This window comes from Olea europaea, chromosome 10 (assembly GCF_002742605.1).
Source record: "Olea europaea var. sylvestris chromosome 10, O_europaea_v1, whole genome shotgun sequence".
Taxonomy (NCBI): Eukaryota; Viridiplantae; Streptophyta; class Magnoliopsida; order Lamiales; family Oleaceae; genus Olea; species Olea europaea.
In genome coordinates this window covers 40,204,199-40,274,995 of record NC_036246.1, presented here as the reverse complement: position 1 = coordinate 40,274,995, position 70,797 = coordinate 40,204,199, and the positions used below count along the sequence as shown (strand labels likewise).

Here is a 70,797-nt window from a genome sequence, read left to right as displayed (position 1 = left end):
TATAAATTTTTTTGCTTTTAAAAGATTTGAACCTTGGACCTCTAGGTAAAATAAGTACCATATAACTACTAGAGATCAATTGTTTCTTGTTTTATATTTGCAGTAAATATGTATATTTAAATCATTTATAGTTTGTTAAAAATATTTTTAAAAGATTATAATAATTATTTTAATTAAAATGAGTTGAATATTTAACAAAATAATATATAAATAATTAATGATAGATAATTTAAATTTTTTTATTTTATCTAGAAGAAAAACTTTATATTTTAAAAAAATATTTTATAATTATTAAGCATTAACCTACCGGTCTAACCACTAACTTACCGGTTCGACTAGTAACCCGATATCCAGTGCCTTGATCGGGTCAAGTTTAATAACTATGGTTAAAACGATAGGTTTAACTTTCCAAACTTGGCTTCATCTTTGCCTATCGAACCATCCCGATCTTCACCTTACTGCAGGACATTACAATGGTGGATGCTATTGGGACTACGGTAAATGAGTTCATCGACAAAGATTTGATCCTATTTGACTGTGGAGAAGAAGGCTACGCATGTTTATAGATGGTGACATTTCAACAATTAGCAGGTAGGAGGTGTAAATATATGGGAAGAGTTCATAAATCAAAATTTTAACTATGCATAATTCAAAATTTAGATTACAAGTTTCATAAATGCAAAAATCAGGTTTTAACTAATTAATTAAAAATATTTATTAAATAATGATAATAAAGTTACAGCTACACAATTAATGATCACATATTCAAAATTATAGATCACAAATTCATTTAGTGATCACATATCATCAAATTAATTGGTCATAAATTTTTTCGATGTCACAAATCTAAAAATTTGTAGGTCACAATTTATTTCAAAGTCACAAGTCAAAAATTTATGGGTCATAGATTATTTCGAGTCCAAATCATTTGGTCACGGATTATTAAATTTTTAGGTCACACTAAATAATTGGTCACGTATAACTAAATGATTGATCACATATGTCAATTTCTTCGTAACAAACAATTAAATCATCTATGACTACCACCTCACCACTACCACCAGTCGCATTGCTATCAAAATCGCTATTGCCAAAACCACCACCACCATCTCCGACAACCCCATCATTTCAAACACCGCAACTAACATCACCTCACCACAAACAAAACGGATATAGATCCACCAACACCCTACAAAAGCCATCACCAACGTCTTTGCCACTTCACCATCTCCAACACCATAACCATCGTTTCCAACCAACATTCATTCATGGCTACTGTAAACAGCAACACCTTACCATCTCCACCCTTGTCATCGCTACTAGTGCACCATCGTCTCCCCAATCCAGATACTGCACTTCCAAAGCAGCTTCCAACTCCCATTTCACCACCATCGCCACCCATCAACCACAATAGTTGCCACCAATTCATCGTCAGATCCGCTACATTCAAAACCAAAACATAGATCTCATCTCAGATCTAAACAACTATTTGTCCCAAACCACCCAAAATTGCTCTACGACTTCAATAACATTGCTATGTAGGGCGACGAGATGGTGGTGACGCCGTCACACGGGAGATTTTCTTTTATGGCGCGCTGCTACCGTTGTTGAGAATTGGGAGAAGAGAATAGATACGGGGATAGAGATGACCAACCATCGCTCAACAACAGCGAGGTGGTGGTAGTGTTGGCGATGAGATGGTGGTGATGCTGTCGCACTGGAAAACATCTTCCAAGGCGCTAATACTGTTAAGAATTGGGAGAAGACAGTCAAGAGATACGAGGATGAGGATTAGGTTTTGTAGTGGATGGGTGGTTAAATATTTCCAACCTGAAAACTGCACAAATAAACTTCAGCCCTGGAATATGAAATGTGATCTTTTAGTAGCTGTAGCTGCGTAATTTCCTCTAAATATATTGGGGAGATTGGGATTGGTTTTGTGGTAGTGGAGGAGGAAAAAGAGTGGATTTTTTTTAAAAAAAATTTAATAAATTATTTAGGATTCATTTGCATTTTTTTTAAAAAAAAATGACAGTATAATTACAATTACTTATTTATTTTTCTTTTCTTTTGTTTTTTTATTTAAATAGGATGCTATATTCATCATTTCACAATTTTTTATTGAAAAATTAGAAAAGAACGACTTGGACAATGAAACATGGAAATAAGGGTGAAAAATGCAAAAAATTGAAACGTAAAGACATTTTACACGCCAAAACGTAGGGATATTTTATGCTAATAACCCAACTTAAGTTGATATTTATTTGTAGCCTAACATTCTACAACTTTTTGATTAAGGACATGTTTGGTATTTATTTTTAGAATCAATTTTTTGACCGTTAGAGAAAAATGTGGGTTCCACCTATAAGTGAAGAAGTCAAAAATGACGTGTGACCATGTTAACCAACGGTCAAAAAAAAAAAATTTAGCTTGAAAAATCAAAACCAAACGGGGGCTAACAATATAAAACTGATGAGAAGTAAAAACTAAAAAATAATAAATAAATAGAACAAAAGTACATCTTTTAACATGCAAACAAATATGAGCAGGGTTAAAGTAACAGAAAGCTTTTAAAATTAAAACAATCCGTGTCGCAAGACCTGTTCTTTACTTTATTTCTGCCCTCAAAATGAAACATCCAACAACAGAATATGATTCAGGACATTAGATACCACGGGCAACATCATTTTATGCACTTCTTTTGTTCCCTATTGGGTTAAGATTTTTTTGAAAAATGATTTTGAGAAAAGTAATTTTTTTGAATAATGCACAATTAAAAAGTAGAGAAAAAGTTATGGATGCATCAACAAATTTATTCTATTCAAAGAATATGTGGTTGAAACTAGATTTTAAAATATAGAGCCACACAAGAGTAAATTACAAAAAATAGTAAGAAAAAAGTTGTGAAACGGACGTGGAAAAGAAAGATGATATATTGCAATCTCAGCCGAAAGATGGTGATAAGTTCTGTAGTAATCACGCATAAATCAGTAACAAAAGGTAACTTCATCAGTGATTGCATAACTTAATTATTATAATTAGTGTACAAGAAAATCAGATTTGAGAAAATAAAAATATGTAATTTTAAAATAAAATAAATAAATAAATAAAAGAAGAAGAAGAAGCAAGAATCTTGATAGAAGCAATAGAGATCAGATGGTAGTGCATGTTTTATAATCATCATTCAATTGCAGAATAGGTGGACAAACATCCTCACATCTCCATATACAGAAACTGGATATCATGATCAGATTCAGAAATCAATATTAAAAATAATAATAAAAAATAAAAAATCCCAATTATACGTAAAAGAGGAACCAATTGAAATGTCGATCAACACATTACATCTCCAGATTAGATGTAAATTATGTCAACAAAAGAAAGCACGCACGTAATTATATAGAAACTGGATATGACATTCAGATTCAGAAATCAAATAACAATTAAAATAAATTTATAAGAATAAGAGGAATCAAACAAAATGTCAATCACCACATTGCATCTACGATGTAGATGTAGATGTAGATTAAGACTGGGGCGACAAAAAATTATCATCATTTTCCTCGATTTTTACCCAAATTCTGTCGATAAAAGTAAAATATGCAGTGATCCACAGAGTACTATAAACATATGCATATTAATTCGCATCCTTTAATATCTAGATTTGGCAGCGGATTTTTGTAGTTGAAATACTGAAAGGAGAAGGCTTACAGTTGTGTTCTGCTAAGCCGCCTCCATGGTTGAGCAAAGATTGGTACTCGGATATAAATATAGAGAGACGCGCGGCGGAGGGTATTGTCTAGGGCTTTGACTTTTGTTCGTGGAGGGTCAAAAGAATTTCAATGGATCGGAAACGTATTCATAGAGCCTTGTACAAAACTGATTTTTAAAAATTATTATTTCCAAGCACTCATTTAATTACATAGTATTAAAAAATCATTATTTTCAATAACATTTTAACCTACATTTTTCATAAAATTATTTTCAAAAATCAACTTCATACAAAGGTAATTTATTTATTATTTATACAATATTGATCGATTTAATTGGATTAATTTCAACAACCTTCGTTGAAAATTGTAAATAATAATAATTCATTTTAGAAGTAATTTTCTAACCAAAATAGTCACTTAAGTTTCTCATGATTATATTAATAGTCACTGACTGAAAATGTAAACCTAATAACTTATTTATCATTGTTAAATTTCACCATGAAAACAAGCAACTCTAGGGGGTATATTCAATTGAGATTTTTAAAGGTTTTGATGGACTTTTTTTAAGTGATGACTTTTGTGAATTTTGTGGATCTTTTATAAATTTGTATGGAATTAGTAGAAATCTTTCGTGAACTTCTATGGATTTTCATTTTAAAATTTTTATAGGCTTTTGTGGAATTCAAAAGAATTTTGAAAACTTTCATTTGAAATAGAATTCATATTGATCTAGTGTGAAATTTCCACAAAGGTGTTAGTTCCCACAATTCTCATTTTCCTTCCCTTCTTCTTACCATATAATTAAAAAAAATTAAGACCTTAATTAAATAAATAATAATCAAAATTATACATACATATTATTCGATATTATTAGTATAGTATAGTTTTAAAAATAAATAAAAATCAATATATTTAAATTTAATTATAATTTTTTCACATAAAATTTTATAACTTAATAAAAAAAATAGATATTTCTCACCAAAAAAATGAATTGGAAAAAGAAAAAAATAGTTACAAGAATCCAATTTAATTTTTTCATAGAAAATAGAGATAAAATAATAAGAAAGATAAATGAAATATAATCAATAGAAAAAAAAGTTAATTTTAATCATACATGTACACGGAAGGTTAGAAGAAAGAAAGACTGAAAAAAATATTTATTTTTTGTGAAAGTCTCTCAAAATCTCGTGATTAATGAGAGACAAATTTTAAGATTTCGTATGAGTACTTTCTACTTAAACGTTAATATTCCAAAAACTTTTACAAAAGTTTCTAGAAGCCATTAAAATTTAAATACTGCAAACTTATAAAGATTTCTAAAAAGTTTTAATTGAATATACCCTAACTTTTAGAAATTTTAAAAGTTTATAAAAGTCTCAGTTAAATAACCGTGGCTTTTAGAAGTCTCAAAATGTTTCAATTGAATACCTCTAAACTTTTTAAATTCCAAAAAGTCATTCAAAGTATCAAATGAATACACCCGGTACATTGTTAGAATTTATAATATTTTAAAATTTATTAAAATCTAAACTGAGAAATCCCTATTATTTAAAGTTTAAATAGTGCAAAAACTTTTCATCAACTTAATAGCATTTTGGAGTAGAAAATGAAAAGTTGGGGATTGAAGCTGTAAATGGGATGAAAATTGAGGGTGGTAGCTGCAATGATTATAATTTTCAAGAGGAAAGTTCAAAAACTTTTTAAGGCAATTTCAAAGGTTGAACCCCAACCTTAAGGGCCCCCACCGACCCTGCCTTGGACCATCGTGAAGGAGGTAAATCACAGGATGTGCCTCCCAGGAGCCAAGGTGGAGAGCACATGGATAGGCCAAGGCTGTTAACCCATATGGTAACTCCCGCTTGCAACAAAGTCAATTTCACCTTGCGGGGAATCGAACTCTGCACACTGCCGCATTGAGCCCTATCCGCCCTCCCCTTTGTCACTGGGAGATATGCCCTGAAGGCTTTTTAAGGCAATTTCAATTTGACAGACTGATGATCAATAGTTATATAGGAAACCTCGAAATAGTTCTACTGCTACTCAACAGTATTCTAAAAAGCCACCTTGACATTAAGCCCGAAATAGTTTATCAGTTAATGAGCAAGGCACCCTTTATTAATTTTTTTCTTTTTTTAGAAGCCTTTTGTTTCACTTTAAAAACTAATATATGATGATATCTGCATTATATAATTATGATTCTGAAACTTATGCATAATACTCTTATAAATTTATTATTTGTTTAGTTGAAAGTTGAAACTATGAAGAAAATAGTCTATCTTTTACATTTTGAAAACTTTAAAAATTATATAATTGACTAACTACAGGAATTATTAAGCCCCAGTTTGACAAGAATTAAATTGAGTTTTTTTTTTTTTTGGGAAAAATGATTTTGAAATATTGTGATTATTTGGAAAATGTATCGTTTAAAAGTAGAAAAAAGTTTTGGTTTACGCACTAAGGGGATGTTTGTTTTTCATTTTTGTAAAAATGAGAATGAAAAATATAATCGTTATGAGCTCCACACAAAAGATAGAAATTCAAAATTGGCAGCTTGATGTGATTGATAACGATCATATTTTTCATTTTAATGGGTAAAAAATGGGAAACAAACGGGGCTAAATATTTTATTATGAGAATATATAGTTAAAAATGAGTTTGAGAAAAAAAGTTGTTTTAATGATTGTTTTACAAGGACTAAGTAAATATAATATTTTGTAATTTTAGATGTTTGACATGTATTATTTTATTATTGAATATTTTTTAGAACGACAAAAAATTTAAAAATAATATTAAAAATGAGACGCCTTTTTATGTATATGTCTCGTTTAAACTCGTAAAGTTTGAAACTTGGACTCCACAACTAATCATATTTTACGCTTTTCAAAACATCACTATTCATCTATTATACATGAATAATGTTATTTATTGACATCCTAGCCCCTGTTTGACAATTGTAATCTAAAAAAAAAAAAATTCTACAAGCTCATTTTTAACCACATATTTATATGGTAAAATATTTTGTACATGATCCAAAAAAAATTTATTTTTTAATCACACATTATCCCAAATTACTATTTAAAACTCTTTTTTTTTTAAATAAAATAAAAATAGAAGTATGGTTGTCGAACAGGCCTTATTATCACTTATATTTTAAAAAATGATGAAGTAAATTGTTGATGATAATGAAAATTGTATAGAATTTAGAAATATTATTTCATTTTGAAGCAGTCCAGATGACGCTAAAAATTGAACACACACACACTTAACGCTTGGCAACTTCCAGTGCTTTCCAATCCCGAGATTCTTAATTCTCTTTTCGGCAAAAAAATCAATGTTCTCTGGTAATTTATTACCCTTTTATCGTCCTTTCTTGCAAAAATTGTGCATCGAGACATGACATTATTTCTTCTCTAATAGCTGAATGCATCTGGGAAGTAGTTTTGCTATTTTCCTTTTATAGAATCTAGAGCAGTTAGTCCCCCAATTTTTTTGCTTTTATAACAACCAATTATTGATTTTCTGGTCAATTTAGAGATGTTCAAAATTCATCAGCTGTCAGTTAAACTCAGTGAGTTTGTTTGACATTCTGATTCAATTCTTAATATTGCGTTTGTTGGATGAGTTCCCTTAACTGGGATTTTCTTCCCGTGTCGGGGTAATTTTGTTTAGCTAAATTAAGTTTTTTCTAAGTCTGCATGCGGTAAACGATGTATATCTACTTCTCAGTTCAATCACGATCCTCTTGTTGATACATTGTGCATTTTCACGACTCTTTAACTCGTATATTCTGATATTGCAGCATGAATTTAGTTTGACTTGATTCATGTGCACGCAAATAGACCAAATTTAGAGTTTGTAATTAAGCAGGTTACAAAAGCTTGCAGATGATTTTTCCATTTGGCCTTGATGTGGCTTTCCATTTTTGCATCACAACTTTCATCCTTTTATTCTTTGCTCAAAGAAGCAATGTTCCTCTGAATTGCTTTGCTGACTGTAAACTGTTTTTCCAGTTTGATGCACATGAAGGATAAGTGGATAACACAAGCGGCATAAGTGAGGATCTTTCCTCCCATAACAACAAAACAAAGAAGCTGAAAAGACAGAGAGTTCTTTGCAATAAAGACGCCATGCCTCGGAGTAAAATTTGGACCAATGGACTTATTTTTTATTTTGAATTTGTGCGAGTGCATAAGAACTCAATTGTACCAAAATCTTTTCCGAAGCACCGGTCATCTCATCATGTATATAGTTTAAATGCAAAGAAGCCAATGGACTCTTGTGGAAGGACTTGGCCCATTTCTCAAAAAGTAGATGGCAATAATTTACTTTTCTGCAAGTTTTTGATTTGTCTGTTATTAATTGATCCTTAGTATCTTGTGTTTAATATCGTGTTTGGGCTTTTCAGTGGTATCAGAGCTCTAAACTGGGGACAAGGTACCTGGATCTTGGAAGGAAGGTGCTGATCTGTTGCAGATCTGAAAATTTTTGGAACTGCTTTTAAGCAGGATTGAAGGATATCGAGTTTTTACAACTCGTTGGGTGAGATCTTTCTGAATCTTTTGGAAAATTTATTTCTAAATTCGGTTTCTGGATTTTTCCCTTTGACTTACCATACACCAAAAAGCCCCTAGAAAATATTCTTTGTCAAAGGCTCTTACGAGGCCTTGGGATCTGAGATAAATCCAGTACAGGTGTGCATCTGGAGGGTCTTTGAAGGAGAAGTCACTGAAACATAATTCTGTGATCTCTGATATTGTATTCCTTATCTTGTTTTTTAGTGTCTGTCCTTCTGTGTTAAAACCTGTGACACCGTTGTATTGTTATTACACAAAAACCTGAAATTAATTGTTTCTTGTCTTCTTGATTCATATCTGAGCACTCTGCGTTATTTTGATATGGCAACTACTAAGTTTGAAGTTGCTCAATTTGATGGAAAATGTGACTTTAATATGTGGAGTCAAAAGATGAAAGCCATACTTATGCAAATGAGATGTGATAAGGCATTAGATGACAGTTGACCTCAAGATATGAATCATGTTAGGAAAACTGAACTTGAAGAAGTTGCATGGAGTACCATTTTCTTGTATCTTTCTGATAATGTGATACGAACTATTGGTGAAACCAAAACTGCTTCTGAACTTTGGACCAAACTTGAAACCCAGTATGTTACTAAGACTATCCCAAATAAATGCTATCTGTTAAAATGGCTTTTTTTTCTTTTAAAATGGACAATTCAATTGTTTAGATGATAACTTGAATAAGTTTACAAAGTTTACCCAAGACTTAGCCAATTGTGATGAAAAACTTTCAAAAGATCAGTTGGTTGTAGTTCTGATAAACTCCATTAGTGACAGATATATAGACATTAAGATTGCTCTTGAATATGGAAGTGATGAACTTACTACTGATGTGATTATAAATGCCTTAAGAAATAAAGTATTGGAAATCAAATCTGAAACTAAGGATAATCACAGTGGTGACACCCTTATGGCAAAAGGAAAGGGGTTCAGTAAACCAAGCTATCACTCTAAGAACCTTAATGAGAATAAAAGCCAAATCCAAGAACAAGGCTAAAGGGAAAAAATGTTTCTACCATGGGAAACAGGGTCACTTCATTAAAGACTGTTATAAGAAGAAAAATGATCTAAAAGAAAAGAAAGTTGAGGGTGGGAATGCTGCCTTAGCATTCAATAAGGATAAAATCGAAGATGGATTGGTCCTTGTTAATGTTGAAAAGAAGCTAAATAATGAATGAATTCTTGAATCTGGGTGTCCTTCCACATGTGTCCAAACAAGAATAGTTTTCTTGACTTTGAAAAGACAATGGGGTGGGCAGGTTATATTGGGAAATAATATGACATATAAAATAAGTGGAATAGGAACCATAAAACTGTTATTAGAAAATGGTAATGTCCTAAATTTAAAAGGAACCAGGTACGTCTCAGACTTAGAAAGAAATCTGGTGTCTCTAGGAATGCTTGATGATATGGAGTTTGACATTAAAATGGGTCAAGGACATATGAAAATTCTTAGGGAAAATGACTTGGTCATTACTGCCCCTAAGAGACATGGTCTCTATTTTCTTGAAGCAAAACTTTTACGTGGTTTGACTACTGTTGCTTTAACTGATAACTTTACCTTTGCAAAGTTGTGGCATGAAAGGTTAAGCCGTATTGACAAGAAAAGTTTAAAAGCCTTACAAAACAAAAGAGTTTTTGGAAATCAAAATCTTGGTGGAATTGGTATTTGTGAAAAATGTGTGATAGGAAAAAAAGTTAAACTTCCTTTCTTACTTGGAATTCATTAGTCTAAACAAATACTTGAGTATTTGCATGCTGATTTGTGGGGCCCAGCCTCAGTGACTACCTTGTCCAGCTCTAAATATTATCTTTTAATCATTAATGATTATTCAAGGAAAATCTGGATTTTCTTGTTAAAATCAAAAGATGGAACTTTTTCTATCTTCAAGGAATAGAAAATTCAGATTGAAAATCAAACTGATAACAAAATAAAGATCTTGAGAACAGACAATGGTTTGGAATTTTGCAATTATGAATTCAATAATTTTTGCAAAGAATGTGGCATAGTAAGACATAGAACAATTACTTATATCCCTCAACAAAATGGTATAGCTGAAAGGATGAAGAGAACCTTGTTGAACAAAGTGAGATGTATACTTCTAAGTTCTGGTCTGCCTAAACTATTTTAGGGGTGAAATAGTAAAAATTGCTGCATATTTAGTTAATAGAACTCCAACAAGTGCTCTGAATTATGATATTCCTGAATCTGTATGGTCTAGAAATCCTGTTGATTATTCACATTTAAAATTTTTTTGATATGCTGCCTATGCCCATCAAAATATTGGAAAGTTGGAACCTAGATCACTTAAGTGTGTTTTTCTAGACTATGGTGAAAGTGTAAAAGGGTACAGATTATGGCTTTACAATGAAAAGGGCTATAAAGTAATTGTTAGAAGAGATATAGTTTTTAATGAATCTATTATGCGAGGTTTAGAAAGAAATGAGAATAATCTGACTGAAAAAGATGTTCAAATTGAGGTGGAGAAACTTCATAGTGAAACTGATTCTCATGTTCCTACATTAACTTAACTTGATCGAAATGAAAATAGCATCACAGCTGAAACTGAAAACAATCAATCATCTGATATTGATGAACAAACTGATTTTGCAAATCCTCCCCTAAATGAATATCAGTTAACTAGAGATAGGGAGAGAAGGCAAATTAGAATACCTTCTAGATTTGATTGTGATAATTTTGTTTCACTGTTTACCTATCAAGAACAATTTGAAAATGAACCAAGCTCTTATAATGATGCCATTAATTACAAAAATGCTAAAAATTGGATAGCAGCTATGAATGAAGAAATGTCATCTCTTCTTAAGAATAATACTTGGGAACTGGTAAAGAGACCAAAGAATCGAAAGTTGATCGATTGTAAATGGATTTACAAGATAAAAGAAGGAAAGGGAGGAAACAAAAGTGTAAGATATAAAGCAAGATTTGTTGCTAAGGGTTTTACACAGAAAGAGGGTGTAGATTACAATGAAATCTTTTCCCCTGTTGTTAAGTACACCACAATCAGATGTATTCTTGCCCTTGTTGTTCAGTTTAAGTAGGAACTGGATCAGTTAGATGTTAAAACTGTCTTCTTGTATGGTGACTTAGATGAAAAAATTTATATGAAACAACCTGTTGGTTTTATAAAAGGTGATTCTGAAAAAGTTGTATGTCTTTTAAAGAAATCTTTGTATGGTTTAAAACAAGTCCCACGGCAATGATACAAAAGATTTGACACCTTTGTACTGAAACTTGGCTTTCAAAGAAGCAACTATGACATATGCCTTTACTGTAGAGGTAATGGAGGTAAAAACTCTTTATACTTGGTACTTTTTGTAGATGATATATTACTTGCCAACTGTGATAAGTCTGAGATTGAGTTTATTAAACAGAAACTTAAATCTGAATTTGATATGAAGGATTTAGGAGCTGCCAAAAAGATTCTTGGTATGCAGATTTTTAGAGACAAAGAAAAAGATATAATGTTCTTAAATCAACATGATTAGGTGAATAAAATTTTAAAAAGGTTTAATATGCTTGATTGTAAATTTGTTACCTTACCTTTTGCAAATCATTTCAAGCTCTCTACTAATTTCTGCCCTAAAACTGATGAAGAATATGATAGAATGTCGAATGTACCTTATGCTAATGTGATTGAATCTGTGATGTATTTGATGGTATGCACAAAACCTAATCTTGCATTCAGTATTAGTATACTTAGCAGATCTATGATTAATCCTGGGGAAGAACATTGAAATGTTTTGAAATTTCTTTTAAGATACTTGAAAGGGACATCTAACTATGGTATCATGTTTAAATTGGATAAAGAATGGGTAACTTTAAAGGGATTTATTGATTCAGACTTTGCTGGAAATAGAGATAATAGGAAATCAACTTCATCCTATTTCTTTACCTTAAGTGGTACAGTGATTCGTTGGAAATCTCAACTTCAAAAGATTGTAGCTTTATCATCTACTGAAACAGAATATATTGTTGCTTCTGATGCCTTTAAAGAAGGAATTTGGCTAAGTGGATTACTAAAGGAACTTGGTTTTGTTGATGAAAATGCAACTTTATATTCAGATAACCAAAGTGCTATACATCTAAGTAAAAATCTCATGTATCATGATAGAACTAAACACATAGATGTCAAATATCATTTTATAAGGGATATAATTTCAAAAGGAATTTTGAAAATTGGGAAGGTTGCTACTCAGGTTAATCCTTCTGATATGGAGATCAAGATAATACCTTTAAACAAGTTTAAAAACTATCTAAAGATATAATCTATTGATACATTGTAATTTTTTACAGGTACTTTTGGAGCGTATGAAATAAGAGAATGTAATATGCTCTTGGCTGCACTATGACCTGAAAACTATGGTAGCAAGGTGGAGAATGTTGTGACTCGAACCCGGTTCTTTATGCTCCCATAATTTTCAGCTAAAGACGTTTTATGGAAATGAGATTTTATAAAGTGATCTTTACACTGGATGTTAACACTTGGCATATCATGAACCATTGGATGAGTCATTTGGTGATATAAATACACTTGGATGGTTTGTTTGGCCACAGATTTTTCTTTTGCCTTTTCATTTCGAGAGAGTTCGTCTTCTCTGAGTGGCTAAGGTTTTCTGATTCGCCATTATTTTTGAACATCTCATTTGAAATGATATTTTGATAGTTTAGCCATGAATACGTGTGATTTCTTGAGTGAAATATGTAATAGTAGTGAGAACTATTATTCTGGGTTCGTGAAGTTAGATCTGCAGTTTCTTGTGTGATTCGAGTCAGATCTGTTGGTTCTTTGTGAAGAGATAAGTCTCTTATACTGTATTCTGGTATTGACTAAACATTTGTAACCTTTGTTGCCAGTTTAAGGCATTATAGTGCAATCAAGCAATATCTGTTCTTGAATAGATGCTCAACATGGGACTAGGTGTTAAAAAGGTCACCGAACCTCCGAGGCTTCGGCCGAAAAATTCTTTTGTGTTTAGTTTTACATTCTGGAAGTTTTTTATTTGTCTGTTATTAATCGATCCTTAGTATCTTGTGTTTAATATTGTGTTTGGGCTTTTCAACTCTTAATTAGACTGCTTCCAATCATTGGGTTCCAATTGGGTGGGCTAGAATTTCTGAACTTGTCAAAACAGTGCAAGTTGATGCAGGGTTGTGCACTCAGCAGTTCAATTTCTTAGGTGATGAGGATGTGGTAACTGTTGCTGAGTTAGCTGCCCCATACTGGGAACACACAGCTGGGCCGATACGGTGGTGCCATCTTGCTGCAGGTCACCCTTCTGTGGATGCATGGCTCAACAATGCCCCGTGGTTACATCCTGCGATTAGTGTTGCTTTGAGAGATGAAAGTAGATAGATAAGTGATCGGATGAAACACCTTTTATATGAGGTATATCCCCTAACGATTCTAGCAAATTTCTTGCTTTATGAAATTTAACTTTAATTTGAGTTCCAGATAGTTTTCTGCGGAATTTGTGAGATGAACTTTACCCTTATGGATCTAACATTACTATTTACTATCTAGATTTTCATCCAGCCATGTAAAGACATGTTTACATGCATACCCTAAATGTTTCTTTCAGAGAGTGTTTGGCACCCATTTTTAAGAAAAAATGAATTTTAGAATGATAGATTGATAAAGAATATGTAGATGAAAAGTTTTCTATTTATGTATAATATTATTTTAATGAAGAATGTGTGGTTGAAAGGAAGAGGGAGAAAAATGGGAATCAAATGGGGCTTCAGTGTTGTAAAATTCGAAATTTGGCTGACTTCAACTGGGATGTTTGTTATGTTGATTATCTCAACTTTAGTATAAGCTGTTCCTTGCTCTAACAAGTTTGTGAGAGAGTTCAAAATGTGAAAGTTTTTTATTTCATTTTTCAGAACTTGTAAGTTCATTTATCCAGTTAATGCAAACATCTACAATATGTTTATTTGATGAGAATGAAGTTGAACAAAAGCAATGCAAGAGTTCTGACCTGATATTGCTGACTTTAGAGATTAACATGTGTGGGTTTCATTCAATAAAGAGCTTTAGTTGCAGTGTAAGTAAAAATGATATTTTCGGAACATATATGGAATGCTTTTGGAAGAGTTGTTCTATAATTATTCTTTATGTACCAGGAGGTTTTATTAACTTTGAATGGATACAAATTCAAATTTATGTGCCATAAGGAGACTACTTCAGCCTGGCACTGTTCAACCTCCGAACGTAACGAAATTTAATATGCACGCAATCTGATGTTGTCAAAACATGGACTTAAGTTGCTGATGATTTTGACTCAATACTCTGTACCCAGCTTTCCATTTTTGTCCTCTCAGAATGATTATTGTTGACATAGATTTAATTGTACATCTACCAAACTGTTATTTAAAGAAATTAAACTAGAGGGATTGATGCTTTGTGGCTTTGATCGTTTGGTTCATATTTATTCAGTAAAGAAGTAAAACGTGGTGAGATTCGTCATACATTTGGGTTCCTAAGTCCTTATCTAGATAATTGCCATGGGAGAAGCTCGAGTTATATTCTTCGTCATCATATATCGAGTGGACTCTTGTTCACTTTCAAATTGCTACTAAAAGAAGATTTCATAAATTTATTATCGTACCACAAGTTCAAAAAGTGATTAGCTTCATTACAATCTTCATGAATGTATCTAATGCATCTTCGACATACTCCCTTGTATTCACAAAGAAAGTGATATCTCTACGTTGACGTCACTCACATTCGCTGCCCTCAAAGTAGATGGTGAAATGATCTCTTTTTTAGCACCATACATTTCCTTAAATTCACTTTACAGTTAACACTAACAGATTTTATTGGCAGCAAAAGAAGAGAACATTATTATGACAATTTTCCACGTAGCTTAGCAGAATCTGTGCACCATAAAATAGGGCCTAATTAAAAGCAGTCCATGTACTGTAGGCTTGTATTAAGATCCAATCTCAATCTCAGTTTGGAAACTTACAAAAAGGGAACAATATATAAATTCTACATATAAGAAATATATTTCAAAACTAACGAACTCCATAAATTTTTTCAAAAATCAAATGATAAATCAATTTATTAAATTTTTAATTATAATATAATGCAACTAATCACACCAAATTTTCAAATCCAAGCCCTTCTCTTTCTTTCTCTACTCTCTATCTTCTCCCTACCCATTGGAGGCGGCTATCGGCTTTGACGATTAATCCAGCTCCGACGATAGAAAAATCTTCAAAAATTGAAAACAATTTCTCTCTCTATATTTCACTGTAGAAAAATCTCTAAAACTTTATTTGTGACCAGATTTATTGTTCATGACTATACCTGTATTTTATGAGAGTACCGTGTTCAAATTTGCTTTCGCTGTAACTGTATGTGGCCGTCTAATTTGTAAGTATAAGTAACTAATTCACTTACCTATATTATCTGTGATTTAACTGTGACAAAATTTGTCTTTGATGTGATTAATTGTTATTATTCAATGTGACTGTATGTGACCGGGTCAATCTTAAGTATGACTAAGTCACTATCGGTCACAATCAACAAAAAATTAGTGACAAAGAATCACAAAAAACATATACTTGATCACATGAGGTCACTACAAACAAATCTGCACACACCTCACCAAGACCACGCCTCCTACACCATCATCAATAGAACCACCAACAATAACAGATCAAAAAATTATCGACATCATTTGTGAAACACCAATAACCATCCCTAACTATTTTCAAAGAAGAACGAAGAAAAATCAATATCCACCCTCCCAAACCATGTCGACAACAGGTAAGATTACAAAACCACCTCAAGCAATAGTGGCGAAGCAACAACGACGACCTTCATCATCAATAGAAGATCATATCAAATCAGAAACGAATCGCGAAGAAACCACCACATACAGATGTGCGTTTTGCAGCGACACCCAACACATGATGTTTTATGTTGTGCTCAGCCATTGGAAGAGAAGTAGTGGTGTTGGAATGAGCCACTGGAGAAGAGAGAGGAGCAGCAAGAAGAGAGTTAGAGATAGGATAGAGAGAGAATGGGTAATGGAGAAGAGAGAGATGATAAGAAAAAATGATTTGGGGGGTTTTGGGGTGTGATAGGGTGGGGGTTGGGGTGTGTATGTAAATTAATTTAATTTTATAATTTTAGTTAACCTTATTTATTATCTGATTTTTGGATTTAAAACTAATCCCCTTTATTTATGAAATTGGTCTTTAAATGTAAGTTTGTTGGTAATTTTTCCTTAAAAAATACTCTTAAAATTAGGGATTTTTGAAAAATCATATGAAAAGCCTTTTGAAAATAAAAATTATTGTATAATATTACTTTTTTATAAAAATTGTGTTGAAGCAATGTCACTTTAAAAAGTTAGGTGTCATTTTTTTTAAAAATTGATGTTTATCACTAAAAAAAAGTAATAAAAATCAAGAAAGTGACCTAAAAAAGTGATAAAAAAAAAGTGACAGAAATTCAAAAAAAGTGATGAATTCAAAAAAGTGACAAACAATTAAAAAGTGACAAAATTTTGAAGAAAGTGCTAAAAAAAAGTAAAAAATAATATGTAAAATTAAACATTACTTGTTTTTATTAAAAAGTGGTATAATATCACTTTTTTAAAGTTAAGTTTCACTTTCTTTACTACACTTTCATTAAAAAGTAATGCTTATCATTCAAAAAATTAATAAAAATTTCAAGAAAGTGATAGAAAAAATAACAATACAAAAAGAAATTGATAGAAATTCATGAAAGTGACAAATATTAAAAAAGTGACAAAATTTTTTAAAAATTACAAACACTAAAAAATTGATAAAATTTCAAAAAAGTAATAAAACACCAATTAAACATTGGTTTAATAAAATGACAAAAATTAAAAAAAATGACTATACACTAATCAAAACGTTAAACATCTTTTAAGGCAATTCACCACCACCATCACTAGCACCATCTACCAACACAGCCAACCTATTGACTTCCACTTAAGCCCATCTTATAAAAATTCGATGTTCAATCAAGTAAGAAAAAACAAAAATTCTAGTGAAAAAGAAAAGGATTCCCATCTCACCATCCACATTAATAAAAGGCCAAATAGTGTGTGTATTGGAAAAAAAAAGTGAGTTTATAGACATTGAATTCAAGAAGAGTGAGTTACTGCATAAATGCTTCGGGTGTCTGTAAAAACTAATACAGAAACAAGAAAATAATTTAAAATAATTAATGGTCTCATGTTCATGTTCAAACTCATCATCAAAATATAGGCCACACAACAATAACTAAAGCACAAACAAGCAAATTGAACACGTGAGAAACAAAACCCTAGAATTGAAATTAATAATAACAAAAAATTCCCCGATTAAGCTGAAGCCCCAAATTTGAGATAATAATTTTGCTACCTCTGCTAAATACTAGCACCCCTTGCATGATTAATGTCCCAGTTTTGAAAGATTCGAAGGAGCCTTCCAAAAGTTGAAAGCACCATCACTAGTACCACCATAGCAAGAAAGAGACAGATGAAACATATAAGAAAACATACGAGGAACTAGAAAGAGAAGGAATTGATGAAATTCAAGTCAAAGAAAGAAAATTGGGAGGTGATGTTATGAAAATAGGAGACAAGGGTGCAACAGTTGAGGTTCCGGTGTGACTAGGTTTCACGGGGTGCCTTTCTTCTTAGCACAGAAAGGGACACCGTGCGGCAGTAGTCTGTTCCGCTAGACTACCTTCCGCCTTTTCTCGATCGTGTCGGGACGAAAAAAATTTGATTACAATTTTGTAGAAAGCTTACAATAGAGAATTTGAATACATTGAAAGTAAATTGAACATTAATTGATGAAAACTGAACATTATAATTGATAAAAGCAGAAAATTACAATTGCTGGTATAGGAGGTGGACACCAGTGAGCTTGAAAGATTTTTGAATGATTAATATCCCCTATAATAGCATTTTGAACAAAAACCTAAGTGACAGGAGTAAACGTTTAAAAGACGAGGAATCATACTAAACATTTACTAATATCAGAGCTATTTTACAACTGAAATAACTATTACAATGAAAAGGAAATTACAACTGAAACTTGAATTAATATTTACAATGTGCGGTCGAAATTGAGCAAACTGCGATTGCGATAGTGTCAAGGGGCTAAATAAAGCTGTGGTCCTTGACATTCTCCCCCATTTGTTTTGGCGACATTCTCGGTGCCATCAATGCATGATATGCTTCAATTAATGGTTTGAGGGCTTCGAGATCTTTTTCTCTTTCCCAAGTATTCTCCTCGCCGCTGCATCCAATCCATTTGACTAAGTATTCCTGATGATCTTTTCTAGAAGTTCAAGTGATTCGATAGTCAAGAATAGTTTCAGCAACTTTCTTTCCAGCTTTCTTCAGTTCAAACACAGGTCGCTTTTGCTCATTTCTAGATGCGTCCTCCTTATCCGCAAAGTATGGCTTCAACACACTAACATGAAGGACCTTGTGGATTTTACACCATGAAGGGAGTTCAACTCTGTATGCAACTCTTCCAATCCTCTTCACGATGGGTAATGGTCCAATATATTTTGGCGTCAATCTTGAGTCCTTCCCTTTTGTTGGTTTGTAAACATTTCTATCGGGAAGCTTAACTATTACTAGATCTCCAACATTGAATTCAATGAAACGACGCTTTAGATCTGCGGTCTTTTTATACCATTTTTTAGCTTTCTCAAGATAACTCCAAACAATTTCAATATTTTGTTTCCACTCTTGAGAAAAGTTCTTTGCTTGAGGGGACTTGGTACTTCGTTCGATATCCACTGTATAAAGGAGTAGTGGTTGCTGGCCAGTAACAATCTCAAAAGGACTTTTATTGGTAGAAGAGCTCTTTTGGGCATTGAAGCAAATTTGAGCCGCATCCAAAAGTTTTACCCAATTTTTCTGCGAAGTAGAGATAAAGTGCAGAAAATATTCTTTTACCCTAGAATTGAAGCGCTCGTCTGTTCGTCAAATTGTGGGTGAAAACTAGAACCCATGCTCAAAGTTGAACTAAGAAGTTTAAACAACCTAGTCCAAAATATGCCGGTGAAATGAGGATCTCGATCACTGACGATGTCCTTAGGCAGTCCCCAGTATTTGACAATATATTTGAAGAAGAGTTAAGCTGTCTCTTCCGCGGATATATACTTAGGCGCTACAATGAAAGTTGCATATTTTGATAGATAGTCCACCATGACGATGATAGTGCCAAAATCCTCAACTTTTGGCAACCCAATAATGTAGTTCATTGATACACTTTTGAATGGCCGGGTTGGGACGGAAAGGGGCTCCAGCAAGCCCGCCTTTTCTGATGATCTGCCTTATCTTACTGACAAATAAGATAGGTTTTTACATATGTTACAATGTCATCCTGCATTGAGGTCAGTAGTATGCATGTTGCAGTAGTGCAAAAGTGCGTTCCTCTTCGAGATGCCCTACCCAAATTGTGTCATGACATTCTGTAATTAGTGATTTCCTCAGATCTCTGCCCTTAGGAACATATAGGCGGTCTCCCTTTGTCTTCACTAGTTCTCCATTGAGCCAGAACTGTTGAGTTTTACCCTGCTTGATGAGGTCGACCAAATATTGGGTAGCCGGGTCCTTCTCCATAAGTGCCCGAATTCGCTCTATAGTGTTCGTGGAGACGGCGCTCCCTGAAAGAGCAGTTACGGAGCAGATGGTCACCAAATCGGCCCGTCGACTAAGAGCATCAGCAACATGATTACTAGAGCCGAGACGATACTCTAACATAAAATTGAACTCTGAAAGGAATTCTTGCCAACGAGCCTGTTTGCTCGATAGTTTTGGTTGGGACATGAAGTGACTAACTGCAGTGTTATCTGTCCTCACAATAAATGGAGACCCAAGCAGATAGTGATGCCATCCTCTGAGACAATGGATTACTGCCAACAATTCCTTTTCATGTGCCGAGTAACGACATTCTGTCTGATTTAACTTCCGGCTCTCATATGCTACAGAATGTCCTTCTTGCATGAGGACTTCACCAAGTGCAAAATTTGAAGCATCTATATGAATTTCAAATGGTCTAGTCATATTTGGTAAGGCTAAAACCAGGTTCGTCCACATGGACTTCTTCAACCTTTCAAAAGCAGTTCGGCATTGAGTTGACCAATCTCAATCCTTATCCTTCTTTGTCAATTCGGTAAGTGGTAGTGCAATGTCTGAGTAGCCTTTCACAAATTTTCGATAGTAATTGCATAACCCAAGAAATGAACGTACATCATGTACGATTTTTGGTGGTTGTCAATTTTTTATGGCTGTAACCTTCTTCGAACCCATGCGGATTTTACCCTGTTCAATGATGTGACCCAAGAAACTGATAAATGTCTGAGCAGATGAGCATTTAGACGGCTTGGTATAGAGTTCATTCTCCCGTAGCCGATTAAAAACTTGCCTCACATGTTGGACATGTTCCTCCAATGTCTCTCTGTAGATTACTATGTCATCCAAGTACACCATGACAAAATCATCTAAGAACCCGTGAAGTACCTGATTTATCATAGTACAAAATGTTGCTGAAACGTTTGTCAAACCAAAAGACATCACTTTAAATTCAAAGGCTCCAGATCTAGTTACCACCGTAGTCTTTGCTTCATCTCCCTCTTTGATCCGAACTTGCCAGTATCCAGACCTAAGATCAATTTTGTGTAATACTTCACCCGACTCAATCGATCAAAGCAATCCACAGCCAGTGGGATAGGATAGCTATTCTTTACAGTAATCTTGTTCAAGGCTCGATAGTCGCAGGACATTCTAAGAGAACCATCGGCCTTTTTTCTGAAACAATACAGGAGCTCCGTATGGCGACTTCGCAGGCACAATGATTCCACTCTCTAACATTTCTCCCAATTGTTTCCTAAGCTCTTCAAGCTCAGGCTGAGACATACGGTATGGTGCCCTGGCGGGAGGTTTGGCGCCTGGAATAAGTTCAATCTTATGATGAATCGTCCTTCTTGGTGGTAATTTCTTTGGTAACTCGTCCGACATGATGTCCTCAAATTCCTGAATAAGCCTTTTAACGGGTTTTGGAATAGGACCATTCGCCTCTTCGATCTCCTCTAATTGAAGAGTGCACAAAAAAGAATGTTCATTTTTCTTAAAACCCATACTAAATTGCATGGCTGAGATACTCTTTTGGCCCATCCTCCTAATCTGTGTAGGGATGACACACGGCTTATTACCCATCATCATTAACGAATCGGAATATAGCAACACTACTGTCTTAGTATCCCAAAGAAATTACAATCCTAGAATAAGCTTGAAATTATCCATCTGAACTGCAGATAAATTTGTCCTTCCCTCGAAAGGACCTGCTTTGATCAACACCGATTTCGCCAGTCTAGCTATTAGTTGAGCAGCGGAGTTGATTGCTTTGACTTTTCCACTACCTTTTTCCAGACACAGGTTCGAGCCGCTCTACTTCGGCACATGCAAGGTAGTTGTGGGTATCACCAGTATCCACCATAGCCCTGATTGGCTTCCCATTGATTTTTACATCAATGTACATTAAGCCTCTGGCCCTACAAATTTGAGCCTTCACTTCTTCCATCTTTGCCTCTTTTAATGGGATATCATCCTTTTCAGTAACCCGATGCAACAGTGTGTTGCACCGATGTGAAAATGCCCCAACTACGTTCTCATCCTCTTCGTAGTCGGTCTCACTATGACAATTAGCCTGCGGGGCCTCTTACTTTGAACTTGACCTGCCACTTGCTAACTGACAACATGCATTTACCATCCGCTTCTGAGGACACTCCGACACCCAATGAGTTCCTTCACATAAAAAGCACTTCAATTTGGAAGTGGCATCAGTTCGGCCCTCCGCTGCTTTTCCTTTGTTCCAATTGTTACTGTTGCTGCCGTTAAAATTTCATTGACGGCTATTATGATAATTTTCCTGAAAGTCACGGGTGCTTTGATAGGCTCATTCTCTATTCAGAGAGTGACGCTCTCCCCCATTTGGGTTCGAGCTGGGTCTGTAAGGTCTGTTACCACCTCCAATTGCTTGATTACTCCCCGAAGGTCAATCTTTTCTAAATTTTGTTTGGTAGTCGCTCAAGCATTCAGCGACTCTCATGGCCGTGCTCAAATCAGTAACTTTCTATCTTTGAAGTTCCGTGCGTGTCCACGGTTTCAGCCCTTCCATAAAGGTGAAGAGTTTATCCTTTTTCGACATATCTCGAATATTCAGCATATGCCCTGAAAAGCATTTCACATACTCCCTGATAGAGCTCGTGTGTTTTAGGTCTCGAAGTGCCCGCCGAGCCTGATACTCGACATTTTCTGGGAAAAAGTGCGATCTGATCGCTTCCTTGAGGAGATTCCAAGAATCTATTCGAACACTGTTGACCTGAATGTCAGCATATTTGGTTCGCCACCATAGTTTTGCATCTCCACCCAGATACATGGTAGCTGTGGTTACCTTTCTAGCTTCATTTTCGATCGAAGCTGCGAGAAAGTACTGTTCCATGTCAAACAAGAAGTTTTCAACTTCTTTTGCATCACGTGCCCCTCCGTAGGTACACGGTTCAGGAATTCTGAGTCTAGGAGCATACTCAGGTACGGGAGCTTGCTCATTACCCACCGCACGTTGGAATACTTGCAATTAAGCTCTCAACGCTTCCATTTCATCCTACAGATCAGGAATGATTGCAGCAGTTTTAGTCATTGCTGCGCAAGCCCTTTAGCTTTCATCCAGTTGGATGTGTAATCCACGAATCTCGGATTCGGCCATCTTGACTTTTTCCTCGAGACCTTCCAAGGCATGGCACAACCTAGTAGTTGTCTCATCAAGCGCATCTACGCGCTGTTTAGTAGTACCCTTCTTTTGAGGCTCTGCCACTTCAGTGGTGTGGGATGTAATTGGATCCATAGCTTTCTTATCAAGGGTTGTGAGCTGCAGCTTTGATACCAACTTTCACGTGGTGCCTTTCTTTTTGGCACAGAAAGGGACACTGTGCGGCAGTAGTTTGCTCCGCTAGACTACCTTCCGCCTTTTCTCGATCGCGTCGGGACGAAAGAAAATTTGATTACAATTTTGTAGAAAGCTTACAATAGAGAATTTGAATACATTGAAAGTAAATTGAACATTGATTGATGAAAACTGAACATTACAATTGATAAAGGTAGAAAATTACAATTGCAGGTGTAGGGGGCGGACACCAGTGAGCTTGAAAGATTTTTGAATGACTAATATCCCCTATAATAGCATTCTGAACAAAAACCTAAGTGACAGGAGTAGACGTTTAAAAGACGAGGAATCATACTAAACGTTTACTAATATCATAACTATTTTACAACTGAAATAACTATTACAATGAAAAGAAAATCACAACTCAAACTTGAAGTAATATTTACAATGTGCGGTCAAAGTTAGGCAAACTGCGACTGCGATAGTGTCAACAGGCTAAGTAAAGCTGCGATCCTTGACACTGAGTGTGATTTGTGGGATGTGGATTATAATATGGAGGAAGGAAATTACATAATTTTTCATTCATAAAAGTGTCCATACACTCACATGGGTGGGATCCACTCAAATATTTTATTCAAGTGGATCACATCTCATGTGAGAGTATGGACACCTTTATGGATTAAATTTTTTTTGTACAACTATATTTATTAAATAGGGTGTAAGAATGTTTTAATCTTTTTAGTGTACAAGCCCTTGTTTGATTTCCTTTATTTTCAAAATACATTTTTACCTCACTTCTTTCAAATCACACATTTTCCAATAAAATTATATTATATGTAAATTTGAAACTTTTTTTAATCCATACTCTCCATCAATTTATTATTTTAAAATACATTCTCGTAATAGAAAAGTGGTTCAAACAAGCTCTAAATCTAATTTGTTATTTTTTAGAGTAATGGGCTTAATTTTCTCATTGTGGTTTATTGAACACTTGAATGGCCCATAGTTAGACCCTGTGGGCTTAAAATCGACAAATTTGATTAGAACTCTACAAATTCCCATTCTTATAAGCCATGTAAAGCCTAATTATTGACAGAGCAATCGGAGGTGACAAGCGGCTGAGGGTTTCTGTTGCACTGATTTCTACTTCATCACCAAACTTGGACGGTAATATCAGATTTATTTGTGTAAAAACTAGCCTTATATGTTGATTACGCACTCGATTTTATTATTCTGAATGATTCAATCTTTGTTGTTTCCTGATGGTAATCTTCCTTAGCTACGATTTTCTCGACAATATCTCTCTTGGATTTTTTATGGGGTAGTTTATGGTTTCTCCCCTGCTTTAGAACTAGCTGCCTCTCAAATGTAATTGGTCAAAACCCAGGACCTAAAAAAAAAAACGATTTCGACTGCCACCAACGGCTTGGTGCCAATTCCATTTATACGTATTTATTTTTTCTTAATTTGTTTCATATTTTTAGATTTCTTCTAGTTTTGATTGCGGATTATTAATCTTGTTATCTGATTGCTGTTTTGACAAGTTACTGAGTTAGTATTTTGTTAGATTGCAATTGAATTATAATTTTTCAAGATGGTTTTTGGTTATCTATGCATGATTTTATAAAAATGTTTATTGACATGTGCGGAGGATTAATCCTTGATCCCCTATTCTTATATCCGATTCAGCGTTTTAAGACTTTGATCATGCTTTATGATGATTTGAAATAAAATTTGTTAATTTTGCGACTCTTTTTTAGAGTTGATGGAGCACGGGTCGTATCAAGATCAATCACAAGCAACATTTTCATTAACGGATGAGGATCACACACTAGCAAATTCTCTCAGATTCACTCTTAACCAAGAGTTAGTTCTACTTAAATTATTGTCCATTTTACTTGACCCCGAAAATTCGAAGTTGTCTTTATTTTATGTTTCTACATGTTATCCCAATTGTTAAAGACTGATTTTTCTAACACTTCATTTTATTAAACATTTCAACTATCTAATTTTATGTTTGTCACGATTTAAATATCCATTTTAGGCATGCATATTTTTGTTTAGTAAATAATTTGGAAGTCAAGGGTGGGTAATTCAGTGTTATTTTCTGCCTATTGCCTTCTTGTCTATCTCCATTGAAGTCTGAATGTTGCACCACGGAATCTTATAAAAAGAAAATTACTCATCAATTATATTTTTGCCGAGAGTTGTAAGTGATATTTCCTTTTTATTCGTTCTATTTCATATTAGATAATTTATGTGCGTCATGGGTTAACCAATCACATTTATATGGTAATTGATTGAACCAATTGAATTGATTAAGATGCAATTGATGTTTTCATTTCTTGTCGTGATAGGGTGAGCTGAAACTTTAATGACCTTTTTATCTGATTACATAGAGATGCACTCTCGTGCGGAAGAACATGTGCAAAATGCATTGAACTTATTTCTACATCAGATGTTGCCTTATTGATTTTTTCCCCCATGTATATGTCTATATTACAATTTCTTGCAAATGGCTTGTGTATTCGTGTTGCTTGTGTATTCGTGTTGTTGTAAGTTCAATAAATTCATTATGTAGACAACCTATTGCTCAATAACCTAGAATTATATTATGTTGCAGCCCCCGAGTAACATTTTGTGGGTACAGTATTCCGCATCCTTCTGATGCTCGTGTGAATATAAGAGTCCAGACGACTGGTAAGGTTTCCCAATCCTTTTATATTGAACATAAAATGAAGCTCTCAATTTTTTATTAACTGTATTTTCTTCTATAAGAATCCTATATCCGAATCTCATCTTGCTTTGAACAAGTTTGACTGAGGCTGGAAATGGGCACCATATGTTCGATATATGCATGTTTCTCATCCTAAGCCATACTGCCATACATGTTCTAAAGAACTGAAAATACATGTCTTGGGTGAATGTAAAAATCGTTCGACTTTATCACTCTCCTAAAAAAAAATGATCATACCACATAGCTGGCTGTTTTTAAGTAAAACTAGCAAATGTGTATGAACTAGTAGTCTTTCTTTGGTGAATGCATCAGCTTCTTGATTCAATGCAGGTGATCCAGCAAGTGAAGTGTTGAAAGATTCATGTCAGGATCTAATGCTTATCTGCCAGCATGTTAGAAGCACTTTTGATCAGGCAGTGGTCGACTTCAAGAATAAAAACAGCCTTGACGCTATGAATATTGGACCATAACAAGACTCTTTTTACCTTGAATATTTTTTAGGTAATGCAATGAACTTTTGACAAAGTTTTAATTTTATTTACGTATTATGTATTGTCAATTCTGGACTTGTATAAAGTAGGTGGGAACTTGCTTTGATTGTTCGGTTTTAGATACACTTGATAATGTGTTAATTAGAAATATTTGACTTTTATCTATTTTCTTACATTTAATGCTTAGCAATCTCTGAACCGATCTGCGAGTACCCTCTGCATAATCAATTTAGATTCAAAATTACGATCTCAAAAATAAAGACATTATATAATTTGCTTTTTGGCTGTGGCCATTGCACAAATAATTGATCCGCCATATGCAGTTTGCGAAGAAGCAAGCCACTCTATGCTCTCAACGTAAAAGATAGATGGTCACCTGATTCCCCAGACTTGAAAGTATCAATATCTTAGAAAAGGGAAAGAATCCATTGCACGGTATATTCCCTGAAGCAAGAGGGTATAGACCGAAATTTTTTGCTTATTGTGGGAAAGAGGCTTTCAACATTTAACTCCATAAACAGGCTTAACGATGAAGGGTCCCTGAGACTATAAATAAAACACTCCATCCAAGAATCTAATTACACATAGGGTAATACAACAAAATCTAGAAAAAGAGGGAGAATTACTGAATTAGTCGATCAATATAGAAGTTTGGAAAGTCTGAAGCAAAACCACAATTGAATGCCATTAATTTTTGAGAAAAAAAACTATTAGAAAGGGAATGATATGCACGCCTGAGCCAAGAACGATAAAGGTACTTTTGCGCCTCCGGGGTAGAGTCCAGTGGTGCAAAACACAGGAGTGATGTTATCTTACGCCTTACTAGCAGTCGCAGTGTGGGGATTTGATTCTTTATAGACACAGTGTACAGACAACTCTTATTCCCTGACATGTTGGGACACATCCCGTGTTTACCTCCCTCACAAAGCTCTAGGAGCGGGGTGGTGGGGGCCCTCAAGGTTGGGGTTCAATCTTCTTCTTTTTTTTTTTTTTTTTTTTTTTTTTTTTAATTTTTTTTTTTTTGAAAACAAAAATTAAAGAAGATGGACTAATTGATGCATTTGTTCAGATTTTTCCCTTTTTTTTTTCAACGAGCTAAAAAGAGGAAAAATTCACCCTTGATTGCTGTCTAGATAAATTCTTTTTGTGTTTTGTGTTGTTCAAAGGTTGTTGTGTATGAAAGGTGGTCATAGGGATTTGATGATAGAAGGGTGCGGCGTGTGTATGAATTAGATGAAAACGGCTGGTTGGAATGCTGATTTTTGGATTTGAGAATGAAATTTATTTAGCCAAAGGAAAAGAACTTGTTCTGACACCAAATTGACGTATGAGCATATTATATTGACAATGAACAATTGTAAAAAAGAAGAAAAGGAGGTACAATGAGAGAAGAATTGATGGCTGCATCCTGATATAATGCACTGAGGAGTTCGACTTCTACCAAACGTTTGATGTAATTACTACTAGGTTACAAATAAAGCTTCATTTTTTGGAACGTGCAATTGAAGATTCCTATTGTGAGTGAATAATCTGGACATTGAGCTGCGATCATCCACCTCTCCCCATCTTTTGCTGAAGGAGATCTTCTAAAATTTTGATCCAAAGTGAAAAATTTCTATCAAGCACCAAAAACTTCAACTGTTCATCATATTTTTTTTAAAAAAAAAATTAGGAAGTAACTTCATAATGGTATGGAAAGCAACAGCAATCTCTTTTGAAGAAAATCGGAACTAAACTACTATAGATCAGCAGATTGTTTTGTTTTATATTTAGGGCAATATAAAATTCAGAAAGCAAGTTGGAGACCTTTTGTACGACACTTGTCTTTTTGAAACTCTACTAAATATATTGTGATCATGGAATGAAATGGAAGTATAGAGAAAATTTGGTATCTTTACTTTTATGATATGATGAGGGAAAATAAGAATATATTCTTTCTTTTAATTGTCTTTCCTTGATGAATTCACCAAAGAAATAAATAAATGGAGCGAAAATGTAACTCGCCTATCTCTTACAGCCAGTCTTAGCAACGTGTAAATGCCATTACGCTTAATTCAAGTCAAACGAAATGAACATAGTTTGACTTAGAAAACGTGACTAGTAATCTGAAGAACACAGCGTTTCATCTTTCTTCCGCACCGAAAAATGGGCGACTGTATCAGGTGAGAAATTGCCCTTATTGTGCTTTGATAAATGCCTAAGACCGGCAGAATGGTATGTGATGGATATCGAGCGAATAACGGATGATAGTTTCAATACCGGAACAGGTTGTTGGAGTCGAAGCGGTGGCAGAGTGGGGTGGGGGTCTGCTTATACCTTTATCTGTTGCCAGACTACAAAATTCACTTTGTTTAATTCATTACATTGCCACCAAATTTGTAAAAAACATCGCAATTCACTCAAAACTCACATTGTATTCCATTATTTCACAACAATTGTACGTAGACATTAAACAATCTCAATTCAGTACGCTCCTTTTTCTCGAATTCACTTTCCGGGGACAAAGTTTGTGGCATAGGCCCATGCATTGTTGTTGACAGGGTCTGCAAGGTGGTCGGCAAGGTTCTCTAACGGTCCTTTTCCGGTAACAATGGCCTGAACGAAGAACCCGAACATGGAGAACATGGCCAACCTGCCGTTCTTGATTTCCTTCACCTTAAGCTCGGCGAATGCCTCTGGGTCGTCAGCAAGACCCAACGGGTCGAAGCTTCCACCGGGGTAAAGTGGGTCTACTACCTCACCTAGTGGCCCTCCAGCAACCCGGTAGCCCTCAACAGCTCCCATCAAGATGACTTGGCAAGCCCAGATGGCCAAGATGCTCTGAGCATGGATCAAGCTGGGATTACCCAAATAGTCAAGTCCACCTTCGCTAAAGATCTGGGATCCAGCCTTGAACCATACAGCCTCACCAAATTTGACACCGTTGCGTGCCAAGAGCTCAGGGAAGACACATCCAAGAGCTCCAAGCATGGCCCACCTACAGTGTATCACCTCGAGCTCACGGTTCTTGGCGAAAGTTTCTGGGTCAGCTGAGAGCCCAGCAGTGTCCCAACCGTAGTCACCGGGGAACTCGCCAGTCAAGTAGCTCGGGGGCTCACCGGAGAATGGTCCCAAGTATTTAACACGGTCGGGACCGTACCATGGGCTACCAGACGAAACTGGCTTAGAAGCAGTTTTCCTCATCGAGACTCTTCCATTGCCGGTAATATCGGAGGCAGACGGTGAGAGCTTCACAGCTGTTCCGGCGAACGATGGAGAAGAAAGAGCCATTGTAGAGGCCGCCATGGTGAGAAATTAATGTTGAAGCACAAGGATGTGATTTACAAAGTTTGTTGGTGATGAATGTGCATGTGGGCGTGACAGTTTTTTATAGGCAAGAGTAGTGGCTTCTCTTATCTTCACGAAATCTGTATCTGTGTTTTAATTGGTGTTTCAAGATTCTAATTTTGTTGCTTCTGAGTAAACTTGGCAATCTGCAGTCCATCAGTTTTTCAGGATTTTTTTAGCACTGATAACTACATTGATATTTTGGATTATTGCAATCAAATCTATTTCATATGTGAAAAATTGAAATTCCCATTATATTACCGGGTTAGAGGGTACTAGACTCGATAGGCAAAAATCGTCAATATTTTTGGTTTGCACATTGAAATGATTTGATATGGTTTGAATTTTAACACAAATCATTTTAAATTGTTTTATTGAACTGTTTTCATTCCAAAGGTACTAGACAAACAAGTTATTCTTAGACAAGTTAAGTCAACTCATTGAGCACTGAGATACATAATTTGAAGCCCGAACTAGAAGAGGCTTTCTTTAAATTGTGCAAATCATTAAAGGCAGAGGGACGGGACCATCCCCTCCAATAGGGGGGCGCCTTGTTTTTGGCCCTGTCCAAAAAGCAAGATTCTTGTGCAAATAGCCTTGTATAAATAGTTCTTATATAAGCCCGACATTGTAAGTGTCCATTATATCAAGTCACATTTAAATCAACATTGTCACATTTATAGCATCAAACCTACAAAAATAAGCATCCAGTCAAAGTGCCAAACTTTGCTAGTGAATGAATCCGAGGATCTTCAATTTGAAATAATCTTTATCTTCTCACCAGTTTAATGTCAAACTTCATACTTCGTGTGTGTCCGAACCAAATTCATTCCATAAAATATATTACAAATAGTCAGACATGGTTTAATGTCAAATATCATGCTTCATGTGTGAGCATGTCCTAAGCTTTATTCCCGAAGACCCGAAACGACCTTTCTATGATTTCACTACCACCGTGCTCGGGCTTGCCATTGGCCTCGGGTTTCGACATTTGTTCGAGCTTATCTCTTTGCATGACTCTGGCATTTCATAGGAGGTCTTCCGGAAATATCCTCGGGTTATATGAACTAAGCGAAAAAGTTATGTCCTCGAATCTTTCCCTTGAACAAACCCAAAAACCATTTCACTAAACCTAAAAGGATTTCTAAGTCCCTGGGATCCTAACCCTGTCCAAATACCTCAACCCAAGGCTCCTATACCTAAGGGGACAATATGGTAATATATTACCATAAAGTTATGATTGACCTTGCAATTATAGTACAAGTTCAACACCTCTTTCAAGTAAGACTTTGAAATAAGGATGTTCAACTAATATAGTTTTACTATAAATGTACTACCCACCTCTATAAATATAGAGTTTCAATTCATTATTCAGATATGTTTTTACATTCAATTTATAGCCTTATACTTATATTTTCTCCTCTCGCTAACTTAAGTATCGAAGAGTTTGTTCCAAGTATCGAAGATTCTGTTTGTATGCTTCTTTTGTCTTTGATGTGGTCGCTTTTTGCATATCCTCGAGGTGTTCTTCCCAAGGACTCACATGTGCCTGCTCATCACATGTTGGTCATTGAGTCTTCGGGCTAAAGGTGTCATCAGGATGAAATCCTTGAGGACTAATACTAGGCCTCCACGAGATTTGATTGGCAATGCCTTCAAGATAAGTCCTCGGGAAGGTCTTCTTGACGCCCAAGGCATGCAAATGCTCTAGTACTTTCCTTCACTTAGTTTCAGACACCTTTCTGCTTATGTCCAAAAGAAGTCCTACTCATTAAAGATTTTAATCTGACTCAAACACCTCAACTCAAGACTCCTACATCTAAAAGGACTCTATCCCAACTATATCACCTAAATTACGAGTGGTCTTGTAATTGTAGTACGAATAAAATACCCCTCCCAAGTAGGACTCTTTGAAATAAGGATATCCAACTAATTTAGTCCTATCGGGAGTGCACTACTTAATCCTACTAGGAGTGCATTACCTACCTCTATAAATACAAAGGTTTGAATCATTATTCATGTACGTCTTTATATACAATTTCAGCATATATCTTTTCGCACAAATTCCCTCTTTGACTTAAGCATCGGAGGGGGGACGAGAGCACCTTGTTGCCTTTGTTTCGGGTGTCAGAAGACCTTGTTCGTACTCTTTCTCAGTCCTCACATGTGATTAGTGAGAATTCCACTTCAGTTTGCAACACAATTCGAATGGAGTGAACACGCTCATAATTAATTGCAGTAAACAAAGATATAGAATTTCAAAAAGAAGAAATTTGTGACTAGGCGTATCAATACAAATTTTTTTATTGCAATCACTGCAGTATTGTTGCTCTCAAATTTTGTGGCAAACCGAAGATTGGGGACATCCATGTAATAAGCATTTGGCACAAAAAAATGCAGAAATTATCCTAGCTCTCAAAATTTCGATGTACAGACGAGGAAATCACATATATTTTCAAATCTAGTGATGGAGTTTTGTTAGAGATACAGAATGAAAGCCGGAATCATGAAGAGAAATATGTTAATATTAAATAATTCAATTCAAATACGGCAATATGAGTTAATAAAGATTTTCAAACAAAACTTATGAGAGATCAAGAGGTCTGACCGATAATCGTAGGATTGTGATGTCAGTTTTTGGGATGATTTTTTGAAAACAGTATTTTTGAAATTACAGAAGGAATGGTGAAAATGAGATTTGGGAGGCACTTAGTGCTTGTTTGATAGGGATTTTGATAATTGATTTTTTGATCCTTAGAAAGAAAGTGAATCCTACATGTGAGAGAAAAATTCAAAAATGACGATTGAAATGGTAAAATAACGTTAAAAAAATTGATTTTAATCAACTTTTAAACCCTACCAAACAAGCTCTCAATTTCCATCTACAAAAATTATGTTAAACGAGAACATCTTCTCAGTAAGACAGTCCATAAAATATGTTCACAGGCCCACGTAAAGAAAAAGCCCAGTCCAAAATCAATTCAGCACTAGCGCTTCTTTATCTACCGCACTTAAATTTTTATCTGTAGGTTCAAGTATTTCAGATATTATGTTTACCAGGATTGGAACGGAACAGAGAATAAAGTACAAGATGAGGAGAGGGTCCATATATTTTGAGAACGATGAAAGGAATCTAAAGCTTGAAATTGATTTCCCCATCCTCAGTAGACACGATAAATACTTCTTAAAGTACAATGGAATTTAAGATATCTCGAATAGGGTGGGATTTTGACGAGATCTGAAGAGCATACTTGATACGAGAAGAAAAATGGAACATCTCAATTTCTTATTGTAGCACTAAGAGAATGTAATAAATATTCCTTGAAGCGTGGTATTTTCAAATTCGGCAAATCTATTACATGAATAGAGGCTGCCTTGTTAACAAGGAAGGTTTACGTAAACATCTAAAGTCTGATACAAATTCAACAGTTTTTGCAATGTTTACAAAGACAGGATGCTTGATGGCAAGCTTTATACAAAATACTAGTATATTTGGCTCAACAGCAGATAAATTCACAATTTGCCCATTACATAAGAAGAAACCTTGAGAATAATGTACAGAGATGATACATAGATAGTTGAGACCACCAGCTAAAGTACACTTCTATTCATCAAAGTCCGAATCATCCTTGAGCTCATCAAAATCCCCAGTTTCCTGCAAAAAATTGTTCTTGTTATTAGAAAATTGCTGATATATAGACTTCCAGCTCCATACAAGTGGCATAAAGACACGAGAGAAAAATGGCATGCAGAGAATATCACCTTTCTTTTCTCGAACTCTGCCACAGCTCTATCAAACTCCGCTCGCTTTTCTGTAGCAATGTCATAGTATTGCACCTTTTCCTGCAATAAGCAAATCAAAAGTCCAAAGAAAAAATTGCAACTTGTCATTAGACTTGCAACCTATGATGCTCAGACACCGGTGTAGGTATCGTATGCAGGTATATATCTATTAGGAGTCAAATCTTCCTCATTACAAAAATTAAGATATGGGAATACGTTAAAAAAGGATCCGAGATTCCGAATTTTGGATACAAGTACATGGATACTACTAACAATTTTTTTTAAATGATGGAACAACGCAAAAATAACGACGAGAAAAATGGTTCAATTAAAGCAAATAACCACAATATTAAATTAATTTGTAAACAAATTAACTAATATTGGTTGTTAAAAAATGAACTCATAGTTTATTTTGTTTATCAACTCTGATAAATCAATTTAAAAAATTGGATTATAATTTGAAATCAATTTAAATTCAAAGTAAAAATAAATTCTTTTCCAAAACATGAAGAAAAAATCAATTTCAACATCTTATATATTATTTAAAAATAATTATAGAAATAAATTTAAATTTAATACCTAAAAAAGATATATCACTAAATCATTTTAATTACACATAATAATAATAATAATAATAATAAAAACCACTATGCAGAAATAAACTCAAATTAAATTAAATACAAAAATTAACTCATTACCTACATCCATTGGACTTCACAAGAGCCCATTTAACACACACTCATTAACCCAATCCATTGGACTGCTCAAGAGCCTATTTAACCCCTCTAAAAATCATCGTCTTCCCTGATTCACCATCTTCCCCAACTCTCTCTCTCTCTCTCTCCTGCCAGACGAAAGTCAGAGAAGCAAGACACCTTCCACCATCTTCTCCCTTTTGTTGTCGTGTCTGAGTGTAAAACAAAGAATCCGATCCATATCCCATATCAGTATCCGTGTCATATCGTACCGATATGTATACTTCTCCATTTTTTGGATAGTCCAAGCATCACGCTTGAAACAACCCTCGAGCTTATTTACATTATAGTCTTGAATATCCCAAGATTCTTTCAAGGATGACAACGAAATAGGATGGGGGTAGGGGTCGGCTATTTTCATCCCCCGCCTATCGAGTATTTTTGTCTCCTTGTTCTACCCCCATATTCGATTAAGGAAGGGTGGGGAGATCCCCTGCCCTATTTATTAATTTTTCGTTTCTTTTTTATTTTTTTAATGTTTTAGTTGGTGAAAATCATTATGTCTTTTCAAATTGTAGAAAAAAATCACGTTTTCTCAAAAAATTATGAAGATTATTTTCTTTTTGTATGGTAAAAAACTTGGATATTGATATGAACTTTAAACGAGGCAAGGACCATGTTCCCTATATCCGCCCGTCCCCGGTCCCATCTCCACTGTGTACCCGATCAGGCAGGAAATTCCTGTCCCACTTGTTACGGGGCCCACGGGTATTAGGTATAATGGGTTTTTCTGCCATCCCTAGATTATCTAGATTCAAAAAATTGGGCAACTGAGACATTCACCTCTACAGACCAGAAATAACATGACATCAAATCAAATGAAATTCTAAAATCATCTTTCCCAACTAGCCTGACCTTCTCGTTCCCAAAACCATATGAGTGTTGGAGCTAATGCATGCAGACTACTTTCTGAAAGACAGGACAGGAAATGAGAAGTCATACTACAACTTTAAGCACCCCCATTTGTAATTTAAGCTCTCAAAAATGTATCAATATGATATGTATAATATATTTGGCAATTTGGCATGTTATGAGGGTTGTTCTATTTAGGTAGCAAGTTAAAAGGCACTGTTGTGCTAAAGAGGTCAAATCTATTTTGAGTCACACAGTAATATCCTTCTAGTTGTCATAGTAACACAAACTGTGCAGTAATTTAGATGGCCCTGCCATCATAAAAAACCAATATTGTTTATTCATTTTGAATTTTTGGGCGGAAACAACACCATGAGGTGGGTAGAAAGAACCTAAATTAAAAGTAGAAGTGAAATATAGCATGGCACACTTAATTGAAATCCACAAACATCATATGTCATTGTCTTCCACTTCTCCCCGCAGGCCTTGCCAACCTGCACCGTTAGAGGATAGCAAAATTTCAGAAGCAAAGAGAGTAAAATGAATATTATCAGTAATCCAGATTCAGCAAATACGAGCAAAGGCTAACTGTAGATCATATCAAGTTTATTACAAACATACATCGCGCATTGACTTGACATCTGGATTCCGTTCTTGGTATTCCTTACGAAAATCCTCCCTACGGAAAAGATTATTTAAATTCTGTTAACAGATTAGAAAATCATAGCAGATATAGGAGAAATTTTATTCATACATAAAACACCAAATATTAACCTCTAACAGTGCTTCAATTTTGATGTAGGAGATATCAATTGCAACTATAGAATCATAAAATAATTTGAACCCTGGTAAAATGTTAAAAGTAAAGAGACCATTTCTACATCCATAAAGAACAATTGAAAAACAGAGAAGTCGAATTTTTTCCGCATTCAAGTTATTGTCTTATTCAATCAAACTCAATGTTTTCAAATTAAAAATGAAAAGAAAATAAAAATCATCGCTGCAACAGAAACTTGATACTTAAATATAGAATTAATCGAACAAGAAACAAAGGTTAAGAAATAGAAGACATACAAGTAGTAGAAGAAAGCCGTTGGGGGTTTTTTTGGCTTCATTGCGTTAATTTTTGCAGCCTGTTTCTTAGAAACCAATGTTTTGGGCTTCTTTCTGGATTTCTTCGTCTTTTCAGATGTTGTTACTCTCAGCGCCATTTTCCTGGAATAAATTTTCAAAAAGAGAATTCGTAAGGAAAATGGAGTTCATATGTATCAAAATTGGGGGCGGGGGGAAGGGGGAGGAATGAAACCATATGAGCGAAGTGAAAAGTTTTCTTTCTTTTTCTTTTTGGGTTTACCCGTCGGTTTGTTCCTTAGGGCTTTCGGTGGAAGCAGAAGTTGAAGAAGAATTTCTAGACCTTGACGTTCTTCTCCTCGCCATTTCTTGAGGCTGTTGGTGGAGACGCCGCGTGGGTTCAGCTACTCGTGGAGAAATGTGGCTGATTAGCCAGTCGTTTGGGATTGAGAGAACTTTCAAAAGATTTAACCAGGTGGGTTTCAATTGGATCCTCAACTTTAATTTATTCCAAATTAGTTTCTAACTTTATTCTTTTTCTACGTTGATCCGTGAACTATAGGTTAGTTTCATTTTCAAAATTAATCATTTAAGTTATAGACGGTGCTTTTATCGTGCTTTAGGATTAGGTTAAATAACTACAATTCTACAAATTTATAATTAGTCTTATGATATGAAAAATCCTTTAGGGACTAATTTAAAATTAGGAAGTGTTATTGTACACAATGGTATACACAAAGCATTACACCTGCCTCACCTGAATAAGGGTCCACACACAGTAAAATATTTGTGGACTCCCCTCCATATGAGCGGGGTGTAATTTATTGTGTACATCAAAAGGTATGCACATAGAATAATCTTTTAAAATTTAGTACAAACTTCATTCACGATAGGTGAAATTATCCCCTTTTCAAGCACGTTCTGTATATTAACGAAAGCCATATATAAGCGAGTTAATTGTTTCAATGGTCACTGAATTTAGATCAAAGTTTTGATTGGTCATTGAAATTTAAAATGTTGAGTTTTGGTGACTGAATTTAGATCAATGTCTTCGAATGCTTGCTGAAATTTAAAATATCAAGTTTTGACCACTGAATTTAAGAATATGTCGTACGTTACTCACTAACATAACTATTGAACATTGAAAAATATCGAGTTTATAATGAGTAATGTACAGCATTTTTCAAATTTCATTGAGTAATGTGCAACATTTTTTAAAGTTCAATTGTGACATTTTAAACTTTAGTAAGCAATTGAAGACATGGACTTAAGTTCAATATCCAAAACTCGATATTTTAAGCCTCCGTGATCAATCAAAGAACCTAAGTTAAGTGACCATTGGAATAATTAACTCCTACGGTCACTGAAATTAGGTCTATATCTTTGATTGGCTATTGAACTTTAAAATGTCGAGTGCCACTGAACTTTGAAAAATATCGAGTTTTGGTCACAGAACTTAGGTCTATGTCTTTGATTGGCCACTGAAGTTTAAAATGTCGATTTTTGGTTACTGAACATAGGTCAATGTCTTCGATTGCTCACTGAACTTAGATTCATGTCTTAGATTGCTCATTAAAATTTAAAATGTCGAGTTTTGGCTACTGAACTTTGAAATATGTCGTACGTTACTCACTAGCATAACTGTTGAGTTTGAAAAATATTGAGTTTACAGTGAATAATATACAATATTTTTTAAAGTTTAGTGTCTTCGATTACTCACTGAACTTAGATTCATGTCTTAGATTGCTCATTAAAATTTAAAATGTCGAGTTTTGGTTATTGAACTTTGAAATATGTCGTACGTTACTCACTAGCAAAACTGTTAGACTTTGTTAAATATTGAGTTTACAGTGAATAATATACAATATTTTTTAAAGTTCAGTGAGTAATGTACAATATTTTTCAAAGTTCAGTGAGTAATATACAACATTTTTTCAAAGTTCAGTGGTCAAAACTCAACATTTTAAACTTCAGTGATCAAAACTCGACATTTTTCAAAGTTCAGTGGCAAAAACTTGACATTTTAAACTTCAATAGCCAATCAAAGACATAGATCTAAGTTCAATGACCAAAACTCGACATTTTAAAGTTTAGTGGTCAATCAAAGATATGGACCTAAGTTCAGTGACCATTGAAACAATTAACCCGATGTCTCCCCATCCTCATTGCGACAATGTTCTTATTGAAACTAGCCGTCCACTACCATGCATGCTCTCCACTCCGTCGCTTTCTATCCCTTCCCTCTGTAAGCCAACCTCCACCCCTCACACATTATTCCCTTCTAGCAACAATGCCAAACCTCCCACTTCGTACTCCCAAAAGCCCCCATTCTGCATTTCTGTATCCGCATCTGCGGCTTCGAGACCGACCCAAAGAAGCTTGTAGTCATCACGGGTATGGGGCTTGTCTCCATCTTCGGCAATGACATCGATGCTTACTAATACTATGAGAAGCTACTCGCGGGCGAGAGTGGAATCACTCACATAAACTGCTTTGACGTGTCCAAATTCCCCGCTCGCTTCGGTGGACAGATTCGAGGATTCAAATCGAAAGATTACATTGATAAGAAGAATGATAGGAGGCTCGACGATTGCTTGAGATACTGTAATGTCGCTGGGAAGAAAGCTCTTGAGCGTGATAGACTCGAGAAGGTATGTGTAATTCACAAGCTTAATTGAGCTCAAGTTTGATTTTTGTCGAGGTTTAGTAGTTTAGTGCTGTATTGAAGTATTATTCGTTATTAGTTTTTACTGATTGCTTAACGCTGATAGATTCAACAAAGCATGTGAAGTTTACATTCTTAATCGAGCTCGAGTTTGATATTTATATTTTAGCTGAATTGAATTTGTTACTTGGTTTGGTGATTAATTGGGATTTCTTTGAGGTTTAATGTAGTATTTGAGCTATTATTTCGTTATCAGATGTTATTGATTGCTTTGATGCCAAAGGCAAATGGGCTAAGAATGATTCTTGAGGTCCTATATTTTGAACATTAGGTGGTCTTATTGAATGGTGTAAAATGCTAAATCCAAACTTCAAAATTTGATTATTGATCTTTTATCTTGCTAATTTGGAAGATGCACTTTGTATGAAAAGAAGTTATTGCTTCCATCAGCTTTTCAATTCTTTCTAAGACATGCCCCATTGAAGTATACATTTCACATTATTTCAGATTGATAAGGTTCGAGCTGGTGTTCTCATTGGAACAGGAATGGGTGGTCTTACAGTTATTTTTTCTATGCAGCTACAAATCACATATTTATTTTTTGTTTGATAACTTTAATAAAAATATATAAGTATGAAATATTTATACGGCGAATTTTGATTATTGACAAAATGATTGTTTATCATCTTCTTTTTAACTTCTTAAAATACTATTAATTAAAAGATCAACTTTAGTCAAGTTAATTCATTTTGTGTCTTATATTGGTATTTTAATAAATATTATTTCGACTAAAAAATTGATCAATTAATTGACTTATTAATTGATCAGACAATAAGATCAAATATTAAAACTGCTTATTTATTCATTTGCGTTTAAAAGTTAATTTTTTCCTTAATAAAACTGCATGGGCCTGAAAGTTCTGAGTTCTCTTTTGGGCCTGAGAATTCCTATTATGGTAAATGCCACGTGGACAAACTTTTGTAATTTACGGAAAGAAATAAGGGAAAATTACATCCCTCCCAGATTTTAAATATCACTATTCATTCTTAAATTAGGTAAGAAGTTTAATTAAGCACAAATTAGGTCATTAATATATAATAACAATAATGTAAAAGTAAATAAATTTAAATATCCCCACCCACCAAAGCCATCCTCCTACCCAATAAATTATTTTTCAATCCATAGTTTACACCCGGTGTCTCTCTCTTCACGATGCAACCACTATGACGACTTTCGACGCACACCCACTATGGTGATCTAGTGCTCGACGACGCATACCCACTCCAACGACGCTCCTTCGTGCTCGACGACGATAGCTGCCCATTAGTAGATTTGTTATTTTCTTCTCTCTCTCTCTCTCTCTCTTTAATTTCTGAGTTTGATTTCTCCGATGGATATGGTGGCTTGTGTGGCCGATGGTTGTTGTAGTGATTTTTGTGAGGTTATTGTGGTGTGTGTCATTGTTATGATGGTGTTTTGTGGGTGTGGTGATGGTTTTAGAATTGTCGAATGGCAGCTGCAAAGGTGTGGTGGCCTTGTTGGTGGTAATAGTGAGTTGATGTTGGTGTGGTAGTGATTGTGGTGGTGGTGATGGCAACGGCGGCAGCAGTGGAGTGGGAAGGAAGAGTGCGATCATTGTTTAGATGTTGTGACCATTGATTAATTTGTGACCTAAAAGAATGTGTGAATGTGAGTTTTGAGGGTTCGACTATAACAGAACCACTGCGCTTTGTTCCTTCGATGCTTTTGGGGATATTTTAGGTTTTGGATCTAGCGAGTGGAGGTGATGGTGATCTCAATGGCTATTTTTTGTGGTGTTGGTGGTGAGCTGTGGTTTGACTGTAGAGGTGGCAGCTGCGATAGTGGTGGTGTAGTGGATCGGTCTGCATTTTGGGCCTTTTTTAAGTTTTTGGATCTGATCGATCAGTGTTTTGGGGGGAGGGTTTTGGGTTTTTGGATTTAGTGGCGATAGTGATCTGGCGACAATTTTTGTTGGATGTACACGTAGAGGTGTTGACGATGGTGATGGTGGTGGTGGTGGTGGTCTGTTGCTGGCGAGGGTGGTCACAAGTGACAATGAACCAATTATTTGGTTATATGTGACCAATTATTAAATTGTGATCTTAAGAATTGATAGCTTGTGACTGAAATATAATTTGTGACCAACTATTTGGTTGATTTGTGACTAAATATTAGAAATCTGTGCTTAAAGAATAATTTGTGACCAATAGACTGTTACTTATATGACCGATAGATAAAATGAAACATGTAATTTGAATAAATTGTGACCTTGAAATAATATGTGACCTACAAAATTTTGATTTGTGACTACGAAATAATTTGTGATCAATTAATTTGACTATATGTGATCAATAAATAAATATCTAACCTATAATTATGAATTTGTGACAATTAATTATGTAATTGTGACTTTATTATCTTTATTTAATAAATATTTTTAATTAATTAAATACATAGAATTTTCAAAATATTTACGTGAATTTTGAATTGGGGGTAAACATAGCATGTGAAATGTGATTTTTTCCAAGAAATAATTCCAGAAGCAAATAGCAAAGGCCATGGCCACAGTTACACCCATCTCTACACTCATCCTCAAAAACCCTCCCGTTCACTCCTCATTATCCACAACAAAATCCAACTCTTTTCACCTCAAAGCTTCATCTGTAAGTCTCTTTTATATCCATTTTTTCCTCAAATTTTCACTCATTTTGAGACTCCCTTTCCTAATATCATTCTTTGAGTTCATCTTAAAAGTTACAGATGGAGGGAAGCGAGATTACTGAGGAAGAACAAGTGGTTGCTCCTCAAAAGAAGAAAATCTTTGTTGCAGGTGCCACTGGAAGTACTGGGAAGAGGATTGTGGAGCAGCTGTTGGCTAAGGGCTTCTCGGTGAAGGCCGGAGTTCGCGATATGGATAAGGCCAAAACAACCTTCCCTGGAAACAACCCTAATCTTCAATTTGTGAGTATTTAGGGTTAATTGATTGCTGCAATTGAGTTTCCGTTGGTTTGGTAATTAAAGATGTTTCAATAGAATATAATGAAAATGACTGCAAATAGCTTATGATACTGATACTGTGTCATATGAGGCTATAAAAGCTGTCGAAAACATAATTTAAACGATCAAGTTTGTGCACAACACTCTATGATAACGAAGCTGGAAAAAATTGTGCTGAGTGAGACATTGGACGGGAAAAAACAAATAAGCATGCACGTGAAGGCGTTGAGAACATAATTTAAATAAATAAGTTTGTCTTCTCGTTCGCAGCTTAACTGATGTAGGATGGAAACGTGAATAACACACGGACGGGTGTTTACTCGAATTTCGCTTGAATAACCGTGATAACCATTTGGAATCCACCAAATAATTGAAAAACTGAAATATCTTATTAATCAAGAATCGAATAATAAAATGAATTATGAAAAAAATGTACAAAGCCTTTGTGTATATATAGGCAAAATTATCCCCTAATCTTACTAATATAAGGAGTCTATAATAAGTAAACTAATAAAATCCTAGTGTAAAAGAAATTAGAATCCTATTCTAAACAAGAAAGAAGGAAAAAAATAAAAATAAAACCTATTACAATTAGAAATCTTTTTTATAAATATCCTATTCCATTCTTCTTATTTCTTTCGCTTTTTTAATTGTTTAGAATTTTCTCTTGCTTTTCTAATTGGTTTAAGATTTTCTCTTCTAACTGACCCTCATTATTAAGCATCCTGATGTTGCATCGTTATGTGAAGTGTACTTAAATGGAATCCTGACTTTAAATGGAACTTTGTTGTGTTATTCACTTTATGCTTTACGATAAGTGCTGACTGAGAGAGAGAACTCACTATCGGACAATCAGAATTGCATAATGATCTTTTGCAATAAGTGGATGACACTCAATTTATTATTCCCGAAGGCTTGGATTGTGTATTTCCTATCAGACATTTTTCCCACTTACTGCCCTCCCAAGTCCCACTCCGTTAATTGTCAGTGTTTCTAAGGTTGTGTATTTCTGATTTCAGATAAAAACAGATGTAACCGAGGGTCCAGCAAAACTAGCCGATGCTATCAGTGATGATTCCGAGGCAGTAATATGTGCTACAGGTTTCCAATATTCATGGGATTTATTTGCTCCATGGAAGGTTTGTAAATCATGTTTTGGTTTATTATCATCTGAATACAATAGTTTGGGCAAAATTGGGGAAGTGCCCTTATTTCAAATTTAACAGCAAAACATTTTTGTGATAAATATAATCTTTTAAATTGGTAACACGTTTCCTGCGGCAAAACTTTTGTTTAGCTTGCAAATCTCTGGCATTGGTCCTTGCGCTAATGAAAGGTTTGCATTCTTTTTGATCTTGTACCCACAGTGCTGTGTATCTCAATGAACTGAAAAAGATACAAGCAACTACGTCAAGAACCTATATTCCTTGCTAATTATATTAGCATGTTTGGGGTGTCATGTTTCTAATGTGGACCCACCTGCATTCAAAATGAGTCAACATAAGGCCCACGTTTGGAGCTTATCATTAGGATGAGCCACGACAAACATGCTCTATGATTTTATGTTTGACATTGTACTTGGCATCTTCTTATACCTACAAATTGGAAGTTTGTTTGTTTATGTTCATTGAGTATATTGTAGAATCTTCCATTAGTTCTGAGTAATGCGATCTTATGCAGGTTGATAATTTTGGCACTGTAAATTTGGTTGATGCCTGTCGCAAGCACGGTGTTAACAGATTTATTCTTATCAGTTCTATCTTAGTCAATGGGGCTGCAATGGGGCAGCTATTAAACCCGGCTTACATATTTCTTAATGCTTTTGGACTTACTTTAGTTGCAAAGCTTCAAGCTGAGCAATATATCCGGAAATCTGGTATCAACTACACAGTTATTAGGCCTGGGGGATTAAGAAATGATCCACCGAAAGGAAATGTAATCATGGAACCAGAGGTAACAAATTCGCTATGAGTTTCTATTAAGAAGTACAACCTAATAGGGTTAATCACTAAACTTTAGCAAAATTTCATGTTGTCATTGACATATTAGTTCTTATAAATTTTTCTGTCAAACTATCAAGTTTTCTAAAAGTTCAATGACACCATTGCATAATATGCTTTCTTTGTCCCTCACTTTAATTGAACCCTGCTCTTTCATAGGACACTCTTTATGAAGGTTCAATATCTCGAGATCAGGTTGCTGAAGTCGCTGTGGAGGCATTGCTCCATCGGGAGTCATACTACAAAGTAGTTGAGATTGTTGCTCAGACGGAAGCACCTAAACGTTCATTTGAGGAGCTCTTTAGTTCCATCAAATAACTGTGATTTATGTTGGATGTATGTATGCTCTGTCTCTTTGGTTTGTTATTTCTGCCAATAGTTATACTTGAATTAAATATTCACGAAAATGGCAGTTTAAGCATTGTAGTGCTACAAATTTTTTACACCAAATTTATGCTTGACACCGGACAAAACATATTGAACTCTATGGCCGCACGATTTCACCTCAGCTTCTCGACAGATTTCTTGGATACCCTCCAAGTTTCTTGTACTCTAATTAGAAAATAAGACAGCCAAAGATTTGTCCCACGTTGTGTTCAACGAAAGGAGAGACATAACTGTGGGTTCCTGGTTGATCTGGGATTTTGTAGATTGGTTTCCTACCCAAATCCATTTTATAAAAAGGCGTATCTAACTGAAAAATAAAGAATCTTTAAGCATTGAGTTTATGAGGAACCCTTATAAGTATAAAAATGTGTATGATCTTCTCTTTATTTCTTTCTTATACACGCGATAAATAGATACGTAATAGCACTACCAACTCCTACTTGTAGTGAACATTAGGATTCTTACTTTCAAATAAAAATAATTAACAAACAGCTCCCATAGGACTCCGTGGCCCAATGGATAAGGCGCTGGTCTACGGAACCAGAGATTCTGGGTTCGATCCCCAGCGGAGTCGTTTATTTTAGTTTTCTGAAGCCAGGTTTTATTTTGTTTTGGGATTTATCGAATTTAATCAAGATTATCACAAGTCAATACTCTAATATCGTTAAGCTTGGCTCCATTTTATTATAATGCATTTTAATCTCTCTAATTTTCAACTGCACATTTTTTTATGTTACACTCAAATCCAAATTTTTTTTCTCTTTTTTAATCTCATTCTTCAAAAAATAAATATTCCAAAATACGTTTTTCAGCAAATTTTGATTTTAATGGAACCCAAACAAGGGCTGAATTAGAAATTTAAAATCTTGTCCAAATTTGTATAACTAATTAACACGTCAATTAATGTACCATGTGTGAGGTAGCATGAGTCACGAGGACGGTGTGTAATAAAATTTTAAGAATAGTAGAATACTTGTAATTAAGCTCATGTTTGGTAAGGATTAAAATCAAAATTTTAATACATTTTAATAAAAGTTAATAAAACTTCTAATTAAAATATTGTAAATCTTATATTTAATGTGATTAAAATTAATTATTAACTATAACTTAAATTAAAAGCTAAATTTTAATGGGAAGACCACGTAAGTCCTACATATAAAATTCATATTTAGAAACTAACAAACTTTCTAAAATTTTTCACAAATCAGGTGATAAATGTAATTATTAAATATTTAATAGAATATAATATAATCAATCTACCTACTCCCAACCCACCAAATTTTAAAATTTAAATTCAAACCATTCTTTTTCTCTCTCCACCTCATCCCACCTTCGGCAACCCCACCACCGCCGATGACTTCTCCGATGATACGTCTGGCCATTGCTCCGGTGAACCCACTTCCGACGACAATTTCGATTGCCTCCGACAAACCTCTCCGAAGACGACTCCGACGACCATTCCGGCAACTGACGACGTGCCTCTCTTTTTTTTTTTTTTTTACTATGATCTATAACTAATTTCATTAGATTTGTGACCTATGACCAATTTTATTAGATCTGTGACCTAATTAGGTGAAATGAATATGCATGTAATCAATTTCAAAATTAAAAAATAAAGTTTAAAATTTCAAAAATCAGATATTATTAATATTTTAATTATGAAATAATTAATCAAAAATATTTTTGTAATTAAATATATTAAATTCACAATTTTTTTTCCTTTTTTTGAACAATAACATGTGACCTACGTACATTGTTACTTATAAAATATGATTTTTAACTATGATTTGTTACCCATGACTCGTAACATAAATTTGGTTACCTATAAATTTGATCTGTAACTTCTACAAAACGACATGTAACCTGTTAATATTGATTTGTGGCCCGTTTATACTAATTTGTGACTTATATAAAAGGACTGTGACATGTGAGCTCAAACTTGTTACCAATGTATTGTAACCTTGACGGCGAATTGTGACCCGTAACGTATGAATTGTGACCTTATGTGTTCAAGATCAAATTTATCTTCATTGTGACTATCTGTGACCATCTTAGTCTGATTTGTGACTATATGTAATCAAGTCACATATGGTCACAGTTAACACAATTATGGTCACAAACGATCACAATACAAATAGATTTGGTCACTTACCACCATTCCCAACACCGGCAAACACAACCTCACCAGGAGCACATGTACTACCATCAAGAGAACCATTGGCATGCCCCCACGAGCATGGCGCAGTGGTAAAGCAGGAGGATTCCACACGGAACATTGGAGGTTCAAATCCCCGTGTCCGTTGGAAGGCAATATTTATGTTGGAAGACAGTTGTTTTGTAGAGGCAAAGTTATGGTACGCTTTGTAACCCCTCCGGGGGTTCTATCTGCATGTACTTCCATCAAGAGAACCATTGGCATGCCCCCACGGGCATGGTGCAATGGTAAAGCATGAGGGTTCCACACGGAACATCGGTGGTTCGAATCCCCGCGGCAACATTTATGTTGGGAGACAGTCGTTCTGTAGAAGCAAAGTTATGGTGCTTTGTCGCCCCTCCAGGGGTCTTGTCCGCATGTCATAAAAGGGAGGTCCACAGGGAAGAGAATCGCATCCCAAATGTCCGGTCCAAGTGTGTAAAAGCTGTGTCCGCATCCGAATTCGCCTGGGTGGCGAACCAAGAGCGAAGGCCGCCACTCCTCAGGATTAGTCAAACGAAACTTAGACACTTAAGTTATCAAAAAAAAAAAAAAAAGAGAGAGAGAACCATTGGCACCGCAGCGCACCACACCACCACCAATACAACCTATCTAAGCATCGTGACAAAGAACACCACCACCATATTCAACAAAAACCGCCCCAACCACCATATCCACTGTCACTGCCACCAACAAGAATCAATCACCACCATATCCAACAAAACCACCGCCTCAAAACCACCTCCATCGCACCATTACCACAACTTATATCTACAAATCACCACAACTATCTCCTCACTATTGCACATCGACACTGTACAAAGAAGTCACCGCCACCACCTCTATCCCTGTCGTGGCAACCAGATCCACCACCATCCACGTCATCAACATCACCATATCCACAAAGATGAGGCGCCGAAAAAAATGCGCATCATAACGATCTGCGTGTACCGACGTAGGAGTGGAGACGCCGACACTGGAATAGCATTTGCAGAGGCACTGGCAAATACAGAGGCATTGTCGAATGTATGCGACACTTTTGGAGTAGCTTTCGACGGTGCTACTACTGCGTCATGCGTCACCGCCACCGCCTCTGCTGCTGGAAGCACCGTCGAAACCACAGCCTAGTTCAGCGCTACGAGTCACCGTTTTCGACAGCGATGATGTCCTCGGCACAGTGAAGCTTCCAATGCTATTGAGGATTGTGGTTGAGGGGTGGGTGGGTTAGTTGGTAGAGAGAAGGAAGAGGAAAGAAGGTGATAGACATTGTTAGGGTTTAAATTAGGGATGAAATGGAAGTGGAGGGGTTGGGTGGTATGCAAAACAGGTTTAACTAAATTTTTTATTGATTATAATTATTAAAATTTATAACCTGTTTGGGAGTCATTTTTTGGCTCAAAAAATTAATTTTTTGACCGTTATTTCATTATTCCAACCATCATATTTGACTTCTCTCACAAGTAAACCCCACTTTTCTCATAGCGGTTAAAAAATCAATTCTCAAAATCACTCCCTAACAGGCTCTTAACTAGCACCTGAGTTTTGAAATTTAAAATCAACCCCCTTGGTATTGAAAAGGGATATTTAAACCTAGGTTTCTAGGTAAATTTCCCAATTTTTATCCCTATCCCAAAGCTAAATTTCTATTAGAGAAATTCTTCACTTAAAATTTATGTAAATTATAAATCACTTCTAAAATCTAAACATCATGAAGCAAAGAGTAATTAGGTGAACTTCAAAATCAGAATATTATGGTAATAGACAACTAAAGATTAGTTCAACATGATATCTCGTCTCCAATAGAACAAATCAATCGAAGAAATTACTCCAACCTGCTCGATGAATCAAAGCATATTAGCATCAAGACAAGATCGTGCACATTTAATAAAAACACTATATTCATGATAACATACCGACAATCTATTCTCAGGTTAGCCACCAACTGCAAGCAACTAATGAGAACCTTCTAACAAGTATTGAAGTAGGAACTAATGTAAAGCTCGAACAGAAAAATAAGCATCAACAAATAGATCACGAGTCAATCAATGGTTTCTAAGTTGATATATATATCAACTTCTAGCGAAGATTTCTGAACATTTATCAAGTTGGAGTTCAACATAAAACTTGAGAAAATCCGCCAAAGATGTTCCTTCATCCAAAAAGCCAAAAATCAAACAATACTTTTTCCATTTTAAGCAAATATAGTCATATAGACCGAACGTGTTTTACATAAACAAATTGGGTCGAGATGCTTTGTAGGTTGTCTAGAGCTTCTTGCTTGGTGGCCTTACCTTTCTAAACACTAAGGGGAACTTGATCTTGGAGTTATGAAATTGTTTCGTACTCTCCCTCTTGCAAAGCTTTGCAGGTATAGTAGCAGTCTTTATAATTTGAATGCAGTGAGAACGGACCCTGTGACGAGAAGCCATCTCAGTGTACATCTGCTCAACAGCACCATTCAGAGTGGTATCACGGTACTCCTTGTACATGTTATGATAACCAGTTCTGCTTTGGTATCGCAACCAAATGCCATTGTTCTTGATTGTTGTCGGGTTCTTCTCAAAAATCTACAAAACGAAAAGCTATTTGATAACACAGTTCTCAGAAAGGTAGTTCAAGAGGCAAAAAGAACTTCCAAAGAGTAGGGTTTTGAATCCAGCTTATTAGAGCAGTCCATTATATTTTCCAACAAATGAAAGAAAAGCATATGAAACCATCAAGTATACAAATGGTTCCCATTATCAGTAGGATATGCTTGTAATGCAGTATTAAAAATAAACTACAATTTTCTTCATTTCGCCGGCGAATCATATATAGCGAGCCACGAGCGCTATATCCAATTTTTGAAACTCAGTCTCTATTGCAGGGCATTTATTATGGCTAGCCTATAACCTTTGCAAATCATCCAAAAAATGGGCAAGAACCTCTTTTATGTTGCTTGCAGCAACACAAATTTTCAAAAAGGTTTATTGTATTATATATAAACATCAATCATCTCAGCCTAAATCCCAATTCGTTAGATAAGTTACCTTTGTACCCAATTGCCACGCGTTTTATTTAACGTGATTTTATACCGCAAGTGCACGGTGTCAAGTTTTGTAGTATATTAAAGATTTAAAAAGTGTCAAACCCATAGGGATGGACATTCGACTTCCACTTAGTACTATAATTGTGTCTGCGTTTACTTTATCTAGACAATCGAGTGTTAAATTAATGTTTGAATACTAAACTAACGTCATTGAATTAAATAGTGTAATAAAAGTGAGGTAATTTCTAAAGACTAAAACAAAATTACGTAATTTCTAGGGAGTGATTTCACCGTATTCTCGACATAATTCTCAATCCCTATAGATATTTCCATCAACTATCTCCCGAATTCATAGGCAAGAACCTAAATTAATTTTATTTCCCCCTCTCGAGCGTCAAATAGAACCTATCTCTATATTTTAACCCCAATATCTCTATTCCGAATTAAATATATAAAGATTATCACACACTTGGTTCTTGTTTTACTCTCAAAGATTCGTACTTTCTCTCGAAACCTACAAATCTAAGTTATATTGTTCTTATATCACGCCTAAATTTCCCTCTCTCGAGCGTCAAATTTAGAACATCAATTCATTCAATTAGTGATCAAGCAACTGAAAGTATTAAACAAGAACAATACAAATCAATTCTGGAAAATTAAATGGAAATACTATAAAGAAATTAAATCATGTCTCAAATAGGTTATATCAAACCCTAGATTTAATAGTTTAGTTCATGATTGAGAAGAAAACACAATATAATACAAACTAGAGTGCATGTATAAGAGAAAGATAGAAAAAACTCAAGTTGCTGCTCTATTTCTCAATCTTATTGCTTGATTTCTCAGTTTTCTCCCTTCTTCTTCTCCAAAATCGGGTCGATCTTTTCTCAATTGGTGCCTCTCTTTTTCTTGCCTTTTCAGCCGTCTAACCCCCTTCTCTTGTTCTTCATCTTAGTATTTATATTTTCCAAGAGTCCTCAAGGGTTAGGGTATGATTTTTGGATCGAAAAGATAATTAAAAATTTGGGTTTTAACGTCTTGGGATTTGGCGCCACGACACCCAAGCATGGCGCCATGGCGCCGCGAATATTATGGTAACTAGCGCCATGGCTCCCAAGTCTAGCGCCGTGGCGCCAGAGTTTTTGCTCGGTTGTACTTGCGTTGGGCGCCATGGTGCCATGGCGCCTAAGTTTCTGCTTGAATTCATGGCGCCCCTTTTTCTGCGCCGTGGCGCCAATGCCACTGCTTTGCTTCTCTTCACTTTGTTTTCCAAGCCCATTTTCCATTCCAATCTTATTCAATACTTGCTTATTCATGCTCCATTTCATTGATCATCATTTTTGCTCATCACCGGCTCCCAATAGTTGTATTTTCTCAAGAGTTGTCCAAACTGCAAAACAACACAAACACACACATCAAAACGTTCAAAAATGCCCAAGAACACATCAAAAAAGGTGATTTAAAAGCTTTAGTTTAATGGGTGAATTACACTCATCACCAATCTACATGGTATATCTTTAAATCACGATAAGCAAATCAATAAAGCAACAGACAACAGAATTACATTACAACAAAAGAAATTATAAGCAATGTAGTTAGGAATCAAGTTCAAATCAATTTGTCATTCACATGCCTGTTAAATTTTGGTAAAATAATTTTATCTATGCTTCACATCCCATAGTCTTATTGAGGCATATTAATAATTAATGTAATGATATTCACAATATTAACAGCAGAGGCATTCATATTATTCAATAACTTTTAGCCTGCATTTGAACATGAAACAAAACAAGAGGCGGAATTTCCAATTGTGCGTGCATATATATTCCATCAACTTAGTATATTACAGATTAAAAGCATACAGCCATACACCGTATAAATTCTTTATAATTTTTTTCCCTATTGACATTTCCATAATGTGACTGACTACCATATTTTAGTATATGTGTTCCCAGTTTAACATAATCATATAAACATACTGATTGATTATATAAATGCCGAAAACACACCTCGTTGATAGCAAGCATCTGACCGTTACTCTTCTTTACCTTCTTAAGCTTCCTCAAAAAATACCTTAATAAACAATAGCAGATCTCAGACCCTATACTTCAATAAAGCATATAGCTACACACACAATAGACACGTATATATAGCAGCCGGAGAGGATCCTACCAGAACTTAGACTTAGCACGGACTTCATTGGTAGCCTAGAGCTTCATACGGTATATCTTCGGGTGCTCCTCGGTCTCCGTCGGCAGAGCTCTCCCCACCACCTGGTACTGATGTATCTGCACCATGTACAACACATAAAAGCCTATAAATCCACATTTGAAAACCCCAATTCATTCATGATCAAACGCACAAACTCAATTATATATATACAAAAAAGTATAAATCCATTGGTTTTCCATTATGGGGAATTACCCTGTATGTCACCATTTCTCCTCTCCCGAGTCCCGTCCTCTTTCTCTCTGAAGGGGATGGGATGTGGGCGGGTTAGGGTTTTGTGATTTACTCACGTAATATAGGAGACGCGGGATTGAGAACCCTGAGTAACTTTTGAGGACTGTTTGGTTATTGGGACGTTGTATTCCGGCCGGGGTAGCGTAGGTTTAACCCAGTTTTTTCTTATTGGAAATTACGCAATAGCATGTGTTTAAAGATGTTTTTTAAAAAATCATGTGCAAAGTTTAATAAATCAAAAATCAGGTGATATTTATATAATTAATCAACCTCTAATTAAACAACCTAAATCAATTTCAAACCCTAATCATTTTAACTCTCTCCAGTCTCTCTTGTACTCCACCAGCTCATTCAAACTCCGACAATCGATGACTACGGAGCTACATCGGGCGACGCGTGTGAAGTGTGCAGTGATTGTAGTCCATCAACGCAGCGTAGCGACGCAGTAGTCCTTTGGCTCCAATGGCTTGTGGATGGGGTTTGGGGTTCTTTGGCTTTTTGATTTGAGGAGGTTATGGAGGCGGCGATTTGGGGATTGTTGGTAGATCTGATGGTCTTGTTGGTGACTTTACGACTTTGATTTTGGATCGAGTTGTGTAGTGTTTTGGTTGACAGTGTTTGTTAGTTGGTGGCGGTGATATTGGCGAGGATGTTGGTCGTGATTTTGAGGTGGCGACGTTGGTTGCAATGGCGAATTTGATGTTTTGTTGGTGCGGAGGTGGTTGTGGTTGTGTGGTGGATTTTAGCATGCGACGGTAATGTGTTGGTTGATTGGAGGCGGAGGCGGAGGTGGTGGTTGGTTGTTGGAGCAGGATGCAAGGATGCAGCGGGGATGTATGTGATGATTTAGTTGCTGGTGGATCTAGTCGAGGTTTTTGTGTGGCAGTGCAGGTGGAGGTGTCAACGGTGGTTGTGGCGGTCGACGGTGGTGGAGGTGGTAGACGATGGTGATGGTAGTGGGGCGGTGGTGGGGAGTCTGTGACCAATAATTAGGCGTGTGTAACCAACTATTTGGTTGATTTGTGACTAAATATTAGGTGTCTATGACTAAAAAATAATTTGTAACCATTAAACTGTGACCTATGTGACTCATAGATAAAATGTGATCTGTAATTTGAATAATTTGTGATCTCAAAATAATATGTGACCTGCAAAATTATTTATATGTGACCAGTAAATAAATCTGTGACCTATAATTATGAATTCGTGACCATTAATCATGTAATTGTGACTTTATTATCTTTATTTAAATAAATATTTTTAATTATTAAATGCATACCTGATTTTTGAATTTTCAAACTATTCACTTGATTTTTGAATTGGGATAAACATAACACCTGAAATGTGATTTTTTTCCTTTTTCTTATGTCTAAATCTTCTTGGACAGGGCCTACAAACCCTCCAATAATTTTTTGTTGATCTTATTGATATTTCATACTTATTTTTGTATCATCATTTAGGTAGGATCTACTCTTACAAACACTAGTAATAGAAAAAATATATAATATGAATATCATGTTGAAACAAGATAAAGATCAATGACTATAGTTTGTAACTTCAAAATAAGTTGGGATCGTGTCTCTTTTTTAATTTTGTCAAGTTTGACATCTCTACTATGTATCACATGTAACTTTTCTCAATTTTATTTTATTTTATTTTTTATTTTATTTTTTTTATTTTTTAACTCTGTGATAAATTCAACAACATTCGCCGGCAAAAAGAAGAAAAAATATTAATTAAATTCCTACTATCGTCTCAAGTAGTAAGTATCAAAAATGTCATTAAAAGGGTATGTCATTTAAGTTGTCTAGTAATTCTTCACGGTAGAAATGAACATCACAACACAGGACAATATGGCCAGAACAGAACTCCCTTTGGACCTAAACTTAAACAAACCAATGGAAGCCAAAAAACAAGATCAATTCAATTCCTAGCCTAATTTTGTAAGAAGCCGACCGTTCCACTCTCACATCATCCACCACGGGACCGCACAAAGAGCTCATGTCGTCAGTTCTCGTGTTGTAATAAGCGCTGTAAAAAGCAACACGTGTCCGTTCTGCCCTGGCCGTAAAATTAAGATTAGAGGTCTGAAATGTGGAATTCGAGTTGGGAGTGTAATGGATGCTTTGGGTTTGATCACCAGCAAACGCCATGACGGCTAGTGGCTGCTTACAGGCATCTCCGGCGTGGCCTAATGAAAATTTCATCGTGTAAGGTTTGTTTGGCTTGGTTTCAACCATCTGGGAGATAATCCCTTCCTTGCCGGAAAGTAATTCAATGGCTCGTTTGCCCCCGGGAACCTTGAAATGGTAGGAGTCAATATAACGGACTGCTCTATTCGATTCAACTATCCAACCGGGCAATGATGATGTCTCATCATCGAGGTTGGTTGGGAGAAGAACGCCAAGAGAAGCATTTCTGAACATCCACGGGCCTTCCTCGAAATCACCATTAACAACTGCATTGCCTGAACGCACAAGGCCTGCATATTAAGGTTTTTACTAGGTAGTAATTTATTCATTTTATTGTGTATTATTAATGTAAGAAAAGCTAACTTTTCAGTTTGCCAGGAACATAGATCTTCTTGATTGCAACGGTGTCGATGATTGGTCCACAGGTGGGGTCATCTTCCATTCCGGGATTTCTAAACGCCACCCGCACATTTTCCTCCTCTGCCTGAAATGCCCATGCATATGAATCCCATCCCTGCACACTATACAGAGTCTGCAAATCAATGGTCTGAGACGCTGGCAGAACGGAAACATTCAAAGACTCTAGCTGGGCACACGTGCGAGCCGTGCTGAATGCCACAGAGTAAAGTGAGCCCTTCTCGACTTTCAATTCTTGGCTTATCTCAGCATTATTGCCAAGTCGCACCGCATGTTTACCCTGTGGTACAATGAGGATCATCCCGCCCTGTTTTTGCCCTGACTCTACTAGCTCCACCGTTCCATTGGATTTCCAGCCGGGAATTGTGGAGGGGCCGCCAAAAAATACAGCCTCTGAAGAGAAGCCTCCAGATGGAGCAGTCTCGAAATCACCATTAACAAGTAAGCCTGCAAAAATTTGTAAGTGGAGTGCTATAAATAAACCACTTCCCGACTGTCCAGGTCTTTGATCAATCAATGATGCATAGCAGCATACTATGTGACTTTTGATTACAGCTATTTATCTGGTTTAGTATGTTGTCTATGACCGTGTCTATTTCGGTGGACAAGGGGCGATGCTCAGAGGTGTAAAGATGGGCAGGCTGTCCCAGCCAGGGTCATGCCATGGACCGCCCAAGCCTAAAATTTTACCCCTGGAGGTTTCAAAGTTAGTGCTGAAAATGGAATGGGATTAAAAAAGTAAGGAGTTTTGTAGCAATCGAAGCTCTGGTAGGACTAAAATATGCAGAGAAACAGAAATATCTCTAACTTTGTACGTACCCAATTACTATATTCTGCATATACTACAGAAAATTGAAATCAAGTGCCATTAGGAGACCATTAATTAAAGCAATGCTGGAAAAGTGTGATTTAGTTCTTTATATGTTTTCATTTGAAGAGGAAAAAGTGTATTAAAATTAAGGAATACTAAACAAATGGTGGGCCAATGATGTTGAATTCTTGAAGAATAATCATAACAAGATTCAAAATTTGATCTTAAAGAAGAAAAATAAATAAATAAATTGGCCTTGATTTGTGCAAAGCTATTTTGCAATTATGTTGATCAAACTTCATTTATAACCACATATTTCATAATATCCATTAGCTTATAATCTTGAAAAACTTTGTCAATCAAGGCTACGCCTATTTTGCTCCCTTGTTAGGTCCCTATTTTTTCCAAAATACATTTTTTTTTCAATCACACATTCTTTAATAAAATAATATTACATCCAAACCTAAATTTTTTCCTTTAATTTTTAGTCACACTTTCTCCTACATCATTCTTAGTGCATGCTTTGCAATTTTAAATTATTTGATATTGTACTATTCTCCACCACATATTCACGCAATAAAATATTTTACGTATAAACTAATATAATTTTTTTTTTCTTTTAAACCACAAATTATCCAAAAACTACTATTCAAAACTCTTTTTAACTTAAGAAACAAGGGGCAACAAGGCTTAGTAAAAGTCACAAACTCGCGGTAAATATTTACTTTTGGGAGTCGGTAAATCTGTGATCAATCACAACCAATGAAGCAATACATTGAAGTGCTAATTAACGCAAAAAAATAAAAACATTTCTATAGTGAATAAATCAGACCATTTACTTTGAAGTTTATTTCACTACTTAAGCACTGACGTAAAAAGTAAAAAAGCCAAAGCGCCATGAATATATACAACTTCGTAAGATCCCAAATCTTCTGAAAATTAAGTAAAATCACCAAAAAAATAAAAATAAAGGGAAAATGGGATTTAAGAAGAGAACATACCATCTTCAACTGGTGCAGCAGCTGAGCAAGCCAGAAGAAGTGCAAATGCTGAACCCCATTTGTATTTTGTTGAGATCAAACACATTTTTACCACCAAGAGAGAGAGAGAGAGAGAGAGAGCACGGGATTGGAAATTTGGAATACGCTGTTAAAATACAATGCGACGAGAGGGAAAAAGACAGAGCAAGTGTTCTTTTATCCCAGATTCCAGCTGTTTGTTCTTTTTAACCCTGTGAAACCAATGAAGGAAGAATTTCACCTGTTGGTCCCGATCTATTACTCGAGTAACAAGCTAGTCATTAAACATTTAAGAAAACAATTTAATCCTCAACTTTCATTAACACGTGAAGAATAAACGATAGACTACATGTTATCAGTATTGCAAAAAATTTTCCCAATACGAGTTAATTATAAGAAGAATTCGACTCCATAACTAAGAATGTGAAACATGTGGTCTGGAACAAATAGAATTGTAAAAAGATAAAATTAAAAAATCAATTAATCAACTCCAAATTAGTGAAAATAAGACTTAGGTTGTTGTCCATTATTACCAACTTGCTTATCCGTCATTCTTGTAATCTTTTAGTTATTTGGTAGTGCATATCGAAAATTCTTGTGTAAAAAAAATTCAAAATTTTTGAATTTTGCAGATGTTAAAGTCACAATTAAAGTTTCACGTCTCTTCAAGTTAGAAAAAGCTAAGCCTCGTTATTTTGCATCATTGACTCGATCTATTTGGATCTCCATTGCTTGCATTGCACTTCAACGATAATTATCATACTGATAACAAGAACTCAATACATGGTACTATTTATAATAACTAATGAGACTGCCTATTTTGATATCTTTCATAATAGCTAAATGCATCTTTGTCAATATAAAATCTAAGCAATCATTCAAACAACGATCTCATAGCCAGGCCTGCGTGCCTTGGAGATGAGGCCATATTTTAATGGGCTGTAGATGGGTTTGTCCGTTTTGACACCTCCATTTAGATCATACAAAACAATAGAATGTTATGTATCATCACTGGTGATTATCATCTGTTTATATGGAGCATTAGGTCACTGTTACATTATCCAATGCCAAACAATGAGTTACACCAACACTTAATTATAGTAAGCCCACAAATATGACAACTCAAGGAGTTCTTATCCCACTAGAACGAATGTAACAAAATAGGCCAAAGGAAGAATGGCATTCATATGAATTTCATAAGGAAATTTTTAACAAAAGAAGCTACTAAGTGGAAAATGTTTTAACCTCAAATGGTACATAGTTTTACCAGTACAGTGGAAAAATCAATACTCACCCCAGTGCTATATCTGATCCTTGCGCCATGACTCTGCGAAACTGCACATCAGAAATTTGGAGAGAGCATTTAATGTAGACATGCAAACAGTTAAGGTGCTTCAAATGAATTTTATCTTATAAAGATCCACTAATGGAATTTCTAAAGGTAAGAATCATATCTGAAAACTGGTATTATATCAATTACATGGTTGCCTTTCAACCAAGGTGTAAAACTCTATCCAATTGAATAACTCAAGCAGTTTCTGTAATAATAACTGTGATACAAAATTTGAACAATCTGTTGGCAGTGATAATCAAGAATCCGAATGTAAATTTCCATCCATGAATGTTCGTAAACCCAATGAGAGGTTGCTGAACAAAGCAGGAATCAGGTCACCTTTGAACTTCTCAACTCATAGCCAGGCTTCCTGAGCCGGCCAAAATTGGATTTGAAATGTCTGCATTCTTTAGCTCAAAATTGATTTGTCTTGCTGAAAGCCTCGATGCTTTCTACTGCCGCCGTGAATAGGAAATGGATGAGCTTCTGAGTTAAATACATACTCATCTAAAGCAAGAACATTTGTGTCTCCAAACAATAAATACAAATATTTTAGAGTTTCACCCAAGAAAAAGGTCTCCATCTTGTCTCTTCTTTGTGGAGGAACTGTCGTAACGTCGTCCAGTGAACTGTAACCTCCAGAATCAACCTTTGTGTACTTCTCAAAAGCCTCAAAGATTTCCCAACCCCACTCACGATATCTGCATAGGTAATTGCAAGAGTCAAAACAGTTGTAAAATCTTAAGAATTACTTACAATTCATTTTTCACGAAAAATGGTGAAATTTGAAAGAAGACGTAGCTTTGGTCAATTGATAATGTGTGGGTTTTTACAAACACAAGACTTCAATATACTTTTTTAAGTAAATGTCTTATGTTTAAGAGTACAGATGTTCAATCTAGGAAATACTCAGGAGGGCCGTTTAACCTAAATAATAAATTACATTAGGACATACTTTGGATCTTCTGTGATGCGGAACAAGAAGAACAATGATTCAACGGTTTCTGGACGCAGAAGATTGTGATGATCAGCAGGTTTTATAATTATGTCTTTAGCATATTTAGAATCCTTGTTGCCACCACCAGGACCACTATCACTTTCTCCCTGTTAAGAGTGAAATCAAATAATTTAGGCATCAAATCATTAGCATTACAAGAATAGATGAATAGCTAAGATAATAATTCATGAGGCCTCCAGCCTTTTTGTTCATACTGAATGCTTATCTACTCGATCTTTAAAGTTGTGTATCAATGTCGCAAAATCTATTGCATCGTCAGGATTTAACAATCCATTGGCATGCACGATTTCAAAATTTATATAGTACAGGAGATGACAAAAATTTCACCTCCATGTTGAAGTAGGCTATTTCCGGAGCAAGACCAGTAGAAGTTACTGAATACATCTCAACACATGTCATAGCCAGATCTTCTGCAAGCTTCAAATTTTCTAGGTCTTCAAATGAGAGCAAGTTTTCTCTCATAGCCTTTTCCTTCGTAATGCCCTTTGTTGCACCAAGTGCAAGAGTTCCAGGTAGAAAACATACCTACATAGAATAGTCACATAGAACCACAAAAAAAGTAAAAACCCCTGAATAGAAAGCATGAAACTTGTGTTCCTCTTTTAGGATAAATGGGAGTGAAAGTAGGAAAAGAACATTCTTCTTTTCTTCAAAAGCAATCAATAATTAAACAAATCTATAGAATCATTGCTCTTCGCTTTCTAGTAGGCAGCATGATGTAAATATAATTCATAATATCAAAGTGTAATGAAAACAAAAAATAAAGAGAATATAACATACCAGGTGATCCATTTTGGGACTGAAAGAACCTTGAGGCCCATAAGGCAATTCTCCCACAAAAACCAATCCGTTGGGCACAGATTTCCGAACAAGAAGGTGCTTGACTCCTTTAATTGATTCCTCATACATATTGTGCAAGTATGTCAAATTACTTCCCTGATTCTGAAGCCAGACTTTAATGAGGTACTCATAGTAGCTGTCACCACGAGATCCAAGTCTAATGTTCTCTCCACTAAACTCACCAGAATGAGGGCTGCAATCATGAGAAGTAGTTCCTACTTAGATTTCTTGAAACCTTAAATAAAGATGGCTTATGCATTGTAATAGTTAGACTTGATTATTGAATAAACTTATTCTCCCTCTGAATTCTCTCTATATTGTTTTCCCCTTTCTTCTCTCTTTCTCCCTCTCTTTCTCTTCGTTTCTCAAGTCTCGTTTTCGTTTCGATCGTGTTCCACTTCACCCACCATTTACTTTTTATCTTCATCATCACTGCACTGGAGGATCCATTGTGTTTCCTAAAATAAGTGTTTAATTTGGAAAGTGTTCCATATAATATGTCTACTAGGATTCCCATCAGAGTGATACTATAATATGCATTGATGTGATACCAGAAAAAACTCTTCGATATTAGGGAGCTGGATAAAATGAAATGGCAATAATGGATTCAAGCAATCAAGCCAAAATTTATTGGAATGAGGCTTTCTTATTTGCATCTGTGTTTCTCCTCACCCTTCCTTTCCCTTCAACCCAAGCCAAACACTAGTTGGATCAATACAAACAAACCATAGTGAATCCTCTAAAATGTGCATCCTTGACGAATTGTTTAAGCGCGCTAAGAATTGTAAAAATACTCATATCAAGAAATTCATTTCTTGGCCGACGATGTAGCAAAATATCTAGCCCTTAGCCTGATGTAGCTTCCCTCCACATATGGTTTCTCTAGTTTGTGCATCATATGTTTACAATTCAAAAAGTTTCAACAGTCCAAAAAAAGGCTTACTAACAATACTAGGTGCAAGGACCACCAGACAGAGTGAAGGCAAAATAACAGAGTTTCTCAATGAATTTATAAAGATACATTGGAAAACCTAATCCTTCAAGGTAATTTTGTGAGCAATTGTTGGAATGACAAAAAAAGAAATATTTTTCTTTACCTTATGTATATAGGCACCAGTCCCTCCACCTTTGGCAGAGTCTTCAGGTGTTCCAAGACCTTCATAGATTCCAAACTATACTTTGGATCACCAGTTAAAGAACTCAGATAATTGAACTCAAGCTGTAAAGTAGAAACTTCAGAAGTGCTACTAAGGCCATCAGGAGCAGGATGGGCAGAGCGGTCGTGTAGAACCACATCACTGAAGGGAATGGCGGAAGGACTTGATGTAAAAGCAATTAGCAGATGATCAGCCAATTTCCTAGCATTTTCCAGATAGACAACTGGTTTAGTTCCATTTTGTGAAGCATTACTACCTTGTTCACCCCCACTTAAATGATAAGCACTTAAAAGACCACCCATAATGCGTATGGTAGTTTCAAATAAATTTACTTGACCTTTTCCATCAATCCTCTCGGGAAGAATTTTTTCAATCCATGAGCCAGCTTCATTAATAACTTCGTCAGCTCCCATTATCATGGCCGTGTCAAGAGCATCTATAATGGTTGCACCCAGACCCCCTAACCCGTCAACTCCTCTATGACTCAGTGGCATAAGTTCATCATAGCCCATTGCATAGTTTTTATAGCCCAACCATGCATGGATAAAGGCCTCTTTCACCCTTTGTTGCCGGGCATTCCAGTCGAGTTCCACATTTAAATTGCCGGACTTATGAATCGTTCTATTTCTACTAGTGATTTCATCTGGCGTTAACAATGGAGGAAGCCTTGGTGGCTTTCTCCATAATCTTCCTAATCTACCACTTCCATCCGCAATGAGCTTTTCTCCTTGCTGATCCCCAGCATTTTTAGCAGTGCTATCAGTAGAAGGATGAATAGAACTCATGCGTGTCAGCATGAGGTATGCTAAACCGCAAATCATTAGCAACGTAAGAAACTTTCCCGTGGTACATTTTACACATTCACGTTTGCGATTACTAGTTAACATATTCTGAGTAATGACCTGGAGAAAAGAATTAAAAAATAAATAACTGGTGAAAGTAATTACCAGGATACAGAATCAGAAGTGACAAATAACTCTGAAGAAACCTCATCATATAATTCAGCTATATTTCTCAGACTACTTGTACTAATGTTACTAAAAATGTATGCAGCACCAATTTCTTCCAGTATTTTGCATAAATTTAAAATCTTTAGCCCAAAAAGTCAATTTAGAAGCACCTAAAAACTCTTGCAATCATTAGTTCTAACGAGACATGTCTATATCTCCAATTGAGTTGAAATTTGTAGGACATTCTTGCTACAATCATATTTACTGTGAACTAACTTGTTTAACAGCAATAATTTGCAACATGACTGAAAGTCTCGAAGGTAGTACAAGGATACAGTGTCATGGAGATGTAAAACACTTTAGACTTTCTCGAGCTAAAAGATTTAACATAGTGAATCGCTTTCAATTCGATCCGAGCATTTTCACTTGGTTTAAAATAAATAAATAAATAAATAAATAAATAAATAAATAATAATAATAATAATAATAATAATAATAATAATAATAATATATCCCCCACCCAAAAAATAAAATAAAAAATAAAATAAAAGGGAAGCAGACCTGAGTTACCGGATCAAAAGCTCAACGCAAAGAATTCAAACAACAATAAATGAGTAATAGATCACAGAAACTGAAATGAAAAGGAAATACAAACTATGAGATCTAAAAATTTCAATCAGGACCTTGAAGAAGGATCGCTGGCGAAACTTAGCGTTATCATAGTGTACATCTTTCATTGAATAGGGTAACGATTTCGACATGCTCTCTTTAATCCAATTTCAGCTATTGAAATCCGAAATTCAATTATACGGTATCTGTGTGCCTTGGTCTTGTAATTGGGTGATTGTGCGAAAATATAGGGACAGAATTTGATGACTCCTCGGGGAATCTATTTGGAATTGCGAGAAATCAGAGAAAACGGAAATGTTGATTTGTGTTCAGAACCATAAAGCGTGACCGTCTGTTCGTGTACAGGCGTTTGATCTTCGGATTTGTTTATATATGCATATACTGTTAATGACGAGGAAAGATGTTCTCTAAAATCAACCGGCTTATCGTCAAGGGTAGATTTTACGTTGGGTTAGTGCCAAACAAATAGAATTATTGGACTACTTAAAACACGGATCCTTCTATTATTGGACTACTTAAAACATGGTCACGTTTTCCATCCAATCACAAAATGTCTTTTGTTAATAGATGCACAGACGTATAGAAAAACAATTTTGCTACATGTACATCAAGATTGACAATTCAATGTACAATATTGTCAACTCCTCGTGTACACATAGAAAAATCCACAAATATATCCTTGTGACAATTTAGTGGAGGGAGCCATAGTTAATAGACCCGATCCGGTGGTCGATTCGAAAAAATCGTCGGGGTCAATGGTCAATGGTTCAACCGGCGGATCGACGGTTCAACTGGTGGTTTATTGTTAGACGTCAATTTTAATTATATTATAGGCGCCGTTTGGTAGCCATTTTTTTCAAAATGCATTTTTCTCTCTCTTCTTTTCAACCACACATTCTTTATTAAAATAATATTACACGTAAATCAAAAACTTTTTCATATTTTTCAACCACACATTTCATATCAATTTACTATTCTAAAATGCATTTTTACATAAAAATGTTTATGAAACACCCCCTATATTTTTGAAATAAAAAGGAAATGGTCCCAAAATCTAATATATTTATATTTCGCTCACATTAAACAATTAAGGACTACAGATGCGATAATGGTCTTGGAGATATCTAATATCTCCTTTGTTGCAGGTGTTCGAATCAAGTCTCTAGCAAATTTGTCAGTAAAATTTTTCTTCAATTTAATAACCATCTGGTTCACACATTGAACCGGATCCAATTCCACTAATCATCCGGTTCGAACTATTGGTTAGTGGTTTAATCGGTTTATGACCGATTCATATGCTTAATTGGTTAATTAAATCACCTGGATCGGACCAAGATCCAGTTCGACGGCTCCCAATCCAGATTGGCCGGTCCAATTTTAATAACTATGGATGGAACAATGAGAATTAAAAATAGACCTCTAAATTTGAGCGATCTACGGGTAATTAGATTTTTTTTTTTAAATCTTTATATTACTTGTATAATTTACACTAGTTAGGAAGCAAGGTCGTTCACTATCAAGTTAATTATTGCAAAAAGATTGAGCGACAAAAGAGATAATTGCCCACGGATTTTGCTAGAGCTTATAATATTGTATTCTATCATTTGAGCAAGTTTTGAAGTATTTTATAAGAGAGTCATGGTATTTTTAACTTTTCAAGGAGTATTTGTCATTTGCTGAGTCACTGTCATATCATTAATTATAGAATCATGTTATACTTACAGAATTCTTTTCCATAATTGTTTCACAGATAACACTTAGCAACAATTCGTTAGAAGTTAAAAAATAAAAAATTTCAATCAAGTTTTGCTCTGTAAAATGCTTGTTTTTCCTTAGTTATAGACCTTTTGTAACTATCATTGTACACCCAAATGTGGGTCCATGATATGTTATCTTGAGAATCTTAGATATTTCCTAGGCCATTCCAAACGAGGAAGTAGGCACAGTTTCGCGATGCCAATGGAATTCTGCCTCATTTTGAAAGATTCATGGGTTCTCGTCGTAAACGATTAATAATTCTATCCTTGTTTGAAATATTGTAAATCTAACTAATCTAGCTACTTTAATTGTACAACTATAATTGTACTATATTGAAAAATTAAAACTTGAGATTATAATGATAGTTTAAAAGGTTAAGACTTTCGACTTCGTCATATTTTTTTTCACCATAGTTCTGCTATCGAGCATTGACAATATTTAAGATGAGTACTGTTGACCTTCTAAAACAGACCTTCTATGTAGCCAACAGAGAGTAACTTCACTTGTATTCCTTCCTGCACACAGTACAAATGGTCAGAAGTATATGGCCATTCTCGGCGAAAGTGGTAACAGCCATATACACTTCAACGACCAAGTTAGTTGACGGTAAACTGCCTTATTCCTGTGGCAACAACTACTAGACCTTTTATCACAAAGAGGGAGGAGAATATATATACTCAAGTTATGAAGTTATGTTACCTTGTCAAGATCAGGGTCTTGGGTATTTATAGGGAGAAGGTTGAAAAGAGCACCGTTAGATGCAAGACACGTGAATTTATCTATCGGTGCAAGACGTTTACTCATAAGTGTCTGTCAATCATTTCCTAAGTGGTACAGGCATTTAATATTTCTAACTTGTAGTTGACACATGTCGCTAAGATGTTACATCTATCATTCCTAAAGATTTCTTGGATGGATCCTTGACCAAAAAATTCGTATCTTTGGTTAAGGCTCTGGCTTAGCACTTCGACGGTACCAATTCGGGACTATCACCTCGAACCTACCACTTCGGATAGTCCCGCACTGCCTCGGACCGGCTTCAATAGGTCACTGGGCACGCACACTTTGGCTCGAAACTCATCATCGGAGCACTCCACATTGCCAAAGTGTGGCTGTATTTTACTGGGGAGGCGTAAAAAGTATCCTATCAAATTTCTATCTTTTAATTGATAAACTCCCTCAAGATGGATTATTTTTTATTTGACTAGCTATATCTCTATGCTAATTTCAACCTATCATATGCATTCAACATTAAGAGATCCAAGTTAACGATGGACACAGACATTATAAATTAGGGGAGCACAATGAAATTTGTAAAACAAAATAAAGTATTCGATACAATAAAATGTTGATTGTCCACTCAATTATCTCAACTTCGATTTGTATTGCACTCGATTATCCATTCAACTATGTGCATAACTGCCTCACCGATCTACTCCCAAAATGTGTTAAAAAGGTTGTAGAATGGATGGAGCTACAAAAGAGAATGAGGGTTTATGAACTTGGTTCTTTGCCACCTTTCTTGTTTATTTTTGTCTAAAAGATAGCTCTAGTGAGAGAAGGGAAGATTTTTGCAGAAGAGAATGAGGTGAATCTTTCTTACATTTAAAGGCTAAGTCCTTAAAACTAAGCATTCAAATAAATAAGAGAAAACAATTGATTCCTTCATTCAAATACTAGACCAAAGACCAAATATGGACATAATTTGTATTTAAGTTCATCGCATAAATGAATGCTATCTTGCTATTATAAATTTCAGACGAAAATTAATTATTGATTTTCACTTAAATTATTATTATTTTTTTTTATCTATTCAAAACTGGTGCTTATTTTGCTTATAAGAAATAGATAAATAAAAATAATGGTTTGAGTTTCAACATTTGCATAAGTTGCTCATTTTAAGCTTAACCAAGCTAAAGTCCCAAACCAAATTATCTTCCTTTTTCCTGTTTTAATAAATTATCCTCCAAGAATTAAAGTTGCGAACTTATATTTTATCTCTTCACTCTTCAATTCCCTTCAACACTCTGCAGGCCCACTAGTGAAACATAAAGTGGGAAAGAGATGATGAGTTCCTGCACCCCAATTTTTCATACAAAACTCACACCATTTGAAGCCCAATCAAAATTCTCTTATGTTGACTGAAACTGCTTGACCAGTGTGAGTTTCTTGTATCAGAAGACCAAATTGCTTAAATAAAACAAGGGCATTTGCTAAGATAGAATGGATTTTGCAAATGGTTAAATATGATTTTTAATTTATTTTATATATATATGATGCTACCAAAAATTGTACTTGGTAGATCTCTCAAGTTTGAAGAGTGAGAAAGGGCACGAACAGAGCCTTTCAGTACCTAAAACAAAGGCAATGAAGTGTGTTATCGTTATCCCTCTGATGTTTAAGTCAGACAAGAAATTTATATGAAAATGTATACTGAAATTGTATGTAAAAACATACTTTAGCAATAAGCTTTGGTCATGTATTTATTTATAGATGTTAGTGATAAAGTTGTAATAGGATTCAACTGCCTGTAGCCCTTATCCTTATCATGTAGAGTGTTTGTGTTTATAATGAAAGTGTTTTTTTTTTAGTTTGAGTCAAGCTATGATAGATAAGTGATTTGGATGAAGATTAAGGTCACAAGGACTTGTAGCTAAAGTGGGATTGATGTTTTTGGATCCCGATCTCATGAAGCTCGACCTAAGCTTGTATCCTGACCTCAATCTTTGGGGCATAGGCCCGACCTTAATATGAAGCTCGACCTTGTGCTTGAGTAAATGTGTTGGGGGAAGATAGAGCTATATAGTTTGAGATAGGGACTTCAAACTCGAACTCGAGCTCGCATAGATGATGTTGTGGCCCAAGGGAGAGAGTGACGAGCCCAACCATATAAACTCGAGGATGTTCAAGCTATAGAAGAATGCTCGAGGTAACCTGACCTCGAGCATGAGGTCTTGGATGGTTAGGTCACACAAAAATTATATATATATACACATACATACATACACACAAGGAAAAAAATGGTTCTAAGTCGGTGGGTCACGTAACGCACGGGCCCATTTTGGGTCCGCCACTGATCCAAAGAATGACTGCACACACCAAAGAAGCGTGTATGTGTCTCTACCTTCTTCCTAAATCTTGGATTATCACTATACTAGTTTAGACAAACAAATCGCCAATCAATCTCATTGCTGCCCACAAATCAATAAATTATTGACCTAATAAAAATAATACTAATAATTGTACTCAATAATCAAATAAAAGTTCTACATTTGATAATTGAAATTAGAGATTTGTACTATGTTCATTCTCAAACTAGATTCAAACTTCAAAGTATGAAGTTTAGTTATACATCATCATTAGAGAACACAGATTGAATCGCTAGAATTTCAATGAAATAAAAGAGAAGAATTCTAATAACCGATGTTGAATCCGTGGACGCACTCCCAATAATCCCTTTGAATTTTTTCACTGTCTTCAAAATCCTAGATGGTCTCCCTAAGTTTGTCGACAAAATCGTACCCACCGGTGTTCCCAACTCTAGGCTAATATATGTTTTAGTTTGCATTCCTAAAAAGTCAACAAAATAGCAATTTTGTCCTCTGATGTGTACAATTTTTGTGTGACCCGACCGTCCACGACCTCATTCTCAAGTTCATGGTAACCTCGACCACTCTCCTATGGCTTGAACATCCTCGAGTTTATATAGTCGGGCTCATCATTCTATCTCATGGGCTACAACACCATCAGGCTCGCATAAGCGTTCTCGAGCTTGGGTTTTAAGCCCCTATCTTGAACTATATAGCTCGATTTTCCCCCACACATTTACTCAAGCACAAGGTCGGGCTACAGGCTTAGGTCGTGCTTCATGAGATTGGGTTCCAGAAACGTCAATCCCACTTTGGCCACAACTCCTTATGACCTTCATCTTTATCCAAATCACTTATCTATTACTCAAACAAAATACTTTCATTATAATACAAACACTCTACATGATAAGAATAAGGGCTATAAGCAGTTGAATCTTTTTACAACTCTACCACTAACATCTATAAATACATGACCAAAGCTCATGGCTAATGTATGTGTTGACACACTAAAAGTGCAGCCCAAATCAAATAGCCTAAGGAATGAAGCCCAATTGAGAAATTTCCAAATCAAATAGCCCAAGGAATGAAGCCCAATTGAGGAATTTAGGATAAAGGCTCAGACAGGGTTATTAATGAATGCAATGGAAGCCCACGAACACAGTAACATCATCGCCCAAGCTTGCAAGACGCCCAAAATCTGAGCGAATGGAGTGCCTTACAGTCGCTCAGAGCGATGACCCTGTTCTCGCCCATACCTTCGAATCGCCCAGGATCTTAGCAAACATAAAATGTTATGGTTATCCAGAAATGCAGTTATTGAAGCAGTTATTGAGTAACCTTATCACATTTCACGATTTAAGGAACTTAGTTGAAGGCGGTTGAACGACAAAGAGTAGTGGCAGCAGTTAGAGACGGTAGTTCCACGAGAAGTTAGCCACCATAAAGAAAGTGGGTAGTTATAGAGCAATCAAGAAGTTTCCAAGTGGTTTGTCACGAAGAAATCATCAAGGAATATAGAAGGAAGAGAAGACATAGAGAAAATGACCCCGAATCAAATACTCTCAAACAGAGAATATGTAATTTCAATTTCTTAGTTTAAACTTAAACATTTCTTTCAGTACTTGTGTGCTTGCGCCCCTTGGAGGCATTTTGTTTAGTTCTAATTGTAAATCATTGCCAATAAAATACCCCTTTTTGAGACTTTGTTTTAAGAGGTTTGTTCCTTACACAATCGTCTAATCTTTTTTTAATTGTTAATGACTACCCGCGCGAAACAATTTGGCACGCCCGGTGGGACCTTGGTGTTTGGTGTTGAAGATACAAAAGGCGAAACAATTTGGCACACCCAGTGGGACCTTGGTGTTTGGTGTTGAAGATACAAAAGGCGAAACAATATGTCTCACAAATCTGATAAGGAAGCAGCAAGTCAGGGAGGAGTCCAGTCTGTGATCGAGCGATATGAGCAGCATAGCTCTCCATGAACAGAGGTACAGAGTCAGAGCAGTCACAGTCGTTACGAACCAATGACAGAGTTGAGTCCTCGAACTATGCGTGCATTACTTGGAGAACTCACACAGGATGTCGTTGAACAGGTAAATCTATGAAATATTCATAATATGAAAAGATTTACCCAGAATGGAAATGCACATTATGACAACATGGCTAAACAACTGAATACTTTGAATGAAATAATGAATAAGTTAGTAGGCATAATTTGTCAGCCAGTTGTGCCTCTTGCAAATCACTTTCAAGCTAGGATAATTGTGGGACATAATCCCCCAGTCTTAAGTCCAAGTCAAGGGATAGAACCACCTTTTCGTCCCTCTACTTCAAACCAGGGGATGGTGTAATGTCAAATCAGAATAGTGGTAATGGTACAGCTAACTTGGGGGGTAACCCAAATGTAAGAGACAATGTCCTAAATAATGGACAGAATGCCCCACGTGTTAATGATGGAATAAATATTCAAGCTAACAGTAACAATGACCCAAATCAAGGCAACTTTGTTGCCAACCAAGAACTAAACATCAGGCCTCAAGCAAATCAACCGATCAACCAACTTGTAGGAATTCCATATGATCCCAACGTCATGTTGAGGAATCAAATTATGGAAATAGTACAGGATCAGATGACTTTTGGAGTACGTCCTGTCATTAGGCCGACTTACACAAAGCCATATCCTGATTGGGTAGACTAAGCATATCCATGGTCTAGAGGGTATAAAGTGCCAGAATTATCACTATTTACCGATTTAGGAGAGGTGTCTACTCTAGAACACATAGGGTGATTCACACTGCAAAGTGGTGAAGTAACAGACTACCATAAAATGAGGTTGTTCCCTAGTTCATTAACAGGAATAGCTTTCTCCTGGTTCATCAATTTGCCAGCGAACTTTGTTCAAACATGGCAATAATTGGAGCAATTGTTCCATGCTCATTTTTATAAGACTGAGTCTGAAGTTACTTTGGCTGATTTGGCGAGTCTGCGTCAAATGCCAAATGAATGGGCCGAAGGTTTCCTTCAAAGGTTCAAAACAACAAGAAGTAAATGTTTTGTACCTCTGCTCGAAAAGGAGTTTGTCAAAATCGCTCAAAATTGTCTAAACTTTGATTTGAAAAAGAAATTCCAAGACACGAAATTTTTTGATCTTTTTCAATTGAGCACAAACGTGATTAGGTATGAACAATTAATAAGAGAAAAAGAGCAAATGAAAAGTTCTAGCAAGTGGACTTATTATAGAGACCCAAATTTTGATGTTCATGCCATTAATGATGAATTTTACGATCAAGTCGAAATGTGTTTGGCCGAATTGATTAAAGGAGATATGTATATTTGTCCTATAATGGCTAAGCCTAGACCGTCGGGCAAGGATGAGCCTATAAAAGATGAAAACAAAAAGGCTAGAACGTTCTCATTCGATGTAACTAAAGCTGACCTTATATTTTGATAAACTATATAAGGACAAACAGATAAAGCTGAGCGATAAACATAAATTACCAAGCTCTGAACAAGTTAAGAGTAAAAAATATTGTAAATGGCATAATGCATGGTCACATTTGACAAACAAT

At 35.5% G+C, this 70,797-nt stretch overlaps 6 protein-coding genes, 1 long non-coding RNA gene, 1 other non-coding gene and 1 pseudogene across 11 annotated transcripts in view; 3 read left to right on the top strand and 6 right to left on the bottom strand.

Moving 5' to 3' along the window:
- Positions 1–3,813, bottom strand: part of LOC111402248 — a 7,796-nt gene extending 3,983 nt beyond the window's left edge. Inside the window, exon 1 of one of the 2 annotated variants that reach the window (XR_002704203.1) lies at positions 3,712–3,813. This is a non-coding gene — a long non-coding RNA (uncharacterized LOC111402248). Of the gene's footprint in view, positions 170–3,711 lie in introns of those variants that run through there. The other variant, XR_002704204.1, reaches the window with a different exon arrangement.
- Positions 3,814–24,294: 20,481 nt separating this feature from the next.
- LOC111402247 (DNA-directed RNA polymerases I and III subunit RPAC2-like) lies at positions 24,295–26,636 on the top strand. Its single transcript, XM_023030413.1, has 4 exons — positions 24,295–24,410; positions 25,004–25,109; positions 25,867–25,943; positions 26,311–26,636. The coding sequence occupies exons 2-4, from the start codon at positions 25,009–25,011 to the stop codon at positions 26,448–26,450; spliced, it is 318 nt and encodes a 105-aa protein (XP_022886181.1). The 5' UTR covers positions 24,295–24,410; positions 25,004–25,008; the 3' UTR covers positions 26,451–26,636.
- A 2,169-nt stretch (positions 26,637–28,805) lies between these two features.
- On the bottom strand, positions 28,806–29,820 carry LOC111402246 (chlorophyll a-b binding protein 21, chloroplastic-like). The gene has a single exon (XM_023030412.1). It carries the CDS (start codon positions 29,754–29,756, stop codon positions 28,959–28,961), a length of 798 nt encoding a protein of 265 aa, XP_022886180.1. The 5' UTR covers positions 29,757–29,820; the 3' UTR covers positions 28,806–28,958.
- A 3,245-nt stretch (positions 29,821–33,065) lies between these two features.
- On the bottom strand, positions 33,066–36,714 carry LOC111402244 (high mobility group B protein 14). Its single transcript, XM_023030411.1, has 6 exons — positions 36,543–36,714; positions 36,263–36,403; positions 35,810–35,867; positions 35,638–35,682; positions 33,561–33,641; positions 33,066–33,453 (listed from the first exon to the last, which is right to left on the bottom strand). Exons 1-6 carry the CDS (start codon positions 36,623–36,625, stop codon positions 33,403–33,405), a joined length of 459 nt encoding a protein of 152 aa, XP_022886179.1. The 5' UTR covers positions 36,626–36,714; the 3' UTR covers positions 33,066–33,402.
- A 4,747-nt stretch (positions 36,715–41,461) lies between these two features.
- LOC111402243 (uncharacterized protein At2g34460, chloroplastic) lies at positions 41,462–44,429 on the top strand. 2 transcript variants are annotated; one of them, XM_023030409.1, is made up of 5 exons: positions 41,462–41,608; positions 41,700–41,906; positions 42,962–43,081; positions 43,623–43,895; positions 44,102–44,429. In XM_023030409.1, the coding sequence occupies exons 1-5, from the start codon at positions 41,504–41,506 to the stop codon at positions 44,258–44,260; spliced, it is 864 nt and encodes a 287-aa protein (XP_022886177.1). In that variant the 5' UTR covers positions 41,462–41,503; the 3' UTR covers positions 44,261–44,429. The 2 variants fall into 2 exon arrangements, with proteins under 2 accessions (XP_022886177.1, XP_022886178.1); XM_023030410.1 differs by having other exon boundaries at positions 41,464–41,608; positions 41,706–41,906.
- Positions 44,430–44,830: 401 nt separating this feature from the next.
- On the top strand, positions 44,831–44,903 carry TRNAR-ACG. The gene has a single exon. It is a non-coding gene; the product is annotated as a tRNA-Arg (tRNA).
- A 5,300-nt stretch (positions 44,904–50,203) lies between these two features.
- On the bottom strand, positions 50,204–53,154 carry LOC111402242 (annotated as a pseudogene).
- Positions 53,155–53,790: 636 nt separating this feature from the next.
- Positions 53,791–57,818, bottom strand: LOC111402241. Of its 2 annotated transcripts, none has more exons than XM_023030407.1 (4): positions 57,748–57,818; positions 56,436–56,665; positions 54,570–55,070; positions 53,791–54,496 (listed from the first exon to the last, which is right to left on the bottom strand). In XM_023030407.1, exons 2-4 carry the CDS (start codon positions 56,518–56,520, stop codon positions 53,901–53,903), a joined length of 1,182 nt encoding a protein of 393 aa, XP_022886175.1. In that variant the 5' UTR covers positions 56,521–56,665; positions 57,748–57,818; the 3' UTR covers positions 53,791–53,900. The 2 variants fall into 2 exon arrangements, with proteins under 2 accessions (XP_022886175.1, XP_022886176.1); XM_023030408.1 differs by having other exon boundaries at positions 53,791–54,481.
- Positions 57,819–57,843: 25 nt separating this feature from the next.
- On the bottom strand, positions 57,844–62,811 carry LOC111402240 (mannosyl-oligosaccharide 1,2-alpha-mannosidase MNS3-like). Its single transcript, XM_023030406.1, has 6 exons — positions 62,435–62,811; positions 60,742–61,703; positions 59,585–59,837; positions 59,132–59,329; positions 58,742–58,890; positions 57,844–58,487 (listed from the first exon to the last, which is right to left on the bottom strand). Exons 1-6 carry the CDS (start codon positions 62,510–62,512, stop codon positions 58,196–58,198), a joined length of 1,932 nt encoding a protein of 643 aa, XP_022886174.1. The 5' UTR covers positions 62,513–62,811; the 3' UTR covers positions 57,844–58,195.
- Positions 62,812–70,797: the final 7,986 nt, after the last annotated feature.

What these genes read in the sequence shown, in the direction of transcription:
- LOC111402247 (XM_023030413.1), top strand. Translation starts at nt 25,009, where the DNA reads ATGGAGCACGGGTCGTATCAAGATCAATCACAAGCAACATTTTCATTA. An exon ending in AGATTCACTCTTAACCAAGA is followed by an intron (nt 25,110 to 25,866) that starts GTTAGTTCTACT and finishes ATTATGTTGCAG; the next exon opens with CCCCCGAGTAACATTTTGTG. An exon ending in TATAAGAGTCCAGACGACTG is followed by an intron (nt 25,944 to 26,310) that starts GTAAGGTTTCCC and finishes GATTCAATGCAG; the next exon opens with GTGATCCAGCAAGTGAAGTG.
- LOC111402246 (XM_023030412.1), bottom strand. Translation starts at nt 29,756, where the DNA reads ATGGCGGCCTCTACAATGGCTCTTTCTTCTCCATCGTTCGCCGGAACA.
- LOC111402244 (XM_023030411.1), bottom strand. Translation starts at nt 36,625, where the DNA reads ATGGCGAGGAGAAGAACGTCAAGGTCTAGAAATTCTTCTTCAACTTCT. An exon ending in CCTAAGGAACAAACCGACGG is followed by an intron (nt 36,404 to 36,542) that starts GTAAACCCAAAA and finishes AATTTATTCCAG; the next exon opens with GAAAATGGCGCTGAGAGTAA. An exon ending in ACGGCTTTCTTCTACTACTT is followed by an intron (nt 35,868 to 36,262) that starts GTATGTCTTCTA and finishes TCTTTTCCGTAG; the next exon opens with GGAGGATTTTCGTAAGGAAT.
- LOC111402243 (XM_023030409.1), top strand. Translation starts at nt 41,504, where the DNA reads ATGGCCACAGTTACACCCATCTCTACACTCATCCTCAAAAACCCTCCC. An exon ending in TTCACCTCAAAGCTTCATCT is followed by an intron (nt 41,609 to 41,699) that starts GTAAGTCTCTTT and finishes TCATCTTAAAAG; the next exon opens with TTACAGATGGAGGGAAGCGA. An exon ending in ATTTATTTGCTCCATGGAAG is followed by an intron (nt 43,082 to 43,622) that starts GTTTGTAAATCA and finishes GATCTTATGCAG; the next exon opens with GTTGATAATTTTGGCACTGT.
- LOC111402241 (XM_023030407.1), bottom strand. Translation starts at nt 56,520, where the DNA reads ATGTGTTTGATCTCAACAAAATACAAATGGGGTTCAGCATTTGCACTT. An exon ending in TGCTGCACCAGTTGAAGATG is followed by an intron (nt 55,071 to 56,435) that starts GTATGTTCTCTT and finishes AAATTTTTGCAG; the next exon opens with GCTTACTTGTTAATGGTGAT. An exon ending in TGTTCCTGGCAAACTGAAAA is followed by an intron (nt 54,497 to 54,569) that starts GTTAGCTTTTCT and finishes CTTAATATGCAG; the next exon opens with GCCTTGTGCGTTCAGGCAAT.
- LOC111402240 (XM_023030406.1), bottom strand. Translation starts at nt 62,512, where the DNA reads ATGTCGAAATCGTTACCCTATTCAATGAAAGATGTACACTATGATAAC. An exon ending in GCCAGCGATCCTTCTTCAAG is followed by an intron (nt 61,704 to 62,434) that starts GTCCTGATTGAA and finishes TCTTTTCTCCAG; the next exon opens with GTCATTACTCAGAATATGTT. An exon ending in CTGGTGCCTATATACATAAG is followed by an intron (nt 59,838 to 60,741) that starts GTAAAGAAAAAT and finishes TCATGATTGCAG; the next exon opens with CCCTCATTCTGGTGAGTTTA.